The 60,948-nt window shown below is 33.4% G+C and overlaps 7 protein-coding genes across 13 annotated transcripts; 2 read left to right on the top strand and 5 right to left on the bottom strand.

Annotated features, from left to right (window-relative positions):
• Positions 1–326: 326 nt before the first annotated feature.
• LOC122581604 (formin-like protein 1) lies at positions 327–4,340 on the bottom strand. The gene is made up of 5 exons (XM_043753847.1): positions 3,606–4,340; positions 2,476–3,485; positions 2,177–2,388; positions 1,844–2,088; positions 327–1,396 (listed from the first exon to the last, which is right to left on the bottom strand). The coding sequence occupies exons 1-5, from the start codon at positions 4,098–4,100 to the stop codon at positions 587–589; spliced, it is 2,772 nt and encodes a 923-aa protein (XP_043609782.1). The 5' UTR covers positions 4,101–4,340; the 3' UTR covers positions 327–586.
• Positions 4,341–11,731: 7,391 nt separating this feature from the next.
• On the bottom strand, positions 11,732–17,350 carry LOC122581729 (mediator of RNA polymerase II transcription subunit 19a-like). Of its 3 annotated transcripts, none has more exons than XR_006321039.1 (7): positions 17,189–17,350; positions 15,324–15,437; positions 14,271–14,560; positions 13,920–14,120; positions 12,869–12,928; positions 12,671–12,779; positions 11,732–12,099 (listed from the first exon to the last, which is right to left on the bottom strand). XR_006321039.1 is itself a non-coding variant. In XM_043753995.1 (7 exons), the coding sequence occupies exons 2-6, from the start codon at positions 15,352–15,354 to the stop codon at positions 12,729–12,731; spliced, it is 633 nt and encodes a 210-aa protein (XP_043609930.1). In that variant the 5' UTR covers positions 15,355–15,437; positions 17,189–17,350; the 3' UTR covers positions 11,732–12,099; positions 12,717–12,728. The 3 variants fall into 3 exon arrangements, 1 of the variants encoding a protein (XP_043609930.1); XR_006321040.1 differs by having other exon boundaries at positions 15,324–15,429; XM_043753995.1 differs by having other exon boundaries at positions 12,717–12,779.
• Positions 17,351–19,002: 1,652 nt separating this feature from the next.
• Positions 19,003–22,984, top strand: LOC122581964 (nuclear speckle splicing regulatory protein 1-like). Its single transcript, XM_043754296.1, has 5 exons — positions 19,003–19,183; positions 20,012–20,187; positions 20,529–20,651; positions 21,316–21,534; positions 22,420–22,984. Exons 2-5 carry the CDS (start codon positions 20,029–20,031, stop codon positions 22,825–22,827), a joined length of 909 nt encoding a protein of 302 aa, XP_043610231.1. The 5' UTR covers positions 19,003–19,183; positions 20,012–20,028; the 3' UTR covers positions 22,828–22,984.
• Positions 22,985–23,905: 921 nt separating this feature from the next.
• Positions 23,906–29,349, bottom strand: LOC122580878. 3 transcript variants are annotated; one of them, XM_043753027.1, is made up of 6 exons: positions 29,235–29,349; positions 27,778–28,157; positions 26,507–27,639; positions 25,943–26,061; positions 25,429–25,512; positions 23,906–24,488 (listed from the first exon to the last, which is right to left on the bottom strand). In XM_043753027.1, the coding sequence occupies exons 2-4, from the start codon at positions 28,118–28,120 to the stop codon at positions 25,993–25,995; spliced, it is 1,545 nt and encodes a 514-aa protein (XP_043608962.1). In that variant the 5' UTR covers positions 28,121–28,157; positions 29,235–29,349; the 3' UTR covers positions 23,906–24,488; positions 25,429–25,512; positions 25,943–25,992. The 3 variants fall into 3 exon arrangements, with proteins under 3 accessions (XP_043608962.1, XP_043608964.1, XP_043608963.1); XM_043753029.1 differs by having other exon boundaries at positions 23,906–24,319; XM_043753028.1 differs by lacking the exon at positions 25,429–25,512 and having other exon boundaries at positions 23,906–24,319.
• Positions 29,350–32,274: 2,925 nt separating this feature from the next.
• On the bottom strand, positions 32,275–35,248 carry LOC122582246 (60S ribosomal protein L5-like). Its single transcript, XM_043754613.1, has 9 exons — positions 35,138–35,248; positions 34,160–34,229; positions 33,917–34,008; positions 33,695–33,821; positions 33,517–33,596; positions 33,310–33,426; positions 33,057–33,191; positions 32,776–32,945; positions 32,275–32,543 (listed from the first exon to the last, which is right to left on the bottom strand). Exons 1-9 carry the CDS (start codon positions 35,231–35,233, stop codon positions 32,426–32,428), a joined length of 1,005 nt encoding a protein of 334 aa, XP_043610548.1. The 5' UTR covers positions 35,234–35,248; the 3' UTR covers positions 32,275–32,425.
• A 4,158-nt stretch (positions 35,249–39,406) lies between these two features.
• Positions 39,407–43,281, bottom strand: LOC122581855 (peroxisomal membrane protein 13-like). Of its 2 annotated transcripts, none has more exons than XM_043754163.1 (5): positions 43,118–43,281; positions 42,118–42,339; positions 41,314–41,633; positions 40,796–40,888; positions 39,407–40,325 (listed from the first exon to the last, which is right to left on the bottom strand). In XM_043754163.1, the coding sequence occupies exons 1-5, from the start codon at positions 43,143–43,145 to the stop codon at positions 40,149–40,151; spliced, it is 840 nt and encodes a 279-aa protein (XP_043610098.1). In that variant the 5' UTR covers positions 43,146–43,281; the 3' UTR covers positions 39,407–40,148. The 2 variants fall into 2 exon arrangements, with proteins under 2 accessions (XP_043610098.1, XP_043610099.1); XM_043754164.1 differs by having other exon boundaries at positions 41,314–41,630; positions 43,118–43,280.
• Positions 43,282–46,672: 3,391 nt separating this feature from the next.
• LOC122582176 lies at positions 46,673–51,519 on the top strand. Of its 2 annotated transcripts, XM_043754533.1 has the most exons (8): positions 46,673–47,043; positions 48,573–48,672; positions 49,206–49,286; positions 49,420–49,485; positions 50,045–50,162; positions 50,379–50,461; positions 50,900–50,961; positions 51,127–51,519. In XM_043754533.1, exons 1-8 carry the CDS (start codon positions 46,856–46,858, stop codon positions 51,212–51,214), a joined length of 786 nt encoding a protein of 261 aa, XP_043610468.1. In that variant the 5' UTR covers positions 46,673–46,855; the 3' UTR covers positions 51,215–51,519. The 2 variants fall into 2 exon arrangements, with proteins under 2 accessions (XP_043610468.1, XP_043610469.1); XM_043754534.1 differs by lacking the exon at positions 49,206–49,286 and having other exon boundaries at positions 46,676–47,043.
• The last annotated feature ends 9,429 nt before the right edge of the window (positions 51,520–60,948 follow it).

Here is a 60,948-nt window from a genome sequence, read left to right as displayed (position 1 = left end):
AACAATGCATATATATTATAAAGAAAAAAAGAGTTGACACTAAATATAGTCGATAGATCCCATCTAACAACATATCCATCATAGGATTCCAATTTAATTTAATGTGTCTTGTAAAGCATATAAACTGTATATCCCTCTACCTTTATGATGACAATATAATAAGTCAACTTTCCATGCAAAAAGCACATCCATTAATGTTACTTTTTGCAACAACAAACAATCTAAACATGCATTCATGAAATTAAGGGAAAAAGGACACTACAATTTCAAGAACATATATTTTTTACACAAATAATGAGAATATATGAATATGAATACAAAACATATGAACCTGAAAACTTGGTTGAGAGCTTAAAAACAAATATTTTACAGAGGATTTGGGGTTACAAAGAATCTAATTCCAAGGAACAACTTTAGTAGATATGAAGCTTTTTTTTACAGAGATATGCTTATTCTTCCAAAATCTCCTCTGTATATCATATATATATATTTATGTATCTATATAACCGATTTAATGTTCAAAATCTTCTAAGCTTATGTATACAAATACAACACCAAGAAATAGACAAGTTTTCACCCGTACCTATTACAGTCGAAAAGAAGATGATGAATTACTTTCATCGTCTGAAGAACTATATTGTCGTTTTAGAGGGAACCCGGTAAAAACTGGAGGTAGTGTCGGGTTTATTGGAACTGGAAACTTGTGAGCTGAACTGATCACAATCCGCTCGTTTATAGAACCAACTTCTTTGCAGACACGATCAAGAACATTCAAGAAATCTCTCACGACCATGAATATTCTAAAAGGGTGCGCTTCTTCTTTAGCCGAATTTCCATGGAAATATTCAGTGATTTCTTTCACTAAAGAAAGCGCAACACTTTCTTGAGCCTGAATTCGAATGATTTCCTCTTCCGCCCCTCTCATAAACATGTCCATTGATTCTGAAAATCTTGTGTGGCTTTCATTTAACCGAACAACCTGTGAAATGTTGGAAATACCCTTTGATAGTTTGATGACGTCACCATTAAGGACCTCGGAATCCATGGATGCTGCTTTTTTGACATTTGAGAGCTCTGAGCTAATACTGGCAACAACTTGAAGACCAAGTTTCCGACACTTGGTCTCATTAGTGACAGTTGAGTTTGGGGTGTCGGGATTGGTTTCAGGATTACTAAGGCGGGCACCTTCACTTTTGATGATTTCTTGAACAACGAAATGCAAAAGAGTTGTTTTCCCATCCGTGCCTTTGACGTCAATGAGCTTGAGGAGCGTGTCAAGTTTAAATGCATGAGCGTCACCACGATTGGTTCCTACGTTCATACGGTTTCCGGTTTTAAGTACGGCTTCTAGAAGTTTTAGAAACATTCTGCTGTTTCTAAGCTCTTCGCACGCAGCCTGTAAACAAACGAATGTTTAGGGACATAATAATTGGTTATACAATAAACGTAAGATTACCCAAGTATGTCAGCTTTAACTAAAAACTAATTGATTCTGATTCTTGAGCACGTTCATAGCTAATGCAGACACAAACCTAACTCTGAATTGCATAACCAGCAAGCATCTAGGTGGTCATACCATCTGTTTTAGACAGCAGCATCGACACTTTTTACACAAAATATCATGTTCTATGAAAAGTGTACACTGTACACTCCATATAAACCTGACTAACTTTTAGGCCATCTAACCAATGAACATGGTCCCCAAAGAATTTGATTAATAGCAGCTTCAAAACTAGTTTTTTCCACTTGTCTACTCCAAAAAGACTCGCATCCTATGAGATTTCCTAATTCCAAGGATTCCACAAATAACATATTGAAGTAAAGCTATAGCAATAAAATATACCTCAAGTGTCTGAAATGAGCGTTTAAGGTACTCAACCTCTGACTCAAAATTGGAGATATAAAGCATTGCCTCAACTCTTTTAAATGCAAATGGTACATCAAGAACTGCCTTTAAAAACTTCTCAGCGGCCCCAAGCTTCACAGGCGTATCATCTTTATACTCAATCAACTTCCGTTCTTCTTCTTTTGTTGGAGCCATCTTCAACAAACTCTCAAGAAGCTCGGTTCCAAGAGTGTCTGCATTGCCTGTATAATTATAAAATCACAAAATTGTTAAATAAATACAACACATATATGGAAAAGTAACAACTTCAATTAAACTGAAGCAAATTACCTTCTAAAAGTGCATCACAAACTTCTTCAATGGTCACATTGAGCGCCCTAAGTAATATTGCAATGTTTTGAGACTTTTTAGGATCAAGTACTCGGTTTTCATGGCTGGCAGGTGATGGAAGAATTGGCCGTCTTGTGGTGGATGTTTCGTTTGAGTTACTTGAATTCGGCGTCTTCACAATAAATAAGGTCTCAATCATTTCTTCATTTAACCTGTCATTAAGAACCCCAAATCATAAAGATAAATAAAATTTAAAAACTAAGAAAAATCAGTTCTAAGAAACTTTCGAACTATCTTACTTAAACGAGCTCGATTTGAGCTGATCCCACACCATTTCACGATCAGAACTTGCTCTTACTTTATCCCAGTGAAGTGGCTTTAACTTTGGTTTAGGGGTTTCCTGATTTTCTTCATTTTCTGGTAACAGTTCAATTGGAGAAACCAATGGTTGTTCGTTGATCAAAGATGTGGGTCTTGCTGGTGTGACTAAAACCGGTGGTCGACTTGGTGGTGTTGGGGTTTTTGGACTGTGACTTTCCCAGTTTATTGGCGGAGGTGGTGGTGGTGGTGGAGGAGGCGGAATTCTTGTTGGTGGCGGAGGTGAGTTTTGATCACTTGATGACTCTGATAATCTAGGTGAAGACTCCACACTGTCTTTGCTTAATCTTATATCCGGGATCACCAAACTCTGTGGCGGCAGCGGTGGTGGTGGCGGAGCAGGAGCTATACGAGTTGGCGGAGGGGCGGTTTGAATAGCAAAAAGATCCGGCGACTTTGGCCTTGATCTAATTGGACTCAAACTAACCGGCGGCGAAATACTCAACGAAACCGACCTTGCCGGCGACCCCGAACTCGATGACGAACACGACGAAGACCTCGACCCGATCATCCTCCCATTAGTCTCGTAACTCTCCACCGGTATACTCGCAAACCCCGACCTAGAGTCCGATCGAGTCCCAACCGAGCCTCTTGGAGAATAAAACTCTTCAAACTCTTCATCTTTAGAAGAATCAACCTCCCCATTCTCAAAAACACTATTCCTAAGGTTACCTTGACTCCGCCCTTCAATGCCACCGACACTTACAAGTGGCGGCAAAGGGCGCAGATCAGGTGAATCTACTTTTCCCAAATCCGAACCCACTTTCTTCGGTTCCGACCTCAAATTTTCGACAACACTAGCATTAGTAACACCAATTCCACCATGGGCATTAACAATAGTACCTAAGTACAAGAATTCAGCACTAGTTTGTGACGGCCTACTTAGTTTCGGGACATGACTAATACCATGATTTGTTTTAGTCCCAAGATTCTCATTAACAATATTATTATTATTATTATTATTATTATTATTATTATTATTACTTATATTACTTTTATTATTATTATTATTACTACTAGTATTAAAATTATTATTATTACAACTATTAACAGCTAATCTATTACTATTATTGTGATTAATACTACTACTAATATCAGATCTACTAGTTTTACTGTCACTAAAAGATCTAGAATCATGACTTTTATGTTTATGAAATTTCAAATAATAAATAACAAAAACAATAATTATTGCGGCTGCGGCTACTAAAGTGGCCGCAGTCGCAATTAGTTTCCCCGATACCTTTTTCGGTTTCGGGGAATTGGGAAGGTTTAAGGAAGATATATTAGCTGGAAAAGAAGCAGAAGTAGTAGTGGCCGGAGGTGGCGGAGGGGATGCGAGCTCCGGGAAGAATGGGCGGTTGTCCGGCGGAGATGCGGTGGTTGTGGGTGTAAAAGGCACATCAGATGATGACGGTGGTGGTGGGACACCCGGAGAGTCTAGTGGGAAAAAGGGTTGGTGGAGTGTCCGGCGGTTGTTCACGGCGGCGCCGGCGCCGGAAAAAATGCATGTGGAGGTGAAAATGAAGAAGATGAAAAGGGTTTTCATGGGTTGGGAATTTTGGTTATTTAAGAATGTAATGTGGGAAAATGTAGGTGGGAAATTATGAGAATTGAAGAGCTCAGGTGGGAAGGAAGATTGATTGAAGAAAGAGAGATGGAAAATATAGATATTCCATGAAAATGTATGTATGTATGTATGTATCTCTCTGTGTGTGTGTGTGAAATTCTGCAGTAAATTTGTTGAGTGAGGGTGGGAAGGTGTGTGTGTGAACAGCTAAGATTTTGAGTAATTGTCAAATGGCAGACAGTATGGTACAAAGTTTTTGGTTTGAAAAGGAAATACTTTTTTTAAAGACCAAGATTAATTAAAGAAAACAAAAAATTCTATAGTTATTAGTAAGGATAGCACGATACCAGCGTAATGACACAATGTGACGGTGTTATCGACGTTAACTAGTGTAGATAATTGTTGTAAAAGTGTTTGATTTAAATAGGCGGTAGAGATATAAAATAATATAAGAGACTAATGTTATAATTTAATATTAAAGGTTGGTGGTGATTTAATAGTTTAGTCAATTCTTGTGTCTTATTTTTTTACAAGTAACTTATAATATATAATAGTTTAGAATATAGATCATTACATTATTCTTTACTAAAATAGATAATTTTCACTTCTCATCACTAAAATAGATAATTTTCGCTTCTTATCAGTAAAATAGATAATTTTTTACTTCTCGTCATTGAAGTAAAAAAAAATACCAAAAGTTTTTTTATTTGACAAATTTTGTTCTTGGCGTTAACGGCATTAACAATTTTCAGTTAAGTCCACTCACGTGTGTTTACGTGAGGTTAAGAGAGTCTTTCACATGATTACCTCAGTGGTTGGACACTCGGACTTTTGTCTAAGATGTCACAAGTTCGATACTCTCGGCCTGTGATTGCCTATCAGGATTTTGTCCTGGCTTTCGTGGAGCTTTTACCGGGTGGGGCGGGCGGGGGAGGGGATCGGGTAGGTACACAGTATCCAGTCCGGATACCTGTGATCCGGGCCTTGTTGTTCTAAAGATAAAAATAAAAAACCTTACAATTTTTTTCCCTCAATATTTAATATCCCAATTTTCATTTTCTAGAATCTAAAAAAAATCTCTTTTTATGATTTTATTAACATCTTTGTTATATAAATATTTTTACTTTTCTTTTAGCATTAAGTATCACTTTTTGTTGTGGTCTTGATTGTAGTTCATGGTTTTTGGTTTGAAATGTATGAATATGGATATGAATAGATCAGCATACTATAATGAACTAATTAATATAAAAGGTGTAAATCTTTGGATATTACACTTTGTCCATAAGTTTAGCAGGGGCGGCCCTTGGGTGGGCGGAATGAGCGATCGACCGGATCATCAATTAACTAGGGGCATAAAACTTTAGATCGATCTATACTACAGTATGTTCATTAGCCAACTTTTTAATGACTTAATAAAAGAATAACGATGTTGTACTGTAAATAAAATCCATCGATCTGTATGAAAGGTATAATCAGATGAATGATAAAAAAATCTTTTTCATATCAAGTCGCAGGCTATGCAAGATGCTAGGAAGAAGATGAAGGATTAATTGTTTATTATATATTTATTTATGTTTGGTAACTTTTATTATTGAAAGTTTCATTTTCACCCCTTCGAATTACTAGTTTATTAGTTCCACTCTTCTAGGCCAAGATTTTATATACCATTGTAAGTATTCTCTATTTCTTTTCTTTTATTTTATTAAAATGCTAAAGAAAAATAATATGTTTAATGTTGTAATTCGTGATTATACAGAACATATCATTTACTATGTTTTTGAAATTAAATGAAGTATTCGATATGATTTCTTTTAAAAGGTACGTTTATTCTAATATACAATACAATGGTTCAATGTTGAAGTAAATACATTAAAAAAATTCAAAATTTTTGTTTATACTTCTTTAGATATAGTACATGGCCACCAAAGTATACGAGAGGAACGTGTACGTGTTTGATTGTTTACTACGAGCAAAATTTTTTAGGGGTAATTTTTTATCGATTAGCCCTGAGCATCATAAAATATAGGGTCAGCTCTGAAGTTTAGTCTAACTATTTGGATATTAAACAAATAGTTACTCTATATATGTCAAATGTTTTAATGTTTTATTCGATTATATTAACCCATACAATAAGCACATATATACATGACGACTATTTTAAATCTCCTGTGGTGTTATGTAATAATATAATTTCATGAATATACACTTGCATAGGACATACGGTATGTCGCTATATATGATTTTTTAGACATATAAAAGGTTAAAATAGTACAGTAAAAATATTCACATGATCATTTAAGTAAAAATAAATGTACGGATACGAATAGGTCAAATGTGACAGTGGGAACATTGAAAATTACCAATTTCTAGAAATTAATTCAAGCACCGACACATTTGGAAGCCGGAAAATAAAAGAATATTTTGAGAAAATGAAACATGGAGCAAATACATAAGTTAAAACTTGTATCTATATTAAATTAATAAAAGCAACACCACCCACGACCGCATTATTACCATAATTATAGCTTATAAGTTCGTAATTAAATATCAGAAAAAAACACACCAACATTTATTTTTTAATACCTTTTGTTAATTAAATAATTAAAGATTTTGTAGCTGTGCCCCTTGAAATGTTTGAATGATTAAATAACGAGGAGCGTAACATTCCAGGTCAAAAGGGGTAACAACACCAGGAAGATTATTAGCGGCGACGTCGCCTCGCCGCTAATAGTGCGGGCCCCCATGTCTGTAATGGTAAATCCAACAAAGAAATCAGCGGGCCCCCTGTCAGTGTCAGAGTATTAGCGGCGACGTCGCGCTAATGCTCTGGTGAGGTTGACTTTTGCCGGGTGATGTTACTGTGCCAATAAACTTTAGAATAAATTTTTTTTGGTAGGGTAGCTAAAGGTAAATCGTATCTAAAAGATCAAAATTCGAGGGAAGATATTAACAACTCTAAAAAAATAAATATTAGATGGAGATGGTTTATAAAAGAGCAAATCTAAGTTTACAAATTTTACAAATTCACAATTATAACCATATTTTACATATGAGGTGATCTCGGGGGTTACTCTTTATAAAATTTGAGGATAGAACGACTCATCGAGTATGAGCAAGTCTTGGACGCCAAAGACTTTTATCATGTATCGACCAAAAATGAAATGCGTATAAATTCATAGTAGTCTTAAGGCTTATTCGATGAAAGGATAACTTTATATCAATAGATTTTAAATGTTGCATTTATTTTTATTTTTTTGAGGGGGGGGGGGGGGGGCATATATGATTAAACTAAAAAGTTTATAAACCTAAGATTACTCTTTATAAAATTTGAGGATAGAACGACTCATCGAGTATGAGCAAGTCTTGGACGCCAAAGACTTTTATCATGTATCGACCGAAAATGAAATGCGTATAAATTCATAGTAGTCTTAACTCTTAAGGCTTATTCGATGAAAGGATAACTTTATATCAATAGATTTTAGATGTTGCTTAAATGCTATTTGATGATGATGGCGGTGGCGGTGTCAAATGGTGTAGTTAATTGATGTAAAGGTGTTTTATTTAAAGGGGGGTAGTAGAGATATTTTATAATATAAAGGACTAATAGTGTAATTTAAAATTAAGGGTGGTGTACTGGTGTTGATTTAATTCATTAAAAGTAGTTTGGTCAATTTGCATGTCCAACTTTTTTTAAACTTTCAACATAAGGGGATAATTTCTATATAATAGCATAGATAAAAAGCAATTGGAAAGCAAAACACTAATACTAATTGACTTTAACTAATAATACAAATAATTTAACTTGTTACCACAAAAATAAAAAACAAACAAAATAATTATGTGTTTTTCCTTTTATCACTGTCAAGAACTTGAAAACTTACTATAAAAGACCGTACTTAATGAAACATAAAATCAAATTTTGTTAGTTGTATTGATATGTAATGTGGATACTATTGTTAAATAAATATTAAAAAAATAAATAAATAAATTTGGAGGGATTCGCTTGTGGTGCCTTAAAAGTTTCGTCCTTGTGTAGTGTTGCTCAACTCGTGATAAACGAGATCCAATTTAAACAACCGATTATCTATTGTCGGGTTAGAACTCACTATTTGACAGTGAGAGAGTTTGTTATATATAAAAGTCACGTGTAAAAAAAAGTTATGCATTTTAATATAATTGTAAATAAATATTATTTTTGAAAAGAAGATAACACGCGCCGACTCTTTATTCCGCCAACGACTGACTGGAAATTATCTTATTTGATTCGAACATAATAAAGGACAAAAAAAAAAAACAATTATGAAACTCTAATATTCGATATATGAATGTTATAGTCATTTTAGTTTAACAGAAATTTTTTATTGTAAAAAAAAGTTAAAAATGTTAGAACTTTATTTAACATGCATAAAAAGATTGTACTTTTTCATATTAAAAGTTCATTAATGAGTTTTATTTTATGATAAATATATAACTATTTAATGTATTTTAATGAAACTTATTAATATTTCATTTAGCAAAACTGAAAAAGAAAAGAAAAAAAACTTTATTATATGAAACTCTAAGTTGACCAACAAAAGAGTCAAAAAAGTGATGGCACATATGAAATCCTATTGCTGTCAAGTTTATTATTTTAAATAAATTTTCGTAAAAGGTCATTTAGATGGTAAAGGATTGCTAAAGAACTTTTTTAAAGTTTATTTGTCATTTATAGCGGAAAGATGATAAATTAATCAACAATGATACTGAACACTTATTGTTAAGTAAATTGAACTAACACACGATTTATACTCGTATAACAACCACTATAATTCTGACAATATGGAAACATAATTAGTTAGATTGAAAATGACAATTGAGAGAATTTTTTACCTAATAATAATCGAAGTGGCTAAAAGCGACTAGTAGAGTAACTTTTTTGAGTGGTGGTCGCGATTCACAAAGGTACCAAATCTCAAATAGCTGAAAAAGTCACCAAAATATCGTACCTTTTCATTTTGTTTGTTTTCATAAACACTAAAACACCCATAAAACCAGGATAACTAAATTTATTATTATTAATGCTAAATATTTATTTAGTTTTTCTTTCAAAGAACCTCGATTACCATTTAAAGGTTTAGAAATGTTCTTAGTTACCAATTTAATTACTTAAAGATAATTTGATTTGATATACTCAAGGTTAATAGTTTAATCTGATAAGATAATCAAGTACTTACTGTATATAAGTGTATAAGTATACGAGCATGGTACCTGCGCAATGCGGCGACAGTGGTGTAGAAGACGGTCTAGTGGTGGTGATGGTATTGTTGGTATTGGTGACGGTGTCAAGTGATGTAAGTTAATGTAATTGTGATAGTGAAAAGTTTTAGAAGATAAGGGTTTAAAGTATTAAGTATTAAAATAAGGGTTTATGGTGTAAATTAATTCATTAAGGACAAAGTTGTTAATTTATAAAACTCTTTCCATAGTGGGTTTTTATTAAGGGGCAATTTAGTAATTTCGTATGTAACATATGAGTAACTATTTCTATTTTGAGAGGGGTGCATAATCTTTATATAGGAGTATAGATAAATAAATAACATATGTAAATGATATTGGTTGAAGTTAGCATACATAGAGTTGTTCTAAGATTTCCAATTTTCAGGTAGTGTGACAAGTTTCTAAGAAAAATAGAAAACTATATTTAATGTGCGAGTAAGTTTGTTCTTTTGAAGCCAAGGATACTATGTTTATTATCAAAAATCATATAATAGTTGTAAAAAATAGGCACATGAAGCACCCTCTCTTCAGAGGTTGTGGTGGGTTATAGTTATGCATAATTGCATACAATTAAGAAGATGTAGACAGATGGAAAAAATCTTAAAGTACCAACAACTATTGTATAAAGATCGAGGAGAAAAACGAATGACAACTATGGTATTGTAACATATTAAAATCAAACATTTTGGACACAAACAAAAACAGACAGAAATGCTAACACTATCCCTTGTTTTTTTTTTGACTAAACATAAATTGATTGATTGAGACCTAACCAACTTGCTATATATTTCTTATTATATTTTGATTGATGTTGTTTTTCTTTGTCAAAAAGTCTGGCTTCATTTATTTATTTTCTTATATTAAACCTCATTTTTTCTTATTTGTGATTATGATTTCTTTCATTGTTTGGTTTGATACATAATTAGATTATTGATGTTATCATTTTTCTTTTAAGAGTGAAAAAAAAAAACACAAAACCTCATACCGCCCTAATTATAATATATTCCAGATATACTATACTAAAACCATATAAAATCAAGGAACAACTTAAACTTTTCTCTTCATCCTGAAACTAGTTGCAAAATTACATTACATAAATATATGATATATATGATATATATATATATATATATATATATATATATATATATATATATATATATATATATATATAGGAAATGGAAAACTTGCCAACTGCTAAGCATCCTGAGTTCCTGACTACCTGGCCTACTAAGCCTTAACCCAAAGAAAAAAATGCATGCATGATTGAGGTGGTTCATGCTCCATTAACTAGCCTAATTCAAGGAAATACGATGCCTCATCTAATCTTATAACTGTTGCTACGATAAACGGTAAAGACATGCGATGCTAGACCACGTACGTATCAGGTTGGATAGCTTCTCATTAAACTTTGATCATCACGTGTAATGCTCAATCAAGTACGGTCGCAAATATTGAATCAAAAGTTTAAGACGCTAAATGTGGTAATATATATAAACCGGTTGAATAGCTGCTAACAATGAATTTTGATCATTACTTGTAATGCTCAATCAAGTTCGGTTCAAACAGGTCGGATGGATTAGGTTCTGTTACTGGACAAGTAGACAACACTTTTAGATGCTTTTTTTTTCTTACCTTCAAAATGTGATTGAAGACTGATTTTCTCAGAAGAAAAATAAAGTTGATTAACCTATCCAACCCAGTAAGCAAATTTGCCTTTAGCCATAATTTTCACCCATTTAACATGTTTTCAAATGAATAAAGTCAAACGATAAAATCCACCACTCTTCCTGTTTCGCTATCAAGGTCTAAAGAGAATATGTACTTCTATCACACGAGAAACATGCCTATAGTGATTTTAACTACCAACTTCACATACTCATGATTCACCTCCCTTCGGTCTCTGCTCAAAGCTAAACAAGAAAGACGGTACTTGACATGAACATCAACTGTCAAATGTTCAAATACCTATAGGATCATTAAGAAAAACAAAACTTGACATGAACATCGACCATCAAATGTTCAAACACTAATTACACCAAAAACCATCAAATGTTTAAACACTATAGGATCACATCAAGAACCACGGTACTTTGTCATGATTGTCAACTGCAAACCTTAAAATTACAAGATCCTCCAGAAAAACAGCATATGGATGCAACTTAATCACTTTTACTGTTTACAAGTATCAGATAGTACATAGCATGTTTAACATGAAGAGAACCAAAAATATCTTCTTAGATTACTAGTGACATCACCATTTACATCTTATCTCAATAGTAACACATATGGATGCAACTTAAACATTTTCACTGTTCTCAAGTATCAGATAGTACATATAGTTCATCTCTAGATTAGAAAAGAACCAAAAAAAGATATCTTCTTGGATTACTAGTGACAGCACCATTTACATCTTATCTCAATAGTATTTACAAGGACTAAAAAACATACCTACCCATTAATGATACAACATCTTACAAAGTTCTTTTCTCCAAAACTGGAACTGAAACTACACGTACGGGTCGTTAAAAATGATCAGGAATTATATAGATATCCAGCATGCCACTAAACTAAAGAACGGATTTACGTTTTGAATGTATGAAAGCCCAACTATGATACAAATTACAAAGCAGTCTGGTTTCCATAAAATTGTACCATGAAAAAATCTACTGCACAGGTGAATTCACCTTTTTGGATTCCTTTAGTTAGTCCTGGGGCTCTTCTGCAAAAACACAAATTAAGACAATCAGATTATTTTAATAAAAAACTAACCACCTACTTTTCAATTAATCCCTCATCGCTTACATTTTCCTGTCTCATTTAACCATATAACTTTTAGAAGTTGTCCCTTATTACCCAACTTGTAACCTTCTTTCTATGTATATAAGGTAGCAAAATTTAGCTTGTAAAATGATATTGATACAAGAATTTACTAAAACCACAGTTATATTATGTTCGATCAATCCAAACAATAGTCATTAAATCACTATAGAACCCAAATCGTGCTACATCACACTCGTAAGCTAAATTATGTCAGGTTATATATATAGGTTGACAGAATTTTGCGACCTTTTCAGGAATCTACAATGTTTAACAAACATGTTTTTAAAGTTTTATGGTTGAATAAAACATGGAGAAATAACTTATTTTATAAGGGACAACATGAAAGTAGGATGTTATTTTAGACTTCTGCATTAGAAAAACTAAGATAATTGCCATATAACTATTACATAATTATACTTTTGTGATAAAGGTTTGGTGTATCATTTAGCTTGACTAAAGAATATAGGAACCTCTGGTTTTGTTTGCAATATGAGGAGAAAAAAAAATACTATCTACCACAATCCACTTTCAAGCTGCTATCTTTATTGCCCCTATCTCGTCGATCTTTGAGCTCTTGTGCTGCAAAATGGACATGATAAGTTAATGGAAAAACGAAGATCCAATCGGTGAGAAATCACAAAAGAGCTCTTTAAATGCATCCCAATTACCTTACTTTTCTTCTGCTTGTGAATGTCATTGCTATCTTCGTTTCCATCATGCTTTCTTTTCTGAAACAATATAAAGGGACAACCCACACCGTTGATCACTAAACTAGAGTGGCAACTCTATACCAATTACGTTATATTAGGTTTTGGGGTTATGTTTTATCTCTAATGGGTCAAAGTAGTAAAATCATCCAAAGTGCATTTTAAAAGGAAAAAAATAAAAATCATCCCAAGTGTATTTTTAATGCATAAAACCTCCTGAATCAATATAGTCAAAAAACCTGACATACTAATCATAAGTCAAAATATTGAATGACAACATTTGGCATTTGCCCAAATCGAACCGTGCCAAAAGAATTATTAATTTTGACACTTTAACAAAATAGCTGAGATTCGTTATGGACTTATGTCTCAATAGTACATAATATCTTTGGTCACTCAAAGGAAAGCAAGGGTCCCTATCACCAACACTCTTTAGCAATCAACAAAGTACATCTCCAGAACCAAATAATATATATGCAACATTAATGCATACTTTAAACAAAATTTGTTACATAAAAGCACCATCTTGACCAAGAAGTTGATTTTATCTGAAAATGAGTTATGAATGTTAAAAGAGGTAGTCTTTGAAGACTGAATGCAGAATCTGTAAGACTGTTTAGTAAGTAAACTAATTAAAATAAAAAAACTAACACCCAATGTCGTCTTCCACAGGTTTTGGTCCCAATACACGACGATGTATGGGGGAGGTTAAGCCTTACCCCTACCTAAGGTAGACCGGTTGCTTCCAGAGTTCCAGGTTCTATCTAGGATAGAAAAGGACCTCCGGCCTTGCAAGGCATGAGGATAGAACCCTTAACAATCTGACTCTAGAAACAAGGGTATTAACCACTTCATCCAACCTTGCTGGTTTTTAGTAGTAAACTAATAAAAATAATAATTCCCATGAAATATAAGGACAAGTTAATCTTCCCCTTTACGGATTCTTCATGCTTGAGATTAATGTGTATGCTTTTAAAAAGCAAATGAGCTTAAGATGTGAAAAGCATCTAACCTTCTCATGGTGACTACTTTTATCCTTCTTTTTCTCCTTGTCCTTATCTTTACTTCGATCTTTATGTCGATGTTTGTGTTTCTTGTGCTCTTTGTCTTTATCCTTCTCTTTATCTTTATCTTTGTGCTTTTTATGTTTCTTTTCCTTGTCTTTTGATTCACTTCTAGATTTTCCAGCTATAGTAGGCATCCCCTTCTCAGACTATGACACAATAGAAAACATGTATATAGACCAGGATATTACAAAATCGTAGAAAGTAGAGGTGGCAGTTATGACTCATTTACTTATGACTCACTTTGACCAGGTAGCCAGATGGCCCACAGAAAGTAAAAAAAATAATCGAAATCTTACAGCTGGCAGGTCAACAGGTGCAGTCTCCCTCAGCTGAAAGGCTTCCGTAAGAACACTAAGGTCAAATGGTTGTATGCGTGTGTTTGTATCTCTAGAATGTGATGTGTTGTGAATGAGCTGATCTAACTGCATCCCTTCGCCTTTTCTGATTTCTGTGTCTCCAACAGCATGGTGAAGGTAATGTGTATCTGAAATTGACAAAGGAAGTGACTTCTTGCAGAAGAACTCGTAGTGGGGTAACAATTTATAGTAACTTATAAGATCCACAGCGCCTGTGAGTTCCCTTGGTCCTAAATTACAAAAAGCAATAATGCATAAGAAAAAGTATACAAAATCCAATAAGCAACCACTGTACACATGGACCTGATTTGGGTAGTATGTGGGTGCTTGATGTGCGTTACCAAAGTGATTATGTGTTGAAGGGAGTACACGTCTTTTAACTTGTGTACAATGAAGAAGGTAAGTAGTAATTTTGTCATAAACAATAAGAATCAGTTTAGAATGATTTTCTTTAATTTCAGTTTAAAATGGTTTTCTTATGGCTAGTATGAAAGCGATTATCCAAGACCGTAAAATAGGAATCAAATAAACGGTCTCGAATAATCACTTTCATACTGATATATAGGAATCATTCCTATATATCAGATAATCAGAAGCAGAATCCGTTTATCCAAACATTAAAATTGTTGGTTGCAACTTAGAGTATAGATAACCAGCTACAAAACGTAAATCCAAACACCTCCTTTGATGTGTGTTAGTCAAGGCATCCAGATGCAAAGAGAGAAGTTACAAACTCTGATGTCTGGATTGAGTAGAGTTCCTATTAAAGACATCTTATGCAACCTAGTAGTATTGTTTTTGTACATCGAATTCATCCGTTATATTATTATTTACCCAGCATAAAGTAACCAGAGTGGTTTTTTTATGTATGATTTCAACAGAATAAACCAAATAAGAAAACAATATCAGAAAATGTTGTACATAACCACAAAGCTTGATGGATATACTAAACTTTAAGCACAGAGAATAAAGTATTTGAACTTTGCAACTTACCTTTTCCAAACTTCTTACTTTCTGGATCCATCAATCAGTGTCACGTATGAGGATATACCATTATCATCCGATAATCTTCGGAAAGAATCACAAATAGCTTCCAATCCTAGATTCCTGGCCAAAATTGTTATGTCCCGACTTAGATTAATAAATAAGACACACAACCAAAACATATAGTAACATGTTCACACCAAATACATCTAAATTTTACAATAATTACATAACTTATACAAGTCTCCCAAGAGGACAAGACTTGTCAAAATGCAGCACGCGCTAAAAAGCATGAAAACAAAGAGAATACTATAAGAAGAGTTACAACTTATAGGTGTGTAAATTGTCTGGTTTGGTAAATTATCTTGGAAAACCTTATACTGTATATCAGCTAGGGCCAAGGGATACTAGTGGTTTGCCTAACTCCAGAACCCAACTTCCTTCATCTTGAACCCTCATTTTGAATTTGATTTTTTACCCCCCAAAGCTTACATTGTAACAAACTCAGGTCTTATAATAGTTATTCAATTTCATTAACACTATGCCATATTAATATGCGAGATTTTGACGATACATGGCAAAAATGGAACCGCCCTCTACAATGTGCGGTTATGTAACTTAGAAGATTCTCAAATAATATATCCTTTTCATATCAAGGTTACTCATTACACGCCCTGTATGTGTTGCCGTTATATATGTCACAAATGTAGTGAATCTAATATTAAAATTGTGGGTCAATCGTTACGACTAAGGCAGAAAGCAAAAAAAAAAGGGGAAAAACCATGAAAAAAAAACATTAAATTAAGACGAGACACGAGTTTCAATGTATACGGATTAAATCATTTAGTTTGGTACATTGTCCCAAACCCTAATACTGTATATCAAATACAAATACTACATCATACTGCCAGAGTTGGCAGACTCATTAATGGAAAATGGCTGAGAGTATGCTAAACTTTAATCAGGCATAACTTTTATCTAGCAAAGAGCTACGGCTATTCTGTTGTTTGAAAGATTTAATAATATATCATTCCCAATTTGAAAGTTAGTCCTCACACTTTGTGTATGTCTGTCCTTAGGTTCAACGTCACGAATGCAGAAAACTAAACCTAACATTAGAAATGTGTGTCAACTATCAACCATTACGACTAATCCCGAAAGCAAAAAATAATCAATCCATATATACATATAGGTTTTAGGTAAAATAAAACAACTATTAAAGTAAAACAAATAAAACAATAGGTTTTTCTTCAGTGATAATCACTGTGCATCATAAAAATCATCATACATCAATTGCTTTGTGAATCTTTGCGCATCAATTTAACCATGATCTAAGGGTCAAGATCTTGTCTTATTTGTTTTACTTTAATACTTGTTTTACAATACCCAACCCCCATATACATATAATATATATTTTATATATATACAGTACACACATTACTCATTTCCTCATGTCCTCATCACAAAGGCACAAAATAAATAGTAACCTACAGTTTTCCCAATTTCCCAATATAGAAAGAAAAACAACCTATAAACAGAAATATCACAAACAACAAATTTCCAAATCTTATGATCTATCAACTTAATAACACCTCCTAAAAAAGTCAAAATCATATTCATTTTGACTACCAGTTAACTTAAAAACCCTAAACTTAATTTTTTATAATTTCAATCCAAAATTTCAAATTTTACAAATTAACATCAAAAAAACTAATTTTAAAACATACCCACATCAGATTTAGGGACTTCATACAATAAAGTTTCAAACTTTATTTGATTTTTTAGCATAGGAATGAATCTTTGATAGTTTTAGTAGATGTGAAGTAATGGGTGCTGTTGTACTAGTTGAATGATGAAAAGGGGTTAAAAATTACCTGATTCGGAAGATGTTGAGCTTGAATTTTGAGCTAATTTTTGAGGTAAATTATGAGATTTGTGTTTGTGTTTGTATGTGTGTGTGTGTGTGTGTGTGTGTGTTTTTTCGTGGTTTTGGTGTCTTAGCTGAAAATGAAAATGAAAATGCAAATGGAAATGAAAATGAAAATGAACCCTAAAAAAAGGTTGAAAAGGATATTGTGTTTTCTGTAATAAAGGAAGGGACTAAATATATATATATAGTCACATGACTAACACTCAAAAGAGGCCTAAATTTTGTTGAGCTAATTAGAGGCGTAATTTGGTATGGACATCAGAAGTGTTCAATTCGAGTCGATTATGTTAGCCAACATAAAATATTTTATTGATTAGAATATTTTGATGTTAGGGTTTGCTAAATACAACGCTTAGGGCTGTGTTTAAGGTGCATAAATTGTTTGTATATTTATCATGAAAATCAGGGGGCGGACTTTTAATATGAAAAGTACAAGTTTTTTTTATGCACGTTAAATACAGCCCTTAATGCTGTATTTAGCATTTTCCTTTGATGTTTTCATAAACAATTTCAAACTTAAAAATCACTTAAAATAAATATAAAAAATGTTAAATGTAGCCATAGGGCTTTACTTAACTTAGATAAATAAAATGTATGTTTTAACATCAAAAATCACTTAGATTAAAATCCGTAAAAGATGTGTTTAGCAAAAACCAATAAATTTATTGATCAATTATGAAATAAATATAGAAATAATTCTAACAATATTTAGTTATTCTGAATTTTATCATCTCCCTTTACAACCCAATCTAACGTATTATTCATTTAAAAAAATCTTATATGAGCTTATCTCAATTAAATTCATTTTTACACCCTCATTAATAACTCAATCAACTATATCTATTAAACAAATAAATGTTTTATATTTACAATTAAGCATATCAAAAATAAATATTGTTTTATGTTTGATGGTTGGTTGTTTGTATAATTCTTTTGAATAGGTATACATATATAAATATTGTATATATTTTTTAGGATATTTGTATTGAGAAGGATCACATCTAGAGATCTGGGTATTGTTAGAGATTTCAATTCTCATCCTCATCCCCGAGTTCCAATTGTAATCCCCATTTCCGTCTCCATCCCCGTCGAGGATATAAATTAAATCCTCGTACCCGTCTCTATCGGGGATCGGGGATCCCCGTCGGGTATCGGGGATATTTTTTTAAATAAACATAAATTTATTGTAGCATAAGATAAGTAGTAGAAAGTCTATTTCGAGCTTTTCTTTTTGTATATAAACTAATATCTATTCTAAATAAATTATAAATAAAATATAACACATAAAAAGTATTAAAAAAAACTGTAAACTTAAAATATATAGAAAAACTTAAAGTAATTCTAATAAATATATAGAGTGTTTTCGGGTTCAAGTATGGGGATCAGAGATTTACGGTTTCACATCCCCAGTCCCCCATCCCCATCAAGGAATAAAACTCCATCCCCATACCCGTCCTCATCCCGGTCAACTTGGTGATTCCCCGACCAAATCGGGTTTGAGTATCGAATTTCCCATCAGATACGAGTATTTTTGCCATCCCTAATCAAAAATACTTATATAATTAAAATAAATGATATCACATATTTAAAAAATGATATGTAATTGAAAAATGATCACTAAGATGTTACTATTTATGGCAATAAATAGAAGTTTATTGATAAAAAGGTAAAAAGTTTAAAAATCATTGGTATTTTGGTGAAGTTATCCAAAAAAAAATTTACTTTCCAAGTATAAAATGATATATATATTTCTTATATTTTGATTTTTGACGCAAGCAAGCAAACCCAGAATTCTGTTGTGAACCAAATCGGAAACATCCGCCCTCAAAATTATACTCACAACACCACCGTCTTCCACCGGCGTTCAAACGAACTCCGCCGTCACTTTTCCGGTGACTCTCCCATCTTCACCGATTCATCAACCATATATTAGTAAAAGGTACAGCTTTCGTTGATCTCCTAATCCCCTATACAAAACCCATATCTTAATTTTGTTTATAAAACCCTAATTTTACGTGCTTTATTGAATTCTTATTTATTTATTATAAATTAAATTCACCATTAGGCTTGTATTCATTGTTTTAGCATCTTTATCATATAAAAATATGAACTTTAGTAGTTATATAAATATTTGTTAAAAAATTTGTGTTGGTGATCATATATAGGGTTGCGTGTTTGGAAATGTATTCAACTATACCCTAATATATATATATATATATATATAATAGGATGTAGCAAATTTTTGGCCTTAGAACAGCTTAAGTTAATTTGCTTATGTTGTATCATAACACAATGTAGGAGATAGTGTGCTTATCAACTTATGATGTATCGTAAGTCGTAACACGAAGATTTCTTAAAAAGCCGCCAAGGGATGAGGGTTTTTCTTTTTTGGATAATGTGGCAACTAACAACATATAAAGCTGAATACATGTCCAAGCACTTGTCCTTAAGAAATTGTCTTCTAGTTGGTTGTGAAGGCGGTGGCATTTGGAAAGTATATGGTTTTAAAATTTTAATCCCATTTAGAGTTAAGGATAAACTCGTTTCAAGAAAAAAAAAGTACCTTGGTGAAGGTGGACATTGATTGGACCACCAGGTGAACTTGATTTACATCTACCTTGTACATGTGGTTTGACCCAACGGGGTTACCTGAATATTAACTTTTTTGGGTATATATATAACTAAGGTGTTTTTTTGTGAGACCATGGTATAGTTTTATTGATAAAATTTTACCTATAGCTATTAACTTACTAGTTTTTTTATACAGGAACAAAGTAAAGTGATATGAAATACGGATTAAACTTAAGAGGACCTTCCTCCCAACAAAAGAAGCAACCTGTCAAACTTCCTCGCCCTTCTGCGCTTGGGTTTGGTGACGACGATGATGATGATGTTGAGAGAGAGATTTCTCGACAGGCTGGCAAGAACAAGGCTCTTAAGGATGTAAGTCAGCCATGAAAATGTAATATTTTTTTCCGTAGGGGTATATGTTTTATCTTCAACGGGTCAAATAAACATGTACCAAAAAGGAAACGGATCAAAGCTGGCTGAATTGTATTGTTAATGCATACAACCTAGTACTGAAAGTTCAACTGTTATTGTAACTATATTATCTTCTATAATCATATTTAACACAAATTGTCTAAAAGTTATTTAAAGCATTGACCAGTATGGACCAAACCATACCGGAAAGTATATTGACCTTTTACCCAGAAGCCCCATTTTACCATCCTTACTTTCACGAGTCTCCGTTTCTTATCATTTGTGTATGTTGTTTTGTCTAGGTAGAGGAGCAACATAAGAAAGCCTTAGAGGAGGATCCGTCGGTATTTGATTATGATGGTGTATATGATGAGATGAAGGAGAAAGCAGTTCGTCCTGTAGCACAAGATAGACAGGAAAGGAAGGTATCATATATATTTTCACTACTAAAGTACTTATGAGTGTTTTAGCTATCATATATTGATGTGAACCTTCTATGTTGGAAGTTTTTCTACCATTTTGTTTAGTTTAATTGAATATATCCGATATGTAATTATTAAAACATAGTGGAAGGTTGATCCTTATACTTTTGAAGGGGTTGATTGGGTTCCCCCTCCCCTCGTCCCAAATAGGTCAATTTGGGGTTGGAGTCTGAGGTATCCTAAGCCCTGATCCGTATAAAGCCATGTGTATTGATTGATCAACAAAGGGTTACAATAAGCCCAATATAAAGAGCCTGATATTAAACATAGCTACATAAGTACCCTCTGTTTAGAACAAGTATAAACCAAAGACAAATACTTAGTCTAACATTTTTATTGCATTACATCATCTAGATTATTGTTGTTACTGGCTTATGCAATCATAATTAAAACATTAGTTCTTAATTTAAAAGATTTGACAAAATACTTTTGTTGTATCTTCTTGGCCTGGAGGCGCTGGATTATCCATGGTAACAATGACACGGTCTGACCCATTATCCAAACTGTACGATGCTGAATTTTGTCACTTTTAGTGCTGATATTGATAAATGCAGTATAAATATATGAAGCCTTTTTCTATTGCTAACTGTATGAACCCTTGTTACAGCCAAGGTATATTCAAGCATTGATTGATAAAGCAAAAGAGCGTGAGCGAGAACATGAGATAATATATGAGAGAAAGCTTGTCAAAGAGAGGACTAAAGACGACCACCTTTTTGGGGACAAGGACAAGTTTGTGACTAGTGCTTACAAAAGGAAACTCGCAGAGCAAGCAAAATGGTTAGAGGAAGAACGTTTGCGTCAACTTCGGGAGGAGAAAGAAGATGTAAGTTGCACTTTCCTTTCGGCATACTCGTGCTATTATCCTTTAGTTTAATGCAATGCGTATGTATTGATGTCTGTGATACCTAAGTTTTATCAAGTTTTTTCCTTGGATGAATGATTCTGGTCGACTTGGATAATGTTGTTATTTTACTGTTTCAAATCAATTAAAATAAGCCAAGTTATGTAAAAAGGAGACGAGTCAAGTGTTGAAAGTCATGCAAAGTGTGCTTTTAGTGCATATAATCTTCTTGATTGTTGCATCAAATTAAGTTACATTATGTGTTGCCGTGTCATAGTTTTTATAAGTATATTTATCACAATGTATACATATAAATGTAGTCGCAAAAGGTGTTCTGCATCAACCCCAATCCATCTTATTTTGAGTTCTACTAAAAATCAGTGTTCAAATCTGTTACCAAACCTGCCCACGCATAGTGGCATGTTATATGCATAGCTATTTAGTAGTTATAGACATAAGCTAGCTTCAATCTTCTGGTTTAATTTTTCTTTAGTTTGCAAAATGTTGACTAAAAGTTGGGTTTATATGCATTTGATAGTGCAAGCAAGTTTCCTTATTTTGAAGGATGTTTTTTCACCATTTACCTTCAAGGCAAGGCTATATAATATCATCTTCAGTTTTACAAACTAAAGTGATTTTTTTGTGCGGATTGTGTTTTGTGATGGTGGTGACTTTAAAATCGTTAGTAATCAGCCTGTAGTAGTTAGGGATAGTTCATTTGCATTTACTATTGATAATTAATTACCTTTTGTGTATTCTCCGAATCTGATTATTTTGGTCAAAAAAGTTCAGTTTATGTTTCTTATGTGCTGGAAACTGTATTCTCCTGATTGAATTTGTGACCAAATTTACATTTTGATGTAACAGGTCACTAAAAAGGGTGGTGATATGACCGATTTCTACTTCAGCTTGTCAAAAAATGTCGCCTTTGGAGCACCAGATGGTGAGTCAACAAAACCCAACAAGCACAGAGAAGAGTCAAAGATTCACAAGCCAGAAGGAAATGTACCATCAAAAATGGAGTCAACGAGTGCTCCAGAAATAAATCAGGGTGAAACATCTGCGGCATCCATGGAAAAATCTGATATCGTTGAAGCAAAACCTATTCCTGATACTCGTAAACAAGAAGTGTCTAATGATCCCCCAAAGCAAGAATCTGGAACCGGAGGTGTGGTTGCTCAATCTCCAACAGATCATCATAAAAGAAATCAGGATGCTTTGGCTGCTGCTAAAGAACGGTTTCTCGCGCGAAAGAAGACAAAGGTTGTTGGTTAAACCGTTAATGTAATGCTATACCAGGAGAATGTGGTTTTGAAGCTGAAGATTTTTAGATGGTGTCATATTGTTAATTTCTATATATGGTTGAACGGAGGCAATTCATCTTTGTACACCTATGTTTGGTTCTCTTATATATAAATCTGATTTTCTCAAACTATTTTCGTTGTGCTTGTGTAGTATACAGTGATCAAGAATGAAAAGTTCCCCCTGTCTTAAAAACTTAAAACCTGTTGAATACGACTCCTAGCTGGTCGTTGGTTCTCCATTAGTGGCCTAGAGGTCACTTTTTTTGTTTTTCATTCTGTTCTCTTCTAAGCTCCATGTCTTCTCGTTCCACTAGTGAGTACTAGTTCATTTCAATTTTTCCATTTTTATTATGTGTACAACTCATTTCTTGGACCCTTCCATTCTGTGCAACATTGATACTTTTAGCCCCTTCAAGTCATCTCCATCCTGTGCAACCTTGATATCCTGCCCTTGCTTTATGTTTGACACATCTCAATTGTGGACTTGCTTTTCACAAGTCCACTGGCATTTATATTCCATGAAAGCAAGTATCTTAGGCAGTGTCTCTAAACAAACATAATGATTCTTAGAATGATTTGCCGTGTCGACTTGAAATATTGTCGACGTTTATTCTAAGTTTCTAATGTATTTCTTTTTGCTTGTCCAGTGGTTTGCTACCTCTATTTCCATTCGGGTCTTTCTTAATCCATGTTAGGGACCTCTATGCATCCTCGTGTTATAGTGGCTCGTTAACTTCACCAATTAAACGAGTTCAGATCACGAAATACAATAATTATGACTGACGTCATCAACTCATAACATTAATCGGTTTGATTCATTAATCAGAATTTTGTGGATTTAAGTCTCACTTGAGAGTAGAGACTCTAGGCATATATAACACGAGGTGTTTACAATTCTAAGTTTTGTAACCTGAAAGAAATATAACTGCCAGAACTAGAATTGTTCTAACTTCCTCAAGATCTTGTCTGTAGATAGAATTGGTACTCAAAAGTTAGAAGGTGCTTAGTTCACAAACTTGTGCAACATGATATAACAACAATAATGAGAGTGATACAATAAGGGGACTTGTGCAAATAATATATTCCAATGAATATATGTCTGAAGGAACAAGATATTTTACAAATATCAGAGAATGTCAAATTCTTATTGTAAAGGAATTAAATGGGACCCATCCAGTTATATCAGAAAAAAATGAAACCTAACAGACTAACAGGATAAAGAATCAAGCCGAACTCCATTCCATCTTAATGTACACACATCCAAATGGGGTGTGCCTCGAGCACCAAATTCAAGAGAAATAGAAACCACCATGTGCTTTTTATAGCAACAGTTCGCTGGCAATCTTTGTCGATATGTGTGTAGCCGTGTAGGTAATAATGCTTATTGAAGTTACCTTCCCACATTCAATCTCTAGGCATGGATCGTTGTGGTGTCACCAGGTGTTGCCTGAAACTTTCATAGGCTGCAATACAGAATGTTTCTCTAAAAATGTAAGTATATGCTCATAGCATCACAACGAACGCATGATATCCATATAAGTAGAAGCTTTGAGTTATCTAAACACAAAAGCAGAGGCTCCAGCAAATCGGTAGCATGCCTCTAATATGACAAAACAATGTCAAGACCTTAACCTATCATGTACAAAAGTAATCAAAAGCTAATTAATATCCAATAGGAATGACAATAGAACTATATCTGCCTAAGAAGTTACGAAGCAACACAGCCAACACAACAAGTAAAATGATTTGTATGTATTTTAATCGAATTTGTGAAGGTTATCAGAGTCTTAACCATACATCGCAAAATGGGTTGATTTGGTTGGATGGAGCAGGGTCAAAACATCAAAATAGTTTAACTTCTGGGTTGGGACAGCCCCATATAGTTTAATTTCTTTCTGTTCTCGAATTTTACAAATTATTAATGTTCATATTATAAAAATAAACCTATATTATTACAAAACTTTGACTGAATAAGTGAGAAACTCTCGCACCCTGCCACCCTTTGTCATGGTACGGACTTGAACCCACAATAACTTGGTTTAACAGGGACCTTCTATACATTTTGATACTGCTAACCCAAAGGCCTATTGGTCACTATAGATACTATTACACTCTTTTGAAATAAAATGACACAAGAGGCTTTGTTCATTCAAACTGGGCTTATCTAATTTTAATCAATTTGACCTATTATAGCCAACACTACCCAAAACATACCATTATCAATAAATGGGTTAAACTAATGGTCTTCGCTACCCTAAGTTTTATAGACCCAACAAAAGCACAAACCTGAACCAACTATGCATCTATGCTGGTAGTCGCTATATCTGAACAGACACAGACAAAGTTGTGAACAGGGTCCATTCAAAAACCAGAACCCTGAATGAATCCAGAATCTATCTTAATCCACCTCTAACAACAATAAAGAACAGGGCCAGAGTAAAAATTAAATTTGGTTTCAGAAGAAGCAAGTTTTACTCCTGTTTTCACAAATTAAAAAAATTAGCAACAAACTGTGCAGTTATTATGCATGCAGTATCCTCATAAAATCCTATCATGAATGGAAGTTACATACTTTTTGATGGCCGTACACCCGTCAGAAACATCTTTGTTGGAATGAAATGATTACGTAAAACTCCCTCAGTTCCATTCTGTATGTCTACAAATATAAAAATTACAATTTAAGCTATGTGTAATTAATAAAATCTTTTATCAATAAAATGTTTTCTTCATCCTTGAATTTTAATCACACTTTGGCTCGAAATTTATAGTAATGTTACTCCTAATAAATGAAAGGTATTATAAGGAAAAGAAGGAAAAGCTACATGTCTTATTGGTAAAGTGGACAATCATCAAATTGGGATGGAAGGAGTACATTTTAGATTCAAAATTTCTAAAATCTCTGTATTGAAAGTTATGTGCTCATTAACTAGAAAAAGCTTTTCATGGCATAAAATTCTGATTAAAGGCACACAGCAAACTAGTAAAACTTGAAAACTAAGAAACTACAGAAGTAGAGGCTAGAACTAGGCTAGAACTGAAAGAATACATTGTCCTTTGACATATATGAAAAATATTATCACCTGCACCTTAGATAAATAGAAATGAATCCATCTAAATTTTATCGAGCCGGATCTCCCTATCTGGAAAATCCCCACTTCATCCAAGTTGAAAAACAATGCTTTGATAAATGTTCTGGTAAATCAACCTGCAAAGTTTCAGAGCGATAAAAAATTATATGTTAGGGAATCTGGTATGATAATACAATAAAAACTAATAACGATAACTATCTCTGTCCCAATAAAAGGGTAAGCACTTGAGTTCTGAGTTTCATTAACCTCAAAACTGACCAAGTTACTTGTCTTTTACTTATAAGTTAACCCGCCGGGTATTTTTAAGCTACACAATCTTGAAATTTTAAATTATTAAAACTATAATATGGACAAAAAAACAGTATTCATCTATTCTTGAAGATCAAGATTATAATAACAATAAAATGGACAAAAGGGTTTGCGAGTTAACCAAAGCTGACCTAGCCTGTGTCGACCAGGACTAAAACAAATTAGTTTCAACAGAAACCAATTTTGACCCATTTCCTACCTGGCCACTCTTGCTACTCTAATTTAACAAAAATCGAGGCTCAATGCACTTACACTACTCCATGAAGTAGAATATCCATCAGTAGAGAGTAACCAATAACTAGGCTTGGATTGACGATCCATCTTATCATACAAGAAATCTAAATCCAAAAGATCATCATCATTGCTGTCATCAAGGGTGGAACTTTTTCTTCTTTTCTTTCTATGATTTCGTTTCTTCTTGCGTTTCGAGCTTGAAGAGAGCCTACCATCTGATTCCGAGTCACTGTCATCTGGTAAACCATTATGATGCAACAATTCATGCTTGCCCGAGTGACGAAAACTTACTCCGTTGCTGCTAAACAAAGATTCCCAAGCTTCAGGAGGCCCATATTCCTCTGTCAAGAAGTAATGTAAAGCCCAAGAGTGCAACGCTAATAATTTTATCGAAGATGTGCTCTTTTTATTGGAACATTGTTTAATTAGAGGGACTAAACCATCAGGATTTGCTGGCATTTTAAATATCTTTTGCACAATATCCTTGATTTGTAACTTTTCATCCTTGTGTTCGTCGTCTTGTAGAAGTTGCACTACTTGGCGCCCTCGATTTATAACTGCATTCAATAGAAGTAGTTCATCCATTGAATCTGAACCACTGTATCTTGAAAGTATGACCTCCAAATACTGACACCTGTCGCCAAAAACTTTAGGTTTGATGTCCAGGTTGAGTGATTCTTGAAGCAAATCCAGAAAAAAACAGAGTTCCCGCTCGGTAAGAGCAATTAGAAGGTGGCAACATAAGGATGAGAACGCTTCTTCCATTAGGAACTCGTTGATGACTTTCCATATCTCCTCCATATCTTCTTTGTACATTAATTTCACAAACCTATTTACGAAAAATTTCATATCCAAACACAAAATGTCACCATCTTCTAATGTGTTGGCAAACTCATGAGATGACCAAAACTCTGGCACATTTTCAAGAAAATTTTCAACTGTTTGTTCTACATCAAGATCGAGGAAGTAATGAGGCTTCGTTGCCACCATGGCAGGGGATTGCCCGTGCTTGCCTTTCCATTCAAGCTCCTCCCAACAGATGTCACGATTCACAAAGGCAAACTGGGATAAAGCTTTTGCCCCTTTTCTATGCTCCATATCACTAGTGCCAGAAAAATTAGAGAACCAATGCAAAATACGTCTTGGATTTCCTATATGATTAACAATTAGCACACGTTAGTCCAAAACTTGCATCAGATCTGTGGTAGAAACCTTAATGTACTACCAACAGGAAAATATTAATCAGATAAAAAGTACACAAAAATAAGAGCGGAAAATGACTAGGTTACCTCTAAAGAAATCCTCTAGCATGTGGCTTTTCTTAGCTAGAATAGACCCTGCCTTTCTTGGCTGTTTCTGAAAAATCATCTGCAAAAGCTGAGCTGCTAGGTCCTTCTTCTGTGAACTGGTTTGCAATAGGTTCATAAATAGCTCACGTTGTTGCCGGCTAGATAAAGAACTTATCCCTGAAATATCATTGCAAAGCCAAAACCGTGCCTCTGATCGACTTTGAGATGCAATCAATATGCGCATTATACCCTCTAGGTCATTCAAGAGAGATACTCTCTGTTTAAAAGAATCATCATCTCCATCGAAACTCCAGTCTGGTTCAGAAAGAAACAAATGGACCATTATGCCAGTCGTTTGGCAGATTTACCTATGCAACCACCTATAACAGATGAATGAATCATAATCAATGCACCATAAATGTGAAACATACATCAGATTAGATTAGTAAGACAGAAGTATGATTTATAATCCATTTAAAGCTGTATAAAACAAGGACTAAATACTAAAGCAGCTAGCAGATTATATAAGCAAAACCGTATGCATTATCAAACATTATTTGACAAACAGAAAACAGTTAACTAAAATAAGAGCAAATTGCCAAAAAAGGGTGTATACTAATTTACACCTCCTATCAAAAGGAGTGGTTCTTCAACGTCTGTCAAAAAAGAAGTGTAAATTCAATTCTTGCCAAGAAAGAAGTAAAAGTTCAATTCATATTAGTCATATTATATAACCATAAGAGACTTTTCCCTTTTAGGTGACACCAATCATAGAATGAAGCATCACCTTTTTAGTCATATCACCAGCTAAAAATTGACACATCACCACCTACTGCAATCAACTGCCATGCCGCGATGAAGTCTTTTAAACTTTTTTTAGGAAAAGTTGTCAAGAAATGACCCAAAAGGCCAAAACTATCGGTCGGCACAAGTACTAATGCTAGCGTATCAGATAAAGTATTTACCCTCAAAGGTTTTAAGATATAAATCGCCGTTACCTCATCTTTAGTCATATCAATGTTACCAAACACTCTCTCTTCCCTTTCTCACCCTACCGCGCGCTACAACTGGAAACCGCCACAAACGTACTTTTAAGACTATAGGTAGATTCTTATCAAAAGATGAACTCTATTTTAGTCCCTAACTCTAACAACAATTGAACTTTCCCTACTATATATGTCAAAGTACCAAAAGTTCCAAATTTTTTTCGTTGAAGCGTCTCGAATTTCGGTCACCAATACTATTCAATTATTCATATTCCAAAGTGTGAAATTAAGTGTCTTTATGTTACCCTCTTTGGAAAATTTACTCACTAAAATATTATAGCAGATATATATACATACAACCTATACATACAGTTGAAAGACAAACACTAAAATCATATATTACTAAATGACTGGAGGGCAATACATATATATATACATATATATAGAAAGAGAAAGAGAGATGTGACGTACCTGCAATTCGAGAGCGGTGTCGTACTGTCGTCGCCGGAGATTATTTGAACGGTAGACGAGTGTTCGATTTCGAGCCCTAGTTCTGATTTTGACTTTTTTTTTTAGTTAAACTTAAGTTGTTTGACCATGTGTTTGTGTTTAAAGAAAAGGAATCATTTCTTTTAATTAATTTATCAATATCATGTATTAAAAGCTTATATAGTATATTTTAAAAATTGTATAATATGGTAAATTAATTAAAATAGATGGTACGGATATCATTTCCTTCAAAGAAAAAGTAAAGGATATATAAACCAAAGTAAAAATTGTACAAAAAAAAAAATTTCATTTGGGATTTTAGGGTTTATTAAATATGTACTCGAAGTTTATCATTTTCTTCCAAATTTTATTTATTTATTTATTTTTTTAACAATTGGTGGGAAAGTCGTTCTATCAAGCCGAGTAATGACATCTAAATAGTTAGTATGCTCAGGGTTTGAGAGGCCTTACATCGCTGGTATCCCCAAAGGGGGCCCATTTTTACGCTAAGAAGGTAAATACCCGAGATCAATGGGGAATACAAGATTCGATCCCATGACCTCTAAGTCAACATCCCTTCCCGCCAAGATAATTATACTAATATTCACTTTCTTTTTTTTACAAAATTAAAAAGTTCAAATTTCTTAGTCTAGTTTTATTTATACTAGACGTATGTCTGTGCGATATGGTGACGATGGTGCTAACGATGACGGTGTGATAACGGTGACGATGGTTAATGATAGTGATGGTGGTAGTGATGGAGAGAGAGAGAGAGAGTAGAGGCTCAGGGAGGATGTATGTTCTAGGGTTAGTATTAAGATATGTTTTAGGAAGAGTTACACACATTGTTAGGATTCTAAAAGAGAAAATTGTGAAAAATGTTGAAAAGAGTAATCAGGATTATTTTGAGGATAATGAAAAAAATGCTTAATTTCTAAAAATCTAGATCCACTTACTTTGTACGGGACTAGATGGATGTCTGCACATTACCGCTAAACAGTAATGGTTTTGGGAATTTATGGTTGCGGTGATAATGGACTGCGGTGATTGATGATGTTGGGTGGTTATGGTGAGATATGTATGTTTGTGTATGCGTGTTTAGTGTGGGCAGAGGAGAAGAAAGGAGAAATGAGTAGTGTGTAAAGTTTTGTTTGTGTACAAGGGTATTTTGGATAGGAAAAAGAATGCTGAATTAAGAACTATCGGTTGTATTATAAGGGAGTATAGATAAATTGTAGATAGATATTTATACTAAGTTTATTTATAACTAAGTTGAGCTTAAATAATATAATCATTATGAAGATTTTCTAGATAAGTTAATATACTTTATACAATAAATTTTTGATAGGTCAATTATAAGGATAACTTATTGGATATTGGATAATCTGAGTTTAAGACAATCATCTTTTATTAATATTAGGATTAGGACTAGCGATTTTATGAGTTTAAGACAATAGTCTTCTATAGAATGCTTTCATGAAGTTACCTACCATAGCTCCCGACGGTATCCTGCCATGTCGACTATCGCATACATGTTGGGTTTTCAGCTGCGAGGTTAAAAGATGTTTTAAAACTTTTTCTAGTGTTGTCGTTCGGATGAAAGGATGAAACCCCAAAAAACTTGAAGAATAAAGTAAATAGAGAATGTATATGAAATAAACAAGCGACAGAGTTTTTAGGGGCCGTTTGGTTCGCAGAATGTTTTTGAAGTAATTAGAATCTGTCAATGTAATTGAAATTTAAAGGAATTGGAATCTGAAAGTTTAAAAAACTAGATTGTGTTTGGTTGACAGAATCTAATGAAATTCGGTTAAAAGATTTTTTTACAAAATATATGAAACGACCAAAATAACCTTTTGATATACGTTTATAAATAATCAAGATATTAACAGATATAATGTTTATAAATAATCAATGTATTAACAGATATGACATTATCACATGTATATATATCAATTTTAGAAACATTGGCAATTATTAGACATAAAATATTATGAAATAGTGGGTTTTTCAATAAAGATGATTTTGCCCTCTCTTGGGAATATGCCGTCGCCGGTGGCCCAAAAATCCCAATCCCAAAAATCCATTACTATTATATTCTACACACTCATCCTATTTTCTACATACGGTTAAATCTTTTGTTCCAACATAAGCAGCATCGTCAACCTGATTTTACAAGCAACAGCGGTAGCCCGGAGTTCAATAGCAGTGGCACCCAGAGTTCACTAGCAACAACGGTAGCCGACAACCAGAGTTCACTAGCAGCATCGACAACCGGAGTTTACAAGCAACGGCAGCCAGACATCCAATCAGATTTCAAAAGGGTAGACTTTTTTATTTTTGTAAAAGGGCTTTTTGGTAAATATGAATGAAATCCTTGGAATGTATAAACATTCCATCAAGTTTGTGAAAATTCCAAATTCCATGTTTTAAGGAATTTGAAGGAACTTTTGAGATTCTAATTCCTTTCATTTTCCAACCAAACAAGAGATGGAATGGATTTTAGATTCCAATTCCTAAGAATTTCAACAAATTCCGGCGAACCAAACACCCGTGCTTTGCAACCATTAATTAAATATACGAGTACAATTTAAAGATTTAAGCACCTTCAGAATAATAATCAGTGGTGAAACTTGTTTTTAGTCACCAATTGAGACTCGATAGGAAGCTTAGCTTTTAAACCAAAATGACAAATGAAAAAGCAAACTAATTACAAGACGAAGTTTAAGAGCAAGAACGAACGTGTACGGATGCATAGACATGTGATCCGGATAGGGTTTTAAAAACGATTTCAAACTTCAATCACCAACACCAAAATATATCAACTTAGGCAAGAAAACGATCTTGCACTGATGACCATTTCAACATATCTAGATGACAAGTCACTTAGAAATTATACATATAGATATATAATAGCGGATAAACTAGCAAATTATCAGAAGATTGCAAATAGACAACAAAATTAACAAAATCTATGAAGAACCAGATTTCATGTCGTTAACAAAACTACCAAGATTTGAAATGCAATCAAACAAGTTCAACATAACATTAACATTCCTCGAGATGCTAAAGATGGTTCCGGTATCTGATTCTTCTAAATGAAAATATAAGAAAACAAACTTTAGTCTTTTCGACCTAAACATACCAAAAAACCACAACCAATCAGCCGTTTCTTACTCATCATCTTCATCTGAATCATCATCATTGGCTCCAGCAGCAGCATTCAAAGCATTTAATCTCTCAATAAGCTTTTGCTTCCTCTCATCATAGGTGAGCTTCTTCAGGTTGTATCTACAATAATTTAGAAAAAGCAAACCAATTTAACTCTGTAAAAAGATCAATATTTTCAGTGAACTAATTTAACTACTTATATTATCTGCATACTGCCATAGAGATAACAATGCACAAAAACAAGCTTTTGCCAATTACCCAGCAGACACCAACCGACCAACCCAACTTGCCCATCTCTATTTTATGGTTCGGAATAAATTGATTAAAAAACACTGAGAGAAAAATAAGGTACCGCTTGTGTTCCTTGGGAGGCTGCTTCTCGGTTTTCTTGGGGCTTGGGTCAGCACGAATTGCAGCATGAACCTTCTTGTAAAGCTCTTCAAGGTTACCTGCCTCAACTCCAGCCTTGATGTACTCAGCAAAGTGAGTCTGGTACTTCTCTGGCTCATCTTCCATTAAGGTCTAAATCCCACAGAAAAAAATTTTAGAAGGTAATTAAATCGACAATCTCAACTCAAATGTATCAAACCATAGAAAAACAATAGTTTAGAATGCCCAAATGAATGAACTCACATTCATGTATGCAGCAACATGCCCACCATAGATGTACTTGCGATGGACATCAGCATCAAGGCTCTTACTGTCCTTACTGTATCCAGCAAACCGTTTATCACTGTGAGGGATATCAAGTCCACCATCCAGAGCTCCCTACATCATTTCCCACGATAAATTGTATTAAATATATAATTTCCACTAAATGTGACAAATTCCAAAAAAGTTCTTAAAAGGGTCATGTCAAAACAACTGAAATCAAGATTTAAGGTACCTTAAGAGCACCAAAGACACGGTTTCCAGTAGTTGTTCGAAGAAGACCAACATCAAGAAGGGCACGGAATGGCCTTCTGCTTTCAGCTGGTTCAACAGAGAAGTCTTCTCCAGTTGCCTGTAAATTACAACAAATCCATCAAAAACAATTACACATGTGAAAAGCCAACTAAGAAAAAAAACAACATTATTCGGTAGTTTACCATACCTCAACATTTCCCTGGTAGTCATCATCCATTTCAAGCTTTTTCAAAACTCGACGAGCCAAAAGAAGACCAGTGCAATAAGCTAAAATCACAATAAAATGGTTTTCTTAGCATACCTTCTAAAGCACCATGAGATATACAACGAGATTATGGGAAAAGAATTATTACAAAAAAACAAACCTGCAGCATAGTTAGTTAGCCCAACTTTGAGACCGTATCGCGGGAGCTCATGAGCATAAGCAGAAGCAAGAACCATGTCCCCAGCAATGGTTGCAGATATGATTTGGGCAGTAATATCCTTGTTGGTCTGTTAGCAACATTAGAATAAATAAACAATCAAGAAATTGAAAACGCAGATAAAACAGATTATCAACAAACAGTAAAGCATAAAAAAACGCTTACAAATCGGACAACATATCGGAACTTGGGGGTGTTGTACTTGTTCTTGTCCTGGTTGATGAGTCGAATTCTGGCACGGTAATCAGTCTTGCCCTCTGACCAATCAACAAAAAAAACAATAATAAGTTATTACATGACATTTTGTCATCGAAGTTCTGATGTTCACAATTACCATTCTTGCAAAATGGGGTAGTACATGATATAATATATTCTCATATATAAAAGGTAATACATAATTTGTTATACCTCTCCTTCTCTTGAACTTAACTTGAAACCTCTTGAAGTAAGATCTAGACTTCTGGGCTTTGACAAATGCCTTCAAAAACAAATATAAACATATAAATATTTAAAAAAGCTCAACAAAGAATAGACGAAATTGACATCTCGAACTTAAAAAACTGATATCTTTCACATATCAATATGAGATAGCAGGACATCAACCAAAAACTTGAGATTTCAATCTCATTATAAAGAGTTTGTAAATATATATGTTGACTAGATGTAAAATAAAAAACTACCCTGTTAACAAGAAAAACTTCAAATAAATTTCGGAAAAACACACTGATAACCTTCATAAGCATAACACCAAAAAATTATATAAATATAACAAATGCATGTTCTAATCTCGTTAGAGACCATTTGTAGATATATGCTGGGTATGTGTAAATAAATTGGCCTTTACAAATAAAAAGAAATTAAAAATACAATAATTCCAGAAAAACATCCTTAAAACTTCATAACCATAATAGAAAAAACATTATTATATTCAATATGTATCTATCTATATCTATATCTATATATTCAATAAAACCTCATATTTTACTGTCTTATCAGTGAAAACATATACACATACAAGGCAAAAATGACATCATAAACGCATCTAGTTAAAGCAAAAAAATAAAAAAATACAGTTCATCCACACAATTTTATATAACTATTTTAAATAATGTTACAGATCTAAGCAGTTCACTTATCTTCAACATAATCAAACAAATGAAAACCCAGAAAATAAAACATACTTTTCTTACATATACATATATACAAATAAATACAGAAACAAACATCATTTAACAATATTAAAAAACTATGAAAATAACTTTAGCATCATTGCAAAAACAGCTAAAAACACAAAACAGTAAAAATAGAATATAACAATCAGTAAATATTATGATGATTTATGAACAAAAAAAAAGATGGAAAAAAAGAAAGAAGGAGAGTGTGTACCATCTTCAAAATCTGTGATGAGGCTGCGGGGAGGAAAATGGAGAGTATAGAGGGAAGAGGCAGTGATGTTTGTATGTAAAGTGTTAGATATAGCATAAAACCCTAGTGGGGTTTCTTCATGGGCTTTATTTGGGCTTTTGTTCTTTTTTTTAGTTGGACTGTGTGTTTGTAAGAAGGAGACTCTGCTCGGCCCATTAGTAGCTTATTTGATAGGTTGCTACTTGCTAACTTATACGAGTACTACTATTTGTTTATTTTGGCTTAATATTTGTAAATTTAAAAAGTTATAGTTGAGTAATAAGTATCCTTCTAAAAATTTTCCTAATAACCTTTTTAATAGCATATCTACATGACAAGTTTACTTCACTAATTCTCACTCAATCTCATCCATTAACGTTGCCAACCATCACTATCATATTGTTAAGAAAATTTTTATGAGAATTAATCATTTTTCAAAAATTAATATTGCCTATATACTTGCGTAATGCAACGGCATCAAATGTAACAATCCATGCTTTACACAGTTGTACATTGTGCAATAAAATGTGAATTTTTGTTGTAGATTACTAAAATATGTTGTAGATTTATCACTCTCCATCTATAAAACTATATTTCTAGTATTATCCCCTTTCATATGATAAATTCCTTTTTAACTCGTCTATATAAAAGAGACTCAAAATAAATATTTTATTATGTTACGTAATTAAGTAATTTAGTTAATACACATATTATGGACTCTTTTATTATTATTTTTGGGTATTCAAAGTGATACAAGGGAACTTTATAAAGTCACAAACAAGGTGTAGAAGAATTTTAAATTTTTTGTTGTCACGGTTTAGCTAGTGGGCGACCACCTTCTACCTTTTTCACCAATTGATCACACTAATGTTTCCATACAATGAAGCCAGATGAAGTCATACGTTTTACAGTATCATAATTCATTTTTTTTTCTTCATCTTTGAACTTTAGATTATTATTTACGTCACATTATTTGTTTTTTAAAAAGTTAGACTACTACACTGATTTCATGACAACAAACAATTATCGGGATTACATAAAGGGGAAATGATGGGTATAGAGATTGTACCCAATGTTAGGTACAATAGTATACAAAATTTTTAAAAGATGTTACTGACTTTTATAAACTTACAATAATGCCCTCTGAATTTTAACGAACCTAAACTATGTAACTACCCTTATCCCTTACACAAAAGTTTGATTTTCTCCATAATTTAAGCCTTACCGGGTGATTATATCTACACTTTTACAGTGTTTAACACAAAGTTCAAAATAAAGCATCTACAAGCAAAAGTCGAAAAAATTATAATTTCACAATTATCATGCTAGCTTCGCGTTACATAGTTTTTTGACGTGTTATTATTTTTAGTCTTGAAATACCAAAATATACAAAATAAATATGAGTGTGTTAAATTATAAAAAATAAATATCTATACTGGCAAAGCATTTCAAAATTTGAGTGTGTTAAATTAGCTTCACTCATGTTTTTAATCTATCTACTTGGTTGTCATTTTTGATTAATCAATATCTATATTGAATTAAATATTTGAATTAAATATGAACAAAAACATAAAAAAAATTTAATTAAATTTACCAACTATGCTTGCAACTTTAATTGGGACATGACCAATGCAAAGATACTTGGAGGATTATAATTAGTTTATAGGAATATGGTACGTATATAGGTCACCCTTTTAGGGTTTTAGGGGTAGATTTCTTACAAGCTAGACGGCCAAAGCTACTATCTAACATAGGTTGAGAAGTATTTGTTATCATATATGGGGTCAATGGACCTTATGCCTTCTACCCAATTACTACCTATATGTATGTCATCCATTGGTACCTTTCTTATTTGCGCTTATAATTTGCTTTGAAAGGGTAAAGGGAGTTGTTGTACACGTCACTCTTAATTATTGCTCAAGTCTCACATGCTAGGCTCTATGCATGTGCCTATGTTTATTATGATTTTACGTTGCTCTTTAATATATTCAAATGAGTTCTTATATGTTATATTTTGTTAGATATGTTGAAAGGTATGTCATGTACTCATGTTGTATGTTTCTGTTACTCTAATCTTTTTTAATGTAGTCATGGAATACTCAACAGTCAGGTGTGAAGAGTTACCTTTCCACTATTATTTCCCCGTTTGGCCGGAGATCCTTATGGAAGAGTCTTTTTAACTTTAAGTAAAGATTAAACTTTCTATATCTTACTTTCCAATATCTCGCTTTGATAAGGATTGAGTACTATTGTTGTTGATTGCAACTTTAATTAAGGGAAGGTATGTAACCAAATTGAAAACCCAATGGGTACTACTACTTAAAGACATGAAGAAATCAATTTCTAATTTCTACATAATAGATGCATACATTATCACGTAGAAATAACTATAAATATAAGTTTATAAGTGTTTTTTTCCTTAAATCGAGCAAGGAGATTCGTCAGCAAGCCAGTCTTGATCACATTTTTTCTTCATTCTTTGCATGTCAATAAACGTTACATTTTACAAACCCTACATATATACTCACATGAAGAGCAACATTGTATATTTGATCATCAAAAACTTAAATGTCTCAAGCTCATGTGTCTTATAGGTAATCGAATACATTTTCAGTTAATCACGAAAATCTGTTCTGTTTATTTTCTATTCATTGTGATTTTAATGTTGTGTGAAACTTGGTCTATATGTTTATTTATGATGGAATCAATAGATACGTTGTACATTTAAATTATTGAATTGTGTAGATATATGTAGAATATATATATAGTTTATTTTGTGTTCATGTTTGTTCACTAATATTTTGATTTTGATGTATCTAGTGTTATTGGAAAGTATACGATTGAATGTAGTAACTGCTTATGCTAACGTATACGTACGTGTTCATTTGTTTCCTTTCCAATAGTTGCGGCTCATGTGGTTACCCATTGAACCTATCATCCTCAAATACGACGTCAGAAACAACTTCTCAAAATCGTGAATCTGTTAAGAAAGGCTCCCTCTCCTTCCAATCCATTGACCCAAGTCGATTTACTCAAATAGATGAGGTATCTTGCCTTCCAATATCTTTGGGTCGTAATGGGTCAAAGACCAAGCTTATGTGCCGCCACTGTGGTGTTCTTATTGGATATGGTTATAAGGAGGGACATGCTCAATGTGTTTTTGATTCACGGGTCGGGTCTGACCCATCTTATTGGAAAAAGATTGCAGTGAAGATTGATGCATTAAAACCTTCTGATGTTGAAATTGATAGTAAAAATGGAAGTAGCTAATATTAAAGATGGTTTTTATGCCATACTGCACCTTATATTGAAATGTAAATATTTTAGATCTATAAGTTATGTTGTTATAGTAATCAAGTTTGTTATGGTTTGTTTCTTGTTTAGATTTCAATACATATAAACTTTGAATCTATATGTTCAAATCTTAGTGTGACTCTCTCTTCATTGCCTAATATAGTGGCATCTAGATTGATATCTTTGTTTAGTTTTTTAGCAGCTTCAGGGAATTTATTGTTATTTCCGTGTTCATATATGGCTTAAATGTAGTTTCTTAACAAGGATATACACATTCCTTTGATTACTTTTGGTAAGTTAACGTTGTCTGCAGTTGCTGGAAATTAAAACTAGTCTAAGTTGTTTGAATGTTATCTCTTGAAAAATTTGTTACGTGATATCAACTAATTATTTACATTACCAACGGTAATAGAACGTATTGATATACTGATACTCGTACAAATGCCAAAAAGATAAGAAAGGGTTACCGAGTCTTTGGCTGCCACCGGTGTGGTGGCCAACACATGAGAGCTAAATGGTGTAAAACAACTAACTTAGATTTGGAATGTCACAAATATAAGATGTTATTATGTTAATCATCATAGCAAAATTATCAAAACATAAAAGCCCGAGTGTTATACGAGTATATGATTTCAGATCACAATCTTGACATAATTAGTTGCAAAATTATTCAATATACCACCCCATGAAGTATTGTGCAAGCTGAGAAGACGCTTGTTATTTCTTAAAAACCACCCTTTGGCCCCACCATTCAGATAGACGGTTAGCATATTTGGATCTAATCATCTTAATGGGGGGAAAACTATAGACATCCACGGAAAGACAAACTAATAAAAATTTGGCACGACAATGAATCCTTTGACGTTGTCAAGCAACGAGATTTCTGCAAAGGGTAGGTTGCAGGATGTGGGCACCTTGTGAGGTATGATTGACATAAAGCATACAACATTCTCAGAATGCATAGCAACTCACATGACCAAATGAAATGAAAGACAACTACTAAAGTACATTGTACATACATCGTCGTACAAAGATATAATTCTAAGCCGGTTTTTAAAACAAAGGACATCCTCATCAACCAATATACATTGCTGACATAAAAAAAAAAGTGACATATCATTAACATTCTTTCATAGCGTTTCTAAGAATGCTTTTGTGATCTGAATTCTTCTGGAACCTTTTTCATCTTTCTGTTGGAGAACAAAACTTTTCTTGGTAGTCATCTCTTGCCTGCCTGCGGATTTCATTCGACTAAATATACACACTAGTCTAGGCCAGTGACACAGTTCACAAGTCCGGCGTTATGCCAGTATAAGCATCCCAAGCGAAGATAGACTGGTTGCACTCCAATTCTGCCAATCTCAATGTTGTGCTAACGGTTAATAATGAAAACACGTTTTCAACTGGTTGAAGGCAAAGCGCAATTAGCATATCAAATTTGACACTGGGATTTGTCAAAATACCATGAGAGTCAAATCACAAAAGGATTTGAAGACCATTGTCTCTAGTAAAATATAGCAACTATGTATAGAGCATTAAATGTTTACATCAATCATAAAACACATCCAAGAGACTCTAATTTTTAAAAAATGACCAAAACTCACAAGCTTAAGTACCAAAATTGATGGACAAAAGAAAAGGAGACAACACTACTCTCTACACAGACAATGGTTGATTACACTTCCCGGTTTTGAAAAATTCAGTTGCTTCCCCACACACCATCCCATGAACCCTTGGGGGGCTCTATGTAATTTTGAGGACCATGTGGTCCGTTAGGTCCAGGGGGTTGGATCTTTTTAGGCCTGGTTCTAACACCAAGAAGTCGAAATACAAATCTAGCCAACTCTCCATATAACATTCCAGAGCGATCAAACAACTGCACATAGATATGAACAAAAGGTTAATGACTCATTTGAAAATAAATCAAGAAATTCATAAAAAACAATTGTGATGGAAAGTTTATTAGAGTTATATTTTTGTTAACAGATCAAATGGGTAACATATAAGTTTAGATAAAAAAAGGAAGGATGTCAAACAGTTTAGACTTTAGAGACACCAAAACTCTCCTTTATTGAGGCAGGGCAGCCACAACCTTTTAAATTTCTTTCTTTTAAAACTTAGATGGTAATTCAACTTGACAGCCATCTGTAATGATAGCAATGCAACAGATACTTACATAACTAAAACAATGATACGCAATACATGATTACATGCAATCAGCCACAACCTTCTAATACCCAGGCCATTTGGACCTACTACCCAACCCACACAATCAGACCATATTACCAACTATAAATATGAGTATTACTTAGTGAGTTAGGAGTAAAGCATAATAACATCAAATACCTGGAGAAGGGCAGACATAAACATGTGAAATGCTTGAGTGTTCTGGTCTATCAGCATTGCTACTCGACTAAAGAAAGTTACAACTCCATGCATCTGAAAACAGAAATCAGATGATTAGTCATTTTGCTAACACAAGTCTGGAGTCGTTGTGGGCCAACGTATCTAAATGAACATAAGACGTGATACCTTTAACCCACTCATGAGCAAATGGGTTAACTTGGGTGGTAATATATCTCCAAGAATGGGTAAAGTTAACGGAAACAGGTTGAACGGGCTCAAAAGCTGCTCAAAGTGTATTCCAGACGAGTACAACCTTTATATCATTAATTCAAAAAAGTAGATGATTATTACTTGTACTATTGGTCAACGTTTTTCGAGATGACTTAAAGTTTACCCATTTGAGCCTATTTCGACCAGTTACCAAAATCTCCTTCCCCTTTTGACACCTCTAATTTTAACCAATCATAGTGTGTTCAACAAGAAGACAAGACGACTAATGAACAGAATGGTAGACTTACCACGCGCATCAAGGAGATCCAAAATCCAGGAGGAGATGAAGGGGCGCCAAATGGATTATTTGGATCCTGATCACCATAAGGACCACCAATTCCCATACCATACCCACCCATCGGGGTACCTAAAGTATTGTTATACATTCCTCCTCCACCATACATGCCACCCGTACCTCCATAAAGGCCACCATAACCTCCTCCATACATGTTGCTTCCATATAAACCAGTGTTATAGGATCCTGTTGCCCCTAATCCGCCATAAGAACCATAAGTTCCCGCCCCATATCCAGAATTATAATTTAAACCGCTACCATAACCTGCACCTGCTTCAAGAAGAGCAAATAAATATAACAATTCAATCAAAAACTTCATATAAGTTGGTATATTTTCAGAAAGAATGAGATAATCAATCACAAAACATCCATGCATGTCTATGAAGAAAATTCTCGCAAATTTGCTAACATACCACTAACGATTTAATTGTTATTTAGAACCATATTAACAAACCTCATTATCAACAACCTAGAGGTCACAATTAGAATCTAAGTTGTATTTTTTTCTCCGACAGTTCAAACGGGTCAAAGTGTTACAAGTAAGCTAAAATGGAAACAAATCAAATGAGACGAAACCGACTGTTCTCAAATGCAAGATGTAAATAGATGATTGCTTTATGAACCAAATACGATCTGATTCTTTGGAAGGAAGATTGGTCAAATATATGGCATAGGGTGGTATTACTAGTAACAAAAATCCTTGGTCTTAGAACATGAATATTAAGATCTTTTTAAAAAATGTACTACAAATATATACCTCCATATGTGTTCTGCTGCATCCATGGCCTAGGAGGGACAGGCCTCCCAAGTGCATTTACGTTAACCGCTGATGCATCATTTGAAGGCACGATTTCGCCGGGCCTTGCTGTTCCGGAAGCCTCGACTACATCACTCGTGCTACCAAGAGATGAAGGTTTAAAAGGAGCAGGCCCTGATGACGTTCCAGCTCGTTCCCATGGTTTTGGAGGTGGACTACTACCTGAATCCACAAAAACACAAAATCTAAACATCAATATCATATATTGGTTTGTAACCGAACAAAACAACATACGACCGAAAAAACTTTAAAGTAAAAGCACCCAAATTTTAATGTAGTTACGTCGAATCAGTGTGATCAATTTGATCCTGCTCTATTTACTTAGAATTATCCCTCTGAAAATTCATTTTCGGTTTCGCCGAATTAAATAACTAACCATATAAATACTTGTTTGTACATTTTTCTTAATCTATATCTATAATTACATTTATATACACACACATACATAACTAAGCTTATAAATATGATCACAAAAACAACATCATTTTAACATTCCAAATAATAATTAGTAAATTTGCAATATGTATAAATATCGTTGTTATCTATGAATAATAATAATAATAAGATCAAGATTGATCAATAACATAAGTTATTATTTATTAAATATCCAAATAATAGACCCCAGAACGTTCGTGTCACGGGATGGCTATCCGTCACATCCATTCGGGCAGGCGGTCACTAGCGACCAATCCACGGAGTCAGGGACCACAGGGAGGGAAAACCCACCGATTTAACCCCTACAGAAGGCTCGACATTAAATTGGAGGTAAAACCTCGCCTGTCGAACCTGGTCTCCCAGGATCCAAGCATCGCAGGACTTCAGAATGCCGATGGGGTTTTAACCCATTCGCAATAGAACCCATAATACAAAATCATCAAGATTTTTAGCAAGTACTCGTAATAAAGTATTACAAAAAAAGAAAAACAGTAGATGGTGAAACCTGAATTTTGATTATTATTATTCGCCATTGAAGGTTTGACCGACGAAACCCACCAACGGAGATTAAGGAAAGAAAGGTCAAAAGCTTCAAAGTAGCGATGATGACGATGAAATCATGAATATTTGTTACATCAATTTTCACGTGTTATTAAATTATATATTTTGGTTGTTAGAGCATAAGCAGCATATCAAGTATTCAAGTCTTCGCTAAATAATACTAATAAAAAAAAAGTATACATCTCATTTTAAAAACACAATTAAATATATGCCTTAAGTGAAGTTTTTAATGTATAAATACAATGTCTTTAAAACATATTTTGGACATATATATAATTATATCTTTAAAATAAGACATATATGAAAATCTCCTTAAAAAAACAAACCTTCTAAAAATTAGCTTAAAAATCCTCCTAAAATATAAGAAGTGAGATGTGGTATCCGCTAATTCTCTTTCCTAATTTTGCCCCCTGATTTTTACATGTTATCATCCAATAGTTAAGAGAATTTTCTAGGCTATTTTGTTAAAAAGATTAATCGTCTCAAAAAAAAAAACTAAACAAAAGTTTCTTAAATATAGTTTTTAATTAAAAAAAAAAGAATGTTAAATTTTTTTTAATGATTCAAAAAATTTCAACTTATTCATAAAAATATTTTCACTCCAATGAGATTAAGCTTATACAGAACTTTGTAAAAACCTCCATTGAAGTACGGGTACAATCTATTTTATGAGAATGAAAAAATTAGTTTGATCAAGTGTTTGGTTTTGTTTTTTTTGCTTATTATTGTCTTTATGTCTGGTTATTAATTTTCATTTTAAAATAGACAAAATTAAAAGCGACATTCAAAAATTTTATTTTTATTCCAATAAAAAAAATCTATCAATTTTATAGCTTGAGATTAAAAGATATAGAGTTACTTGTTGTGAGATTGGAGGTTTTTTTTTCCTAAACATTCAGTGAAGATATAACGTTATGAAAATCTTACTGTATAATAGTGAAACTTTACACTATATACATTTGATGTGCTTTTACACACAAGTCATGTCCAATTTGTATGGTTTGAGTCTCACGAATTTGATGATTTTACCAAATCTAGATGGCATCAGAGTATCACAACTGGACGAGGTGGCCAAAAGATTACAGGTTTTAGATGTTGTCGACAAAATGTGTGTTAGGATACATGTGAAAGTACGAAGTTTCTACAATGGTAAACTTTAACATCATTCATAGCTATTGCATGTTTCATATAAATTGCAGTATATAGTTTATAATAATTGATAATTAGAGAATTTAATCATGGAAATGGTAAATTTTGTTATCGTATTCTATGTTATTTTTTTCGATAGAAAAGAAAAGGATAAATGTCATAAAAAGGTACTCAACTTTTACCCATTTTGCAATCAAGGTATACTTCTTTTTATCTTTTAATTTAAGGATGTAATTTTATTTTTCTAGACTAAAAAAGGACTCTTTAACCCATACTATAAGTAACCAGTTTAAAGGGTGTTCAACTAACAATATTTTCTTTCATATCAATCCATCAGCATACCGAACCCAAATGTTTTTCTTTCATAGTTTCATTCCCAATATCTGAGTACTTTTTCTTTTACCATCCTTGACTATTATATTCACTATCTCTATCCATTACCATCACCAAAATCTAAATTCTTGAGAAAAGTCTATACTTGTAAGGAACCACCGTCGTAACTGTCTAAAAAAACCATTAAAGGCTTGAAGTCGTTGAAGACCGCAACTGCTAAATTAGGTAATTGGGGATTACCTATGATTCTATAAATATCCCTTTTTAGTTAAAAGAAAAAAGTAAATATTTTAAATTGTAAAATAAAAGAAAGCATACCTAATTGAAAAATAGGTAAAAGTTAAATACCTTTTTATGCCATTTGCTCAAAATAAAAAGTAGCTAACTTGCATCTTATTTGAAAATTTTGAGTTTAGGGTTTTTTTTATGAAGACTAAACTTATGCTCGCGCAATGCAACGGCGGTGGGGTAGTGATGGCGGAGGTGACGGTGGCGGGGGCGACACTGAGGACGGTAATAAGGGCGACGATGGTGGTGAATATAAAAGTAATTATTGTTGAAGGTGGTATTGTAGTTATTTTAAGTGTTGGAAGATCTATACCTTAAATTATTTCATTAAGGGTATTATAGGTATATCATATGAAGATGTTTAAATCTTTATATATAATAAAGAAAAATTGTCTTCTAAAACTATTTTTAGAAAAAAGTATTATGTGGCATGTCTATATTTTTCTTCAAAAATGTTTTATTTATGATTTCATATGTCAGATTTAATATTATAATATTTTTAAAGACAAATAGCTAGCTCACTAAATGCGCATTTTAAATTCTTACTTTTTGATTGTAATTTTTTTTAATGTTTTGTTAAAGTAATAAATACTAATACATAAAAATTATGTTAGCCAATTTAGTATCTTCAAACCAACTTATGATATATCAATTAAAAAAATTACATATATTTTTTCACTTTTTTTTTATTTTAAAATTTTAGTTAGTGTACGGGTTAAACCCGAGATGATTAGCTAGTTAGTGAATAAAGGAGAAATGTATAGTTGGTTTTTTCAAAGGCAAAAAATTTAAGGAAAAAAAGATGATAATTTGTTTATTAGATAGCATAGATAAAATACTCTATTTGTTTAGATAATTAAGTTTTGGTTATTCATACTTTTTTTTAGAGTTAATTTCGATTCAGACGTGCTGGAGACAATTTTAACTAGCGATTTGCTAGACTTCCAACCCCCTCCTCATAGAAAATACCTTGAGATGAGAAACCCAAGACTCACCAACCAACCGCTGCCACCTAGAATCACCACCATCCACCGTCACCCTGATAATTAAAATCAAAATTTAGAAAAGAAAAAAAAGTTGGTTGGCATGTTTGAACTATAATTTGTTTGATTGGTTGTGTTTTGAATGTCATGAATTTGAGTAAATGATTTTGTTCGTGGTTTAGATTTGGATTCAAAGTAGAGTTTTTATTAGGTATCATCGGATAATAAATGTCTAGTCGGAAAATTCCATCGGTAGAAATGATAGGAGAAGATGATCGGAAAAGAAAGAATGGAAGAATAAATTTATTTGTATGATTTTCATTTTTCGTCCCTCAAGTAGCTATTTTTTTCACTTTTCGTCCCTCAAGTAGCTATTTTTTCACTTTTCGTCCCTCGGTGTAAGGTGAAATGATATTAGTGCCCTCACGTGTCTAGCACGTGCGTACGTTAACGGCCATTTTTTAACGCGGTAAGGAGAAATGACGATTATTGAAAAATTGGCCAACTTTAGGATCAAAATTATAATTTTTAAAGTTTGAGGATCAAAAGTGAAAAACATGCCAACTTTAGGGATGAAAAATGTAATTTACTCTAATTAAAATTCAGTTAAAAAATCATCCACTGCCCACATACATGCATCAAATCAAGATCCAAAACCAAAACGGCCAAACCCCACCACCGCCTACAATTATCTCACACAATATTTCTCATCACTCTGCAATAAAAAACACCTACTATTTCTTCCCCATTTCACTACTTTTTTTTTTTTTCTTTCTCTTCTTTCCTCAAATATGAGTACCTCATAAAACTAAACAAGCCAACCCCATATTTCATTTCAGTACTCAATTATAAATTCTTTAATTAATCAGCTCAAAATTACTCAAGGAAACAAATAAAGTTTGAATCTTTATCGTGTTTCTTGATTTCTTATGGCAAACCCATCTGCAAATAACACTAACGGCAATGGTTCTGCTGCCACCGCGGCCAACGGTGGTAGCTCTGCCGTGCCGGAGAATTCCCCGACGGGTCCTTCTGAACGTGCTTTAAAACACCCCATTGGTCTCTCTTTTGAGTGGACTCGTGATGAACAGTCTTTGCTTGAAGAATTGCTCACCAAGTAAGTTGCTTTTTCAATTTATCTTTGTTACATTTATTTGATATATTGTTATGTAAGTAATAGCTATAATAGTTATTCTATGTATAGAATTTGTAGGTATGTTTTTTTTTTCTAAAAAATTTATACATGTTAACTAAGATTTAGAATTGGAGTTTGTGTATTTGTGGGTATGCTGGTGTATTTGTTGAAGAATCTTGAGTTTTTGTATAATTATTGGGTGAAGTACTTGAAAATGTATCAAGTATAGCTGTATACAGGCTATGGTTGGAACACAATTTTCTAGAATTTACTAGCTTAACTAAACCATAATCCAACCATTACCAAGTGGTCTAGTGGGTTGGATCACAAGAGGTCTCAAGTTTGAATCCCGCCCTAGGTAAATATCATAGGGTTGGCCGGGTAATGGTTGGAACCGGCCACTAACAAAAGAAACCCCAGTTAGGCTGCTACTTTTGAGTCAAAAATGACTCGCCATCCCCGGATAACCTAAGTTGGGAAAACCTCTTTGGTTTATATTACCAGCGACTGGATGTATGTATCTTTTTAAAATTGCGTGCTTTGTGATTATGACATGGGCATGTGCTTCATTTCATAGCCATTCCTATAGGTGGCAAAATGGGAGAGAGGGGGGGAGGGTGTCAGGTGGATTACGGCATGGGTAATTGGTCATTACAAGTAAATGTCCATACTCGTTGGGTCGGGATCGCATTGGGTTGACCTAAGATACTTTAATATCCGATACTTACAGTGGTTTTAGTTCTTTACTTGAATAACTAATCCCTTGAATACCGTTTCAATCCATTTGACCAATATACTTTTTTATTTTTGAAAATTTTGACCCATGTGGGCATTTACATTTTTCTTCTAGTTGCTTTTGAGTTTTGACCCATTTGATTATATCTTTCTTCTTCATAGTTTTTTTGACCCATTTGATTTGTTATAGATATTTAAATACACCACATTTATAAGCATGCAACTGGTCAAAATGAGTAGTCTTCAAGACGACTTGGTCACGGTCAGGTTTGGTTAAAATAGATACTTTAGTATCCAAAACTTTTAGTAGTTATATATTTGTTCAAATAATGTAATTTCTTGAGTGAAGTAGTGTAGGAGGTTGTAGCCTTGTAGGTTGTATGCAATAGAATAACCTTTGGATGACTTTCAATACATTTTTGGTCACGGTCAGGTTTGGTTGACAACAGATACTTTAGTATCCAAAACTTTTAGTAGTTATATATTTGTTTAAATATGTAAATTCTCGAGTGAAGTAGTGTAGGAGCTTGTAGGTTGTATGCAATAGAATAATCTTTGCATGACTTTTAATACATTTTCTTCTATCCATTTTTGTGTTTTAATTTTACCCATTTGAGTTGTTAGAGATAGAGCACAACTCAAATCGATCCGTTTATAAGTAACTAGGTGATGTAGCTACCACTAGTCTTTATAGTTCGTCAAATATTGTTTAGTTATTAACTTATTATCCATCACGCACCGATTGTGTTTATTATAGCGGATGTTCTTCTATGCAGATATGCCTCAGATAAGCCGGTAATGCGTTTTGCAAAAATTGCAGAGCAGTTGCAAGACAAAACAGTAAGGGATGTGGCACTACGTACTAGATGGATGACTGTATGATCTCTATTCTCCTTGGCCGCAGGCTGCTTTCTTCTTATTTATTACGTTACATGATAAATTTAAAGACTCTTTTTTGTTTTTTTTTGGACTCACAATTTCATTATAGAACTATTTTTTGGTCCTCAATACTTTTGCTATGAAAGTTATTTCGTCTAATATAATTGCAAATTATTATAATTTAAATATATTTATCTGACAGCTTAGGAATTTGTATGCATACACGTACAAGTTGGGTGACTTTCGACTTACTTGACTGATTCCTCTTATACCTAAGCTATATAAACCGAATTTGACTCATTCACAAGGAAACGGATCGAAATTTCCACGTTTACACTGCCATAACAAAACACTGGAAATCTCTTTAAGTGCATGCATACTTCTATGTAGGTCCATATTTTAAAGTAGATATGCGGAGTCTATTTATACTATTTTCCCTGAGTCATGTTTTAATAGATGTTGCTCCAAAGTTTAAACATAAATGGTAACATATGCATTCTTGAAAGTTGAGGCACCGAATAATTCTTCAGATTGCCTTCCAAATATTGAACTTTACGGAATTCGTGTGGATAGTACTAGGGGTGCTTGGATATTCATTTAAGATAACTGGGGTATTATCTACACATCTCTAGCTTTGCTTATTTGATTCTTTAAGATACAATAATCACTTTCAAAAAGTACATCTAAATACTCCTGATTTCTTATTATTTTGTCTCTTATCTGTATCTTTGATTGCTTTTCCAGAAAAAGGAAAATGGTAAGCGAAGGAAAGACAATAGTAATTCATCCAGGAGGCATAAAGATAAAAAGGTATACCTTTTCATTTATCTTTTTTGTCAGTGACATTTGATATTATGTAGATGCAAGAATAGTGCTTCTCATCTCAATGTTTTTTTCTTCATAATTAAATTTCATTTAAAAAAAAGATGCAATATTTTAGATCTGTTTATGTGCATGTCTTAAATGCAATAACTTTTGGAACTATAATTATCAGAGGAGGTAATTTAGGTCCGTTTATGGGTAAACGAGTCAATTTGGGTTTTACAGTTTTTATTGTTTTACTTTACCTGTGACAGGTAAAATGGGTACACTTTTTAGCGAAGTTCTTTAAAATGAAATCAGGTTGTATGGGTTAAAATTTAAAAGTCACCCAAAGTGGATTCACCACTCATAAAACCTCTTAAACCGCCTTATTTAAAAATTAGACCATCACTGTAACACAATAGGTCTTGTAAAATCAGATTTATTACAATAGTATTTATACAAAATCAATAACACAAGAATAGCACTTGAAGCTTGACCCCCCACCTCACCCCACCCACTTTACATCATTATTGATCGTTCATCTTCTTTCGTTTTTTATGTACAGGAAAAAGTTGCCGATCAACAGGCGAAACCATCTTCGAATACTGCAAATCGTTCCAATGGTCCTCAATACGCTCAACCATCGACCTCCATCGACAGTGATGATGGTATTTCTTACAAAGGTTGGTTTATAGTTTTGTATTTGTTATTAACAATCTTTCTGTAAACTAATCCTTGCTGAAGAAATGAGATTCATGTTGGTTATGCTCATAAATATATAAACTTGGATGTTTCTTGAGATAGAGATTTCTTCTTCTTGGTGCATCTCATTTCTATCTGCGGTATGTCGTTGTGTATGTTATGTTTAGTTTTAAATAAAAAAGTTTTTGGTGTTGCAGATATTGGTGGTGCATCAGGTCAGCTTCTTGAACAGAATGCCCAGGCCTTGGATCAAATTTTGGCAAATTTTTCTACTTTCAAGGTAATTAGATACACATCTATCAAATTTCCATGCTGTCTGTCAACTAGAGATGACACTTTCAACCCATTTACATATGTTTTCATGCTATTTATTAACAAGTTGAAAGTTGCTCAAAGTGTATTTTAATGCATAAAACGTCATAAATCATCTCACTTAAAAAGTTAATATATTATAAAAAGAATCTGATTCGTTCTAAATCATATTTGAGTCGCTGATTACTACAAGTTATAATTTTTTGGACCAATAATGTTTGCAAGGAAATGTCACCCGTTTACATACGTACCGAAATTACCTAATACTCCCCATGCCCAATTCAACTTGTTATCCAACCTGCCGTATTGCCATCTCCACTAGTAACACTCGCTCAGTGTCACGAGTGGGTAGAAATATCGGTATGCCGTATGCCCCTAATAACGTTCACTTTCTCTCATGGTGCAGGTGCAGGAGAACATCCATCTTTTTTCTCAAACAAGAAATAACATTCTTGCAATCATGAATGAGTGAGTTATAGTTGTTTTTTTTTTTTCTTGTGGCTTCAAGTCTCCTTTTTTTATCTTTTTAATCCACAAAATACAAGACCAACTTTCTGTTAGATGTACTTATCTTTGAAATGATATATAAGTCCTAGTTATTTAAACTAGTTGATTGACTATTTCTGGTTGCAGCTTAACTGACATGCCGGAAATGATGAAGCAGATGCCGCCTCTACCCGTGAAGCTTAACGACGAGCTCGCCAGTTCTATACTTCCCTAGTTGTCTATACGAATGAATTTCGAATCTTTCCTTTTCACATATAAACGAATAAACCTTTTTCCATCCAGATAGAGCTATATCGATCGTGGTTTAGGTTCTTCTAGATAACCTGGAAGCAGCAGATCACCCTATGATGAATCATGCCGTGTTGGTACTTGGTAGAGTACATGTTAGTTTGCTTTTCAGTTTTACTGTGTTTCTTTTCTTTTGGGTTAAGTCTGAGATTGTAAATATGTGTTTAGGTCTGTTGGTTAGTCCTTGTAAATATGACAAGTTGAGTTAATTCAAGATTTGTTATGGTGCAATAACTGCATGTATATGTTCTCCTAGAGCCACCGATGTTTACGCATGTTCTGGGCAATATCGTATGGGTGAGCGAAACTAGGTCCAAGCATTAAAATTTCATCTACCAAACTAGAGCAGAATTGCATAGCGAGCTGAGTTTATGACTTTATGTATATATTCTTACGAACACAAAATTACACTTCCCCACTTTATGGGCACAGAAGCATCCATTGTAGTTCGAAATATGGACTGTTAACCTATAATTACAAAAAACGCTTGAAGTATACACAAAAGTTGTTAAAATCTATGCTAGCCTGTAAACACTCGAGTCGCAAATGGTAGTTATGGTACTACCCTCTCATATTACTCGTATTAAAGAAAAAAGAGTAAATTATAAAAATTGTCCCCGTTCTCTTTGTTTCTTGCATCTTTTATCTCTCCCGAGTAAAAATAGTACCGTACAAATCACCCTTAACGTCCCTCACGTGCACGTGAGGGCATATTAGTCACTTCCCTTCACCCCTTCTTTCTTTTTTTTTTTCTTCCCAGAGTTTTAAAGCAACATAATCGAGTGTGATTGTATGGAACAATTGTAATAGGGTTTATTACCTATAAATACAAACTATTTATTTTCTTATGTTTTTGTGTGACAATTTACTTTTTGTTGGTCTTTTAAAACAACCGGCTCTTATTTTTTGTCCGTTTTGTTTACAACCGGTTAGAAAATTAGGCTCCATTAAATTGTTAACGTGGCTAAGGGAAGTGCTAACTGACACATGCTGGCACTTGAATGTTGATGGCAATGTTTTTCTTTGACTCGACCCAAACATTTAAATTCTGAGGGTCGTCACTGAAAGCAATACGTTGACCAAAACATAACATGACATATTTTAGATGAAACACAATGATTAACAAAACCGGCGCCATTTGACTACTTATAACTAGATTAATACCCGGTCGGTGACCGGGTTACCCGTAAAGAACATATTTGACCCGTCAAACCCACTTGAGTATTTGACCCAAAGCCAACTCGATACAGATTGACCCGATTGACAACCATAACAATTTGGACTGTTAACACTCGACTCATTCCAAAACCATAACTGGAGCCCTCACAAAGATAACCAAGTTAGGGTTGTGAATTTTCGAACCGCCAACCCACTAACCTTATTTTTCGGGTTAGGTTGCGGTTGACCTATTGGGTTAACAGGTCGACCCTCCAATGTAAAAATATTTTTAAGTTTAGATAATATTGTTTTAACAGGCGGACCCATCAACCAACCCATTTGACTTGAAATCAACTCACCACCTTAAGTCACCAACCCGTTAACCCACCAGCCTATTTGACCCGACAACCCAAAACTCGACCTACTAACCCGCCAAACCAATTTTTTTTCAAGTTGATAAGTTGGTTTGGGTTGACATGTTGTAGGCAAAAGTTGAAAATTCTGACCTAAAATTTTTAATGGGTTGGGTCAGGGTCACAGGTTTTTTACCCATCAACATGCCAACTCGAACTCATTGACAGCTTTACTAACAATAGCCGTTATTTACATATCTACATACCTTTTATAAACCACAAAAAAATTGATTTGATATTTTTATATGAAATTTAAAATAAGTTGGGCCTGTGAACTCGCCAACCTATGTATTAGTCCGGTCGACTCGGGTCGACCGGAGTCGGGTCCAGGTTGAAGTGTCTGATCTTAAATTTCAACCCGCCCTAGTTTAATATCCGGTCGTTATTACATAATAACATGTACATATAACAAACATTGCAAAAAATATACGTCTTATCATATACCAAAAATGATGTTTAGTATGAAATCGATCATACATTTAAGATAATCTTCAAACACTTGTACAATTTCAAATATAGTATATATAGAATGGGTTTAATATACATAAAGAGGGTTTATGACCTTTTATAGTTTAAAAATATTATTATTGAAAAAAAATTATAATTATAATTTGAAAAACATTTACCATAAATAGTTTTAATAAATATTAACTATTGTGTATGTATAGGGGTCATATACATTACTCCACTAAAATGTTGTAAATGTATAATTAAGTTGTTTATAGACAATAGCCAGACTATAAATAATTGACTCAACTTAAAACCCGACTTAAAACTATAAGAGATTTTCAACCCATTAACCTACCAACATGATTTATTGGATCGGTCCAGGTTGAGTTTTCAAGTTGTTAAGTCGACCCACCAATCAAAATTTTAAGTTTGTTAATGATATTATTGATAGTTTTTTGTAAGTTCAATGAGTTGTTTAAGAGAAACATATTTTTTTGTTAATGAACATCTAGTTATATAATATTTGAAAGTAGTCAAAATATTGTATTACTTGGGTTATTCTATTCAATCCTTTTTACAAAACACTTCATGACAATAATAAGATAAAGTTTGTTAATGAATTAGGGCAAACAACTCTTCAACTCTCGATAGCCGATTTCACTAAAATGTGAAATGTCGCGAGGATGGAGTATAAACAAAAACAACTTTATAAATGTTTTAGAAACACACGTACCATTATATTAAGTCAATTTCACTAAAGTGTAAAATGCCACGAGGATAAAGTTTAAACAAAAACAACTTAATAAATATTTTAGAAACACATGTACCGTATTATTTGATTAAAGGCTTTTTAATTAATTTTATAATCTTAAAACATAAAAGAATGTATCTAATATTAGTTCATTTAATGTTTATTTTAGTGGGGGAAAATAAATAAACATTTTTGATAAATAAACACTATATATAAATTGATAAATTTATTAGCTACAAACAAAATATAATTTGCTTTTTAATTTTTTTTAATATACAGATGTATTACAGAAATATAAGTTTATGAATGTATTTCTAACTCATTAAGAATTTGAATCTATTTTTTTAAATAATTTTTCTTTAAAATCAGTTGTTACTAAATATAAAAATGACATTTAATAGTTTCTAAATATAATCCAACCAATCAGAATACAAGAAAATAAACTCTCAGCCAATCAGAAGCGAGATAATTCATTCTTTTTTTCTTTCTGCTATACCGGCAATATATATACATATAATTGCTATTTAAATTCTATTTAAAACCGAAACGGAGATTCGACAAATCTTTTATACTCCTATTGTTTTATGACTTTATATATCTATTAATGAACACTATCACACTAAATCAGAAAGTCAAAAATGGATGGTCTGCCGACGTTGGTATATTGTTGTTCATTCATATATCCCATTAATTTTCTCTAAGGTGATACCTCATATTGACCACCATTTATCTCAATACATACATGATTTGTCAACACATGGTTACTTATATTTATGACCCCACTTTTTTGTGTAGTAGTTTTACACCTAGATTCCAACTGTACGTTTAACACCAACCAGATTAATACCCGGTCGTTGACCGGATTATAAACAACATAAGTATATGAAACACGTTTCACACATGTTCATTAAATTTAAATAAAATAGTAAATGTACATAGTTGAAAGACATAACAGCGTTATGTAAATAATGACATTTAATTGCTTAACGAAGATAAAAAAAAAAAAAGAAGTAAGGAGGAGTTTATCGACACCGCATCCTATATCCTTTAATTAAGATATGACATTCACTTACTTTTTCTTTTTTTTGAAAGGTGAATTTCGCTGAAAACTTTGTGTCGCGATTCGACAGCGAGAGGTCTAGCATACGTTGTCTTAACCGGATGCGCGCTAGAGAGCTCCCTCGAAATAGAATTGCCTATTTCAAATACCCGATGGGGGGAAAACCCCTAATAATTCGCCCGAAGGCACGACGATTAATAGGAGTAAACCCTGCCCCTTCACTTACTTAGCTATGTATTCTTACCTCTCAACCACAGACCCGCCATCCCACCAACCTAATTCAATGGGATCCCAGGTTGGTCATTTGGTTAACATACTAATAGGTTGTCTCGTCAATAGATTTTACCTGAAACCAGCCGTTCAACCATCAAACTTCTCAATCTACCCACCCATTTGACGTATACGACCCTAAATGAACCTGTTCAACGTGAACTAACCCAACAATTCATTGACCTGAAACCAACCTAATACACCAACCTGCCTATCCATTTGACTTGTTCACCCAAAACCAACTCATCGACCGGATAACCTATTCTTATTTAGGTGTTGGGTTCAGGTGAGCGGGGTATGGGTATTTTTAACCTGTCAACAGGTAATCGAAACTCAAATTAATTTCCAATCAAATAAAACGCCCATTAAAACTTTACCATAATTTTTCATCGCTACCATCACACCGTTGCCGCCGCCACCATGCCACTGCAATTACCATCAATTTCATCTTTTACATCAACTACCTTTAGCTGATTTACTACACCACAATCATTACCGCCACCAACACCACGATCACCCGGCGTCGTCACCACCGTTGCGGCCACCACCCCCACTACCCGTCGCCGGCAACACTACATCGTTGACACTATCACCATCGTCGCGACAACGTATGGGCATACATATAGTAATATGGAATGAAAAGTATACCATAAAAATACATTTAATATCTAATCTATTTGTATATACAGTTTGTATCTAATATTTTATAACACCGGAAATTTTTTTATTAAGATGAAATCTGGAATAACAAAACTAAAAACTTACATAATGGTAAAATTCTATATAAGTAATGACGATTGACTGAATCAAGATGAAATTTTCGTTTTAACATTATAAATACTATCACAACATCAAAAATACAAAATAACTATTCAATTGAATATTCAGTTGGAATAAAAGTCATGTTTTAAGTTTAATATGACTTTACATATTTACATAAATGATTCTTACTTAAATTATTTTTTTACCAGCGGAAAAACTTTTAGTTAGAATTTTAATTATCAATATATAAAGTTAATCTAATAGTATTAAATACCATCATAGTAGTTGCCGTAGAAAACAAAAATAGAGTTAAATGATTACCATAATTAGTAAGAAAATAAGGTTGACTTTAATTTGGATGGCCTAAATTTAAAGGATTATGATTTTAAATGGTTAGGATTAAAAGTTCAATTTAATTTTTTCTCTCTGCTCTACCGGCAATATATATATATGTATATATAATTTTATTTATCGGTGGCGGCAACGGGTGGTGCTGGTGGGGGTGATAGTAACGATGTGGTTATTAATCTAAAAGTGATTGATGTAAATGGTAGTGTAATTTTTTTTATGGTTAGGGGATATATCTTTTGTAAATAACTTTATTAAGAGTATTATAAAAACATTAGGTGGAAATATTTAAATTAATGAATAAAGAAGATATATAGTTTGGATAAATATGGGTGGAAAATTTTTAAGGATATATTAGGTAGATTTAGTGTGTGAGTTAAGAATGTGTTGAAAATTAAGGGTATTTTTAGTATTTTAAAGGTAGAGAGTTAAAAAGAAATGATGGTAATTTGTTTATTAATATAGTATAGATTGAACTTCATAAAGTTGAACCCAATTACTTATGAATAATTATTGTCTCAATATATAACCACATGTAACAGTATAAAACGATAACCAATATTCATAACACTATAAGGGTGAACGGAGCGCATAGGCAGGAGATAGGTACCGGATCGGTATCGGTTTGAACACCGCCCCGTCTAACCGGTACCGGTGGGGTGGGGTGGGAAATGGGGAGCGTGGTGCCGGTTTTGCTGCCGATTATTGACCGTTAAATGTGACTGTTGCGTGAGCTTTTTCCTTTTTTAGCTGCCATTGTATATACATATATATATTTATATAGGAGAGCCTTATTTTGAGAATTCATCTTTTCGTTTGAACCATAAGGACTCTTAAATTATGTATTGGATAACATATTTTTTTTGTTCATTCACATGTGAAACATTATAAAAATACATGTTGTAGAAGAAAGTTTTTTTCAAAACCTTACATATACCATTTGTTAACATGTGGACGAAAACGTGAGCATATTCATTCACAAGTTCACAAAAGACTATTTTGAAGGTTTTTTAAAAAAGTTTCTTCTACAACATACTTTTTTTATATCATTTCACATGTGAATGACCAAAAAAATCATATGAACAAATATATTATTTAAAAGTTCTCATTGTTCTTACAAAAAAAGTGGTTCTCAAAATAAGAAAACTCTCTCTCTCTCTCTATATATATATATATATATATATTTGCAGGTGGGTATGGCAAAGAAGAAGACAGCCTCATCTATACATCGATCTATATATATATAATTAATTCATATTTACATTTTATACCCTGGAGTTTAAGTTATTAATAATATTGGTTAAAAGTTATTTATATTTTGTTTTTTTTACATTATATTATTATAACTATTATTATTATTATTATTTTAAATTAGTTTTAAACTTAACGATCTTCAGATGGATCTCATTGACCATATTCATCGCACATTCATCTCGGGCATTGATCGCTAGTTTATTTATGTATTGTATTGTCGTTTCGTTTAATATTGTAGTTTTGTGTTTTATTTTGTTGTTTTATTTAATATTGTATTAGTTTTAATTTATTAAATAAAATATTTTAGTTTTTAAAAATAAATAGAAATGAAATTAAATAGAAAAGGGTGGTGAGAGGAGGGGAGAGGTGGCAAGGTGCTCCTAGCATTAGAGGAGGGAAAGGGAGGAGAAGAAAAATCGGGGAGGAGAGCAGAGGAGTGAGGAAGCCCTCCCCCACCCTAACAACGTTACAAAGCATCGTCCTGAGTTGAAATCATCATCAATCAAAACATACTTTAGCTTATGATCCATTTGCTGAGATTCATTAATTACTTCAATAAAAGAACCGTTAATCTAAAAACTAAATGAAATTACAACATTGGAATTTGGAATGATACCTTTTTCTCTTTTATTAAAATCTTTATTAACTAGATTAATACCCGGTCGGTGACCGGGTTACCAAAGTAAATTTAAAACGCTTTCTTAAAAATAAAATTTATTATGACATCAAGCATAATGTTAAAATAAAATCTTTTATTGTACACTTTTCAATATAACATATATAGATTCAGGTTATTATATATTAAGATTGTCATTACTTGAGCTTACGTGAAATTTGACTTAAAACAAACTTGGAAAACTGGGTTAAAGTTGTGAAATCTCCACCGTTTAACTTGATTTTTTTGGGTCGGGGTCAGGTTGACTTATTGGGTTAAAGGGTCAACACGAAACCGAGTATATCGAAATTTTTCTACACGGAAACTATATGCCCCCTATATCGCAAAAAACAATTCGGGGGGTCGGGCTCCCCCTCCCGCCCCTATTAAGTTGCGCCCATGTATATTTTATTTGGTCGACTCATTAACTCACTTGATCAGACATCTCACAACCCATTTGACCTGAAATCAACCCGCCAACCCATATGACATGAGATCAGCCCACCAACCCCTTTAACGCGCCAACCTACCAACCTATGTGACCTGAAATGAACCCACCAAACCATCTAACTCACAAACCCGAACTTTTTTTTGGTTAGTGGTTCGGTTCGGGTTGATGGGTTGGCAGGTTTTGGTTGAGATATCTAAGTCGATTTTCATATCAAGTCAGTTTCGGGTTGGGTATTTCAACCCACTAACCCGAACCTGAGTACTTCAACCCGCTAACCCGTTAGCCTAACCCTGTTATAACTATATTATAGTTATACTTATGTATCTTAGTTATTGTTCTATACAAAGTTATTTACCCGTGCATTGAATAATTAAAAGTCAACGATTGATGAAGTGGACCGTTTTCACCTAACTGTTTTCACAAATACACTTAGATAAGCTTATGAATAATAACTTAAACATCTTTTTGTGGGTTGAGTTTTTAAAGAGTTTTTAATCCAATAACTTAAACATCCATGCCTGCAATATCCTTCACCATACGCTCCAAAATGTCATAACCTTCATTTGGAGTGATCTTGCTAAAACTTCCACCGAAAGCATACCCCATCTCTCTTTTGGAACCCTTATTCAATCCATCAAAGAATAGTTCAACATACTTCTCCTTAGTCAACTCATGTCCCGAACAATTTCTTAACATCTCCTTGAATCGGATCCATGCATCAACAACATCTTCCCCATCTTCTTGCACAAAGGACCTTATCAAGTTCTCCAATTGTCTTTGAGTTCTAACCGAATAAAACTCTCCAATAAAAGCCTCTTTGAGTTGATCCCAAGTAGTGATTGAATTCTCGGGAAGATCATTGAACCAATCTTCGGCATCTCCGGTGAGAGTGATAGGAAAAGTTTCAAGTTTGACTGCACTCATTTGGTTTTGTCCATATTGATAAAGCCTAGCTAACTTCTCAAACCTCTCCAAATGCTTATAAGGATCCCATTTCTTCTTACCATCAAATTTTTGCTCTTCAATGCTCTTAAGATGGTTGGGCTTCAAGTTGAAATTTTGATCAACACCCGGTGGTCTAATGGCGGAACCACGAGCCGTAGGAATGGTTCGGGTTCGGTCACCATACCGGATGTCGTTTGGATCTCTTGGTGGATTGTCACCCATTTCTTCTTTCACAAGTGCAAGCCCAAAGAATTCCTCTAGATAGAAGCCTTCTTCGTCCGAATCCGGTGGTGCTGTGAAGTTAATCCTGCGTCTAGGTGGGGTTTTCAATGGACTAAAAAGCAGTCTCCCCGAAGAACGCAAAATATCAACTATTAAAGAATCCTGCAAAACACAACTAACACCACACGTCAAATGCACCTGTGATAATTCAAGAAAACAAATCTAAACTAATAAAGCAAATAACTCCCTCACGCGTGAGGAAGGATCAAACCACTAAATTCACAACTAAATCGGCACACATTCCCCGGCAGCGGCGCCAAAAACTTGATGTGCAAAATCGAGCTTTAAATTTATAAAACTAAAACTACCCAAAAACTCACTACTACGCACTCACGGGCAGTGGACCCGATCGTTTGTAATATAGTTAAGAGATAAGTCTGAGTTCGTTCTCAGGGATTGGAAATGATTAGTTGCTTATGAAATGGTTTGGAAAACGGGTGTTGCTTCGAAAATCCTCTTGACAAATAAAGTAAATGGGTTTGCAAAATAATTGCATAAATTTAAAAGAACACTTCAGACAATATAATTAAAACTCATCCACCTTGACTTCCCTCGACTTCAAATATGATTGCATTTAATGAAGAACAAATTCCCAAGAGTTTAAAGATAATCGTGACAAGATTAAGCTACTCACGTGGTACCACCAACCGTGAACAAATTATCGAATCACCTAACTATAAGTCGAATTACCCAAGCTGGTACCACCAAAACTAAGACAATTATTCTAACAATCAGTTTTATTGACTATCAAATTATCAATTGACCCTATGTGACAATAGCGTGGTACCACCAACTGATATCAATCACGTTGACAAAATTAATCTTTTCTTAAAATGATATTCACTATCATACCATGAACTA

This window comes from Erigeron canadensis, chromosome 9 (genome assembly GCF_010389155.1).
Source record: "Erigeron canadensis isolate Cc75 chromosome 9, C_canadensis_v1, whole genome shotgun sequence".
NCBI classification, from domain to species: Eukaryota; Viridiplantae; Streptophyta; class Magnoliopsida; order Asterales; family Asteraceae; genus Erigeron; species Erigeron canadensis.
The sequence above is the reverse complement of the archived record's forward strand: the minus strand, read 5'-3'. Positions and strand labels throughout refer to the sequence as shown.

Bases quoted from the DNA above. Each gene is read 5' to 3' on its own strand.
- LOC122581604 (XM_043753847.1), bottom strand. From the start codon at position 4,100: ATGAAAACCCTTTTCATCTTCTTCATTTTCACCTCCACATGCATTTTT. The intron at 2,389-2,475 runs GTAAGATAGTTC...TCTTAATGACAG, and splicing joins CTCAAATCGAGCTCGTTTAA to GTTAAATGAAGAAATGATTG. The intron at 2,089-2,176 runs GTAATTTGCTTC...ATAATTATACAG, and splicing joins TTGTGATGCACTTTTAGAAG to GCAATGCAGACACTCTTGGA.
- LOC122581729 (XM_043753995.1), bottom strand. From the start codon at position 15,354: ATGGATCCAGAAAGTAAGAAGTTTGGAAAAG. The intron at 12,929-13,919 runs GTTAGATGCTTT...ATATTGTTTCAG, and splicing joins AAAGTAGTCACCATGAGAAG to AAAAGAAAGCATGATGGAAA. The intron at 12,780-12,868 runs GTAATTGGGATG...TCCATTTTGCAG, and splicing joins ACAAGCAGAAGAAAAGTAAG to CACAAGAGCTCAAAGATCGA.
- LOC122581964 (XM_043754296.1), top strand. From the start codon at position 20,029: ATGAAATACGGATTAAACTTAAGAGGACCTTCCTCCCAACAAAAGAAG. The intron at 20,652-21,315 runs GTATCATATATA...CCCTTGTTACAG, and splicing joins AAGATAGACAGGAAAGGAAG to CCAAGGTATATTCAAGCATT. The intron at 21,535-22,419 runs GTAAGTTGCACT...TTGATGTAACAG, and splicing joins TTCGGGAGGAGAAAGAAGAT to GTCACTAAAAAGGGTGGTGA.
- LOC122580878 (XM_043753027.1), bottom strand. From the start codon at position 28,120: ATGGTCCATTTGTTTCTTTCTGAACCAGACTGGAGTTTCGATGGAGAT. The intron at 27,640-27,777 runs GTAACCTAGTCA...TTAATCATATAG, and splicing joins GCTAGAGGATTTCTTTAGAG to GAAATCCAAGACGTATTTTG. The intron at 26,062-26,506 runs GTAAGTGCATTG...GAAACTTTGCAG, and splicing joins ATTCTACTTCATGGAGTAGT to GTTGATTTACCAGAACATTT.
- LOC122582246 (XM_043754613.1), bottom strand. From the start codon at position 35,233: ATGCTATATCTAACACTTTACATACAAACATCACTGCCTCTTCCCTCT. The intron at 33,427-33,516 runs GTATGGTAAACT...TGTAATTTACAG, and splicing joins ACTACCAGGGAAATGTTGAG to GCAACTGGAGAAGACTTCTC. The intron at 32,544-32,775 runs GTACCTTATTTT...AAATTATTGTAG, and splicing joins CCTCCCAAGGAACACAAGCG to ATACAACCTGAAGAAGCTCA.
- LOC122581855 (XM_043754163.1), bottom strand. From the start codon at position 43,145: ATGGCGAATAATAATAATCAAAATTCAG. The intron at 40,889-41,313 runs GTAAGTCTACCA...TTCTGTTTTCAG, and splicing joins GGATCTCCTTGATGCGCGTG to ATGCATGGAGTTGTAACTTT. The intron at 40,326-40,795 runs GTATTTGATGTT...ATCTATGTGCAG, and splicing joins TTATGTCTGCCCTTCTCCAG to TTGTTTGATCGCTCTGGAAT.
- LOC122582176 (XM_043754533.1), top strand. From the start codon at position 46,856: ATGGCAAACCCATCTGCAAATAACACTAACGGCAATGGTTCTGCTGCC. The intron at 48,673-49,205 runs GTATGATCTCTA...ATAATTCTTCAG, and splicing joins TACGTACTAGATGGATGACT to ATTGCCTTCCAAATATTGAA. The intron at 49,287-49,419 runs GTATTATCTACA...TTGCTTTTCCAG, and splicing joins ATTCATTTAAGATAACTGGG to AAAAAGGAAAATGGTAAGCG.